At 37.2% G+C, this 72,089-nt stretch overlaps 3 protein-coding genes across 4 annotated transcripts; 2 read left to right on the plus strand and 1 right to left on the minus strand.

Annotated features, from left to right (window-relative positions):
* The first annotated feature begins 25,030 nt into the window (after nucleotides 1-25,030).
* LOC136234238 (uncharacterized) lies at nucleotides 25,031-37,686 on the plus strand. Of its 2 annotated transcripts, XM_066024036.1 has the most exons (7): nucleotides 25,037-25,146; nucleotides 26,409-26,533; nucleotides 27,596-36,631; nucleotides 36,728-36,841; nucleotides 36,962-37,081; nucleotides 37,181-37,264; nucleotides 37,365-37,686. In XM_066024036.1, the coding sequence occupies exons 3-7, from the start codon at nucleotides 36,574-36,576 to the stop codon at nucleotides 37,652-37,654; spliced, it is 666 nt and encodes a 221-aa protein (XP_065880108.1). In that variant the 5' UTR covers nucleotides 25,037-25,146; nucleotides 26,409-26,533; nucleotides 27,596-36,573; the 3' UTR covers nucleotides 37,655-37,686. The 2 variants fall into 2 exon arrangements, with proteins under 2 accessions (XP_065880109.1, XP_065880108.1); XM_066024037.1 differs by having other exon boundaries at nucleotides 25,031-26,533; nucleotides 27,596-35,470.
* A 7,235-nt stretch (nucleotides 37,687-44,921) lies between these two features.
* Nucleotides 44,922-45,917, plus strand: LOC136232829 (chlorophyll a-b binding protein of LHCII type 1-like). Its single transcript, XM_066022262.1, has one exon. The coding sequence runs from the start codon at nucleotides 44,998-45,000 to the stop codon at nucleotides 45,799-45,801; it is 804 nt and encodes a 267-aa protein (XP_065878334.1). The 5' UTR covers nucleotides 44,922-44,997; the 3' UTR covers nucleotides 45,802-45,917.
* Nucleotides 45,918-48,634: 2,717 nt separating this feature from the next.
* Nucleotides 48,635-49,620, minus strand: LOC136232828 (chlorophyll a-b binding protein of LHCII type 1-like). Its single transcript, XM_066022261.1, has one exon. It carries the CDS (start codon nucleotides 49,543-49,545, stop codon nucleotides 48,742-48,744), a length of 804 nt encoding a protein of 267 aa, XP_065878333.1. The 5' UTR covers nucleotides 49,546-49,620; the 3' UTR covers nucleotides 48,635-48,741.
* Nucleotides 49,621-72,089: the final 22,469 nt, after the last annotated feature.

The following is a 72,089-nucleotide window of genomic DNA, read 5'->3' on the forward strand; positions in this document are numbered from 1 at the left end:
GGAAAATGCTGGACTAACTCACCTCAGTAGAGTCCCGTGTCAAACATGTAGGCACGGAAATGGTTTATGTGATCAATGGGGTCCTCATCTCCCTTATACTTAGACATGGCTGTTACTGCCTCAGGTGTCTCCTCTTCGGGTAACGCAGGCATTTCCTCTGGACATTCCCATGCGGCGTATTTCTTGATGAATTTCTTAGTCATTTTTGCCCAATCTGCTTTAACGTGCATTGGAAGAGACATGTACCACACCAGTGACTCTCCCGCCAATGAGTTGCAAAACAAGCTCGTAATCTCCTCCTCTTTGAAACCTAGAGGACCCATAGCCGACAGATAAAAATGCAGGTGCTCCATGGGGTCCTTCCCTTTATTATACTTACTGACAGTCGGAAACGGACATTTGATAGGCCCAATTTGCATCGCGCTATGTTCCCCTGCCTGTGTTTTATCTCTTCGATACTTCATCAAAAACAAGCTTGACATCAGTGACCAATCATGCTTAGTCGAGTCAGGTAGCGATTGAAACCACTTCAAAGGTTCGCCCACCAGCGAAAGATAGAACCATGGAGCGACTTCTTCTACTTTGTATGGCTCCCCAAACATAGCACACACGTATTCATACAAATGAGCTTCGGGGTCTTCTACCCCCTTGAACAATTTCAACACAGGCATGACCTTCCGAGATGATACTTCCTCGGTTTCCTCCATTTTAGTTCTATCGTCCATCACTTCTTCCGTTGGCTCCTCTTCCAAAGCAGACACGTACAAACCATTTCCCACATTACTCTTCTCATCGGAGTCTAACAACTCCTCTTCATTTTCCCCGAAGGATTCCATGACTAAACTTGCTCCGAGCCCAGACCCGATCATGCTCACCCTATGGTTAGGCAATGGATTATGCCTAGTGGAAGGGTTCACTGACGAAGGATCAGCTATCTTCTTTTCCTCAATCAAATCCTGAATCTCGTGCTTCAACCTCTCACAGTTCTCAATAGTGTGCCCATAATTACTGTGGAACTCGTAGTATCCCCTAGCTTGTATCTGCGGAGCAGGCGGTGTGCCTTGTTATAATGAGTGAGGGCTTTCAACAACCCATTTTTCTACAACCGTTCGAAAACTTTTGCGTAGGTCTGCTCGAACTTGGCAAACTGCCTCTTCTCTATAGCATTAAGATCAAACACTTTCACTGCGGCAGATTCTGCACTCGCACTTGGCCCTCCGACACTATATCCAGACTTCGTCCACTTGGTATAAGTTTTTTTCGGCTCTCCGTCCCCCTCAACTGTCAAGGCGCAGCTATACATCTGATTGAAATCGGTAAAAGGCATATACCGCAGCTCATTCTTAATATATGGTAATGTGTTGCTAATTACCATTCGGATCTGATCCTGCTCAAGCGGCTTCTGTTTCATAACTGCGGCCTTAGCCCTCCATCTCCTCACAAAATCAGAAAAAGATTCCCCAGTCTGTTGCTTAGTGCTCTCTAGCTCCTTCAGAGTAACCTCAAGCATGGTGTTGAAGCTATACTGAGCGATGAATGACTTCGCTAACTCCTTCCAATCTCTCTTTGTCACCATCGGCAACGCATGAAACCATACGAGGGCAGCTCCCTCCAGATAGGTATTAAACAGTCCCAGGACTTGATCCTCAGTCAGGATCGTGTGCTTCATTACTGTAACATACTGATTCATATGAGCCGTGGGATCCCCAGTTCCATCGAACTTCTTCATGTCAGGGAGCCGAAACTTCAAAGGCAAAGCAGTTGCCGACAAACAATTCTTCAAATTATAAAAGTCCTGACTTCCGGAGCTTCCCCCACGCAGATCCTACACCTCCTGAGTGATGTGCTGCTTCCACTCCTCTTCCTTAGCCTTCTCTTTCTCAAGCTGTTTCTGGATATAATCCTGATAGTCATCCTCGTTCCCGAAGTGGGGACCAGTGTTCACCTCATTCTCAGCACGCTTACTACCACTCTTGTTATCCTTTAATGCCAGCTCAGTTAGCTGGGCCAAAATTGCGGCCAACTGATCATTAATGTTGTTCACAGAGTTTTCTAATTCGGCCACTTTTTCGTCGGTCGCAGACATACTGGCAGAAGACTGAGTATACTCGGACGAAGACGATTCAGAAGCCACAACTGCCGATTCGGAACTGTCAATCTGTAGCTGATCAAACTATCTGACTAGCCGGTTACTCTCGCGAAACCACAACCACTTAATGATGAAGTCTGCGAACGGTATCCATTAGTATGTATGCATGATTTTATATGCATGATTCATGGTGTGTGCGTTTATTTATTTAGGGATATATAAGATAAGAAGAACAAACGTCAGTCTAATTACACGTATCACAGCATCTCTCTTCCACCCTTATTCCTCCACACACTCGATGGTCCAAGTCTCTTTCTTAGGATTTTGGTTTGGGGCTCACATTGCGGTCCAGGGGACACGTGATGTCAACGATTATTGCGGAAAAATAAATCATTCATCAGACAATACAGTTCGTTTTAACGTATCAGCGTTCAGTGACTAAGATATCGACCAAATGGATTGTCCTTTTGAATAACTCGTCTCTTGTTATTTCATGAGACGCATTAGTTCGGGTTTTGACTCCCTTTCAAGCGTATCTCGGGTTTAGACGCGGTACGAGTTATTCTTTCGGGCTCAATCGTCCGTTATCGACAATGATTCGTTCCCTTTCATTCGCGTGGGTTCGTGTCTCGATTTTTGGATTACGACGGGATCTTTTGGATCTATCGAGAGATGTAACCACGTGTTTATTTAGTGATGAAATCACTTTTGGATTTTTATTTTAGGGAACGGACTCATCGCGTAACGTGTTTGTTTTTAGCGTCAAGAATCCGTTTGCTCGGTTTTGGCTACTTGAAAAGACGGCGAGTCTTATTCGAGCGCACGATAATCCTTCGGCTATTAATAACTCTTTATTTCTTCCAATTTACGGGATATATCATCCTAGCGTGGTTATAGAAAATCAACATTTCGTTTAATCGCATGCTTATTCGAAGCAGGGATATTACCGTTCTTTTTCATTTAGGCACGAATTGAGCCAACACGCAAATCGGGCCATATTTCTTGTGGTCTTGGTAACGGTCGAAATGATCGAGCCATTAGTCAAACCCACAGTCTCGTCCATATGGTGCGATAATGCGGTTTTTTAGCTTAATTCGGCTTCATGATTTTAAACGGCGTATATACCAATTTGAGGCACGTATTTAACGACATTGGTTTATTTTCTTTAACTATACTCTCAGGATTGATATACGTCGTAGATACGGAATGATTTTGGTCGTTTGTTTATTTTTGCTTTTATTTTCTTAGTCACCTTCGCGGATACACCCATTTCTCTTAAGAACAACACAAGGCGTAACGTAAGATTTTATTTTTCATTCAGAAGGGATGGGCCACGTTTATGAAACTCTTTACGTTACAACGGGGTCATTCGAAACAGAAATGTTCTTTGTTTTCGTTTTGTCATAATTTCGTTTTATCCAAACGTATCTAAAGAATGTGAATAACGACTATCGTTAGTATAGTCTTTTGAATCGAGTATAACTGTCTGTAATACCAAAACCAATTCGTATTAATACGTGCTTACGTCATAACGCATTTCCTGAACATGTGCCTTCTTCGGGACACGGAAAGGGACCAGGCAGGTCGCACAAGTTCATTCATACGAGATGACTAAGTCGTCTTTAGTTCGAATCGTTTCGATGTTTTGGAGTAGTTTGTATATCGGTTTAAGAATATATATTAACGTATCGTTTCATTTTCTTTACGTATTTTAGGATTAGACACGTATCATGGCAATTTTGAAAACACGAACTGATTCATTTATCACATCAAAAATAGTAACGGGTAATCCTATGGCAACTTCTAAGGCTACTATATGCTGACACGGCTGATCGCGGGACCTCACAGGACCGCACAAATTTGCCCCTAACGAATGGATGGTGTTGGGGTTTTGTGTCCTATAGACAATTGTTCTAGGATACAAACTTAATGTAAATGAATTGTTCTTTATATCATTTGTTTTAATGAGATATATGTTTTATAACTATATAAAGGCAATCCCTTTTAAGCACTAAATAAAGTCTAATAAAAGGAAATCCGTAAGTTTGTTTAAAGTGATTATAAAGTGTTCATGCAAGCATGAAGTGAGACAAAACTTTATAATAAACTAATAAACTTAAAGCCACCCCAAGTCAAGTGATATGTTTAGGATTGATATATCACTGTTGAGACTTGTATGTAACAATGTCTTCTGTCCGACAGAAAGCGGATCTCACAAGCTTCATATATACAGATATCTGGACAGTTACATGGATCCGATGAAACGTTGTTCATTAGGATTGGGGATCCGATTTGAGATAACAGGATGGGTAGATTCATCCTTGTCACCTGTTCATCTCATTGGTATTAATAGGTATAACTAATCCTCAGACTCAAAGGAATGTTAATTGGTCATCCTGAATTAATGAATGTGAGACTTTGATCCTGCTGTCCCACGATCCTTAACAGAGATGACTCTGGGGTGTGAACGACAAAGGTTGGGTGTCACAGGAGGTAATTCCAGGGTAGTTATACATTGGATTGAGCATTTATCACTCCCGATTAATGGGAGATACATCCAAGGATCGCTTGTGGAGGACTCGACTCTAAGCCCTTGCAAGGTGATAACTTAAGAGTAAGAAATACAGATTTCACTTAACCTATCTATTTGAGTTGACTCGGCCTATACAAGTAAAACGAACGTCTCGCTATATGTGACTTGACATCACCCATAGTCATAAGATTCAGTTCAAGGATGTAGTTGATAAAGGATCGAATTATACTGTAACTAATACGGAAAGGTTAACGACAGAATCAACCTGTCTTCTTAACGGACTCTGGGGGAATGATTACAGACTTGCCAATAACATACTCAGTACATCATTCAAAGATTGAATATAATTCTTAAAAAAATTAATTTAATAGTTGCATACGGCCAGAAGTAGTAAGAACCTAATGGATCACACATAAGACTTGGAACCAAAAGAGAGATGGATGTTATTAATTGATGGAAGCCCAATTGAGCCCAGTAAGGCCCATTTAAATAGAGGGGGCCGAAATTTATATATAATAAATAAGGAATTATTTTAATTCCATTAATCCTAATTTGATTAGGTTTGTGAATTAAATTAATTAAGAGATAATTAAGTTAGGAGTTTTAATTAGATTAATATACTCCTATTATTATCCAATTAGGTTATTTATTATTATCCTAGATATATTAGATATATAATGAGATAATAATTAGGAATCCTATTCCGAATTGAATTCCTATTAAGTAACCTATTCCTATCTAACTAGGGTTTAGATACAAGTGATTATATATACCCCCCTACTACATGAATTTCGACTAAGCCAATACAACTCCCCTTTGTGATTTTCGAAATTTACAAGTTAGAGAGAGAAAGAGAATTCGACTCCCCTAGTTCGTGGACAAGAATTCATACGGCTTCCATCGATCGATTAATTTCATCTATCTCCTTTTTCTTTGATCTTGTGTTGGTTAATTAGAGGCAATCTATTTTGGTTGCATCTCATACGGTTGATTCTAACTTAACCTCACCGTGTTTTACTTCGTGCTTGGGAACTCGGAGAAGAGTTGTGGGCGCTTCATTAACAACGGTAGATTGTTCTTCAAAAGGTTTTTCTTCTTATCCCTCTTTATATGAAATAACGATTAACGGATCCTATGGTTAAAAGGAAGTAGGCTAAATTTTTTTATATTTCTGCTGCTATACCTTAGCCTAATTTCCTTCAGTGGTATCAGAGCCATCGTTAAATCCGTTATTTCATATATGAAAATTTAGAAGTTTTTCAATAGGATTGAATAAATATTTATAGTTAGGATTAATTAACAAATTGTTTGATTAATTAATTCTAAAGATAAATAAATTTTATTTAATTGTTAATTAAAATAGATTATGCGTATGTTCCTAATTATTTCGGTTGATAATCATTATAACAAAATCTATTAGTTTTATAGTTAGGTTAATAAAATTAGTTTTATTAATTCTAAAAGATAAAACGGAAATCTATTGTAGTTTTTCCTATTTCTGAAAATCGTTTTTAAAACCGTTTTAAAATCTTATATATATATATATATATATATATATGTTTTATATTAAAAAATATATATATAAATACGACAGCGGCTCGGGTCGTGCCTCACGGTGCAACCAGCCGCCGTCGCGCGGCTGTTGCCTCGCGGCAGCAGCCGCGTGCGCAGCCGCGGGGCTGCTGCCAAACGGCAGCAGCCCGGCTTCGGGCCCCCGGCTCGAATCCCACTTGATTTTAATCGTTAAAATCGGCTTGAATATAATTTGTATATATAAATATATGTTTCGGAAATTAATAGTTTTCTGTTTTGATTATCGAATGAAAATTCGTTTAAAAGTTTGTTTTTACCAAGTTGTAAATCAAAGTGTTAAATGAATTGAAATCAAAATAATTGGGACATGCATAATCGACATTTTATATGGTTATATTAATCTAAGAATTAATATAAAGATACAAAACGATTAGAAGTAAAATTGGATGAAAGTTAATTTGACGAGTTAATGTGATTAACCTAAATATTACATAAGACGGTTATGTAATCAACCAATTAAATTTATTTAATTGAGTCTATGCATGTTTGGAGTTATGGACATATTTGGACCCTCTTTTAGTCTTTTGGTATTTTTTAAATAGGGCCTGCGCGTCCTGCCTTTTTACTATCTATTGTAATTTCTCCTCTCATCTGATACCCTTCAATTCAATTGAAGTTTTCTTATAGTAGTATAAAAATTAATATGTAATTTCAAGGCGACATGGAGAAGACGGAGGACCTAAAGAGAAATATGTGATAGTTAGTATTTCCTTAGGTTTGCCCTTTTATTCCGTCTCTGGCTCGACGGAATAATTTAGATGATATGTCCATAACACCAATGTATGTGAATGTATGTGTCTGATGTATGCTAAAGCAAATCAAGACTAAGTTAGATTATGAGACTTAAATAAAATCCCTCGTTAAAAAGTTAAGTAAATAAGCAAGTTATTAAACTCGGTTGCCCCTCCCTAATATTATAATTCAGCCGGCAGTACTGGGGGCCTTTGGGTTGTTGAGCAAACTCAAGCTCGGGGTCTTATGGTAACACCTGAATTATCGAAAAATCATTCTTTCATGAATATGGGGTAATACTTAAATTAGATTATGATAATTGGATGAGCAAACTCATGTTGTCATAAACTAATGGGCAATATGGTTGGGATTAATGTGAATAGCATATTAGTTACTAATGTGGTTAGTAACCCAATAACCTAGGAGTCACATTCGAGATGTGATTGATTACATGAATCTACCTAACAAATGAGACTAGCTTGTTGAGCAAACTCAAGGCGAAATCTCAGGAGTTAGGATCCTAGCTCACTAAAGGATTTGTGAAATTCTTCGAATTAATATGGAGGGCTATTAATTTGGCAAAATAGTGGGAGCAATCTGAAATAAATTAAAAGGCCTATAATTTTAGATTGTTATACTTTAAAGCAAATGAATGACATACGTTTACTCTTTCTCACTCTCAGGTTTTATTTAAACACACTCTTAAAATCATGACTAACACCGATCTGCGTTACATCCTTACCGATAACAAATGGAATGGTTTAAACTTCACCGACTGGTTTCGTAACCTCAAAATTGTTTTGAAGTTCGAGAGGAAATGGTATGTACTTGATACACCGATACCCCCTTACCCAACTGATGATGCTCCCTACCAAGAATTTTATGCTTACTTGAAGCATAAATCTGATGATGATCAAACGGGGGACATCATACTTGCATCTCTGACACCGGAAGTTAAAAGGCAACTACATTCAGATATGGATGCCTATTCCATGGTCAAGCACCTCAAAGAGTTATTTGTGAATGAAACTCGGTGCGAAGGCTTCGAAATAACCAATGAGTTATATAAAAGCAAGATGCAGGTGGGCACATCTGTAATGGCACATTGTGCAAAGATGATCAGCCTTATCACCAAGTTTTCTAGTATTGGAGATGCGATGGACCATGAACTAAGTGAAAACTTACTTCTTCAGTCCCTCCCCGAGAGTTACTCACAGTTCATAATGAACTACCAAATGAGTGGCTTGCAAACCTCTCTTGTAGAGCTTGCACATATGCTCGAGTCAGTCGAGCCCATTATAAAAGAAAACGAGGAGATACTGGCCCTTGCTATTGAAGGATCGAGAAAAAGGAAAGGGGTCTCTCCCAATCCAAACCATCTTGATAAAAGCAAGGGGGTTGTGCTCACCGAAACGAAGGGAAAGGAACCAAAGAAGCCCAAAGGAAAGTGCCACTATTGTGGTGACTTGGGGCATTGGAAGAGGAACTGCATGGAGTACCTAACCTTCCACAAGAAGGAAAATAACGGTGCTTCAGCATCTGGTATGTTTTATATTGAAATAAATACAGTTTCACTGTCTGAATCTTGGGTACTTGATACCGGATGTGGATCTCATATTTGTATGAATATGCAGGAGCTAAATCAGACTAAGGAACTAAAGAAAGGAAGCATAAACTTGCGAGTGGGAAATGGAGCAAGAGTTTCCGCCCTCGCAATTGGAGATTATGTTTTACCTTTGCCCTCTGGGCTTGTAATAGAATTAAGGAATTGTTTATACGTTCCTGAGATGTCTCGTAACATTATTTCTATTAGCCGTCTTGTTGACGACGGTTTTCATATTTCAATAAAAGACAAGCGTTGCAATTTTTATAAAGATTCGATCTTTTATTTTTCAGGAATTTCACAAAATGGGATTTATGTGTTAGATAACAAAATTCCTGCTTTTGCAATTGATACCAAAAGACATAAGCTAGATAATTCAACTTACTTGTGGCATTGTCGTTTAGGCCATATAAACAAGAGACGCATGCTAAAGCTACATTCAGATGGGCTTATAGATCCAATCGATTCCGAATCATTGGAAACGTGCGAATCATGTTTAAAAGGTAAAACGACAAAGACACCCTTTAGCAATAAAGGTGAGCGTGTATCAGACACTCTAGGACTCATTCATTCAGATGTATGGGGTCCTATGTCGGTCCAAGCAAGAGGAGGATTCAGATACTTCATAAGCTTCATAGATGACCATACTCGATATGGTTACATCTACTTGATGAGGCACAAATCAGAAGCTTTTGACAAGTTCAAATGCTTCAAGAATGAAGTGGAAAATCAATTAGGAAAGAAAATAAAGACGCTTCGATCCGATCGAGGTGGCGAATATCTTTCAGATGATTTTCTGAATTATCTAACTGAATGTGGGATATGCTCACAATGGACACCTCCCTATACACCACAACACAATGGTGTATCCGAGAGGAGGAACCGTACCCTATTGGATATGGTACGATCCATGATGAGCATGGCCTTACTTCCAAAGACGTTCTGGGGCTATGCCTTAGAAACTGCCCTCTTCACCCTAAACCGAGTACCAACTAAATCCGCTAGTTCCACACCATATGAATTGTTCGTTGGTAGGAAACCCGTGTTCTCGTTTATGAGAGTATGGGGTTGTTTAGCGTATGTCAAACGCATTGCGTCCGACAAACTAGATTCTAAATCTGATAAATGTTTCTTCATTGGATATCCCAGGGAAACCGTAGGGTATTACTTCTATCATCCAGATGATCAGAAAGTAATAGAATCCAAGCACGCAACCTTCTTAGAGAAAGAGTTTCTCGAAGAAACACAAAAGGGAAGCGTGATTAAACTCGACGAAGTTCAAGAAGAAGAAACACCGACTGAAACAACAAAAGCGGTTGAGGTACCCGAAGTAGTCCCATTAGATGAGACTCCAGTGGCACTTATTCGTAGATCACGAAGAGTTCGTGAACTCCCAGTTAGATATGGTTTTCTAGTGGGAGATGATAATGAGGTTCCTATGTTAGACGATGAACCCGAAAACTATGAAGAGGCTCTTACTAGTCCAGATTCTAAAGCATGGCTTGAGGCCATGGATTCTGAAATGGATTCCATGTATACTAACCAAGTGTGGACTTTGGTTGATCCACCCGAAGGGATAATTCCCATTGGGTGCAGGTGGATCTTCAAAAAGAAGACAGACATGGATGGAAAGGTTAGCACCTATAAAGCTAGGTTAGTAGCGAAAGGATATCGTCAGAAGCAAAGAATTGATTATAACGAAACTTTCTCTCCTGTGGCTATGTCCAAATCAATCAGAATCATGCTTGCAATTGCCGCTCATTTTGATTATGAGATTTGGCAAATGGATGTGAAAACAGCTTTCCTGAACGGAAACCTGCTTGAGGATGTATATATGATGCAGCCTGAAGGTTTCATATCGAAGGATGCAAATAAAGTTTGCAAACTTCAGAGATCCATTTATGGACTCAAGCAAGCATCTAGAAGCTGGTATAAGCGTTTTGATGAAACCATAAAACAATTTGGTTTCGAACAAAATTGCGAAGAAGCTTGCATTTATAAGAAAGCAAGTGGGAGCTCTATAGCATTTCTTATACTATATGTGGACGATATACTGTTAATGGGAAATGACATTGCTCTATTACAGTCGGTAAAAGTATGGTTATCCGGTAACTTCTCAATGAAAGACCTTGGTGAAGCAGCTTGTATACTTGGTATAAAGATCTATAGAGATAGATCGAGAAGACTGCTTGGTCTTTCACAGGCTACATACATTGAAAAGGTGCTAAATCGGTTTAGCATGCTTGAATCGAAACGAGGTAACTTACCCATGCTATATGGAGTAAAATTAAACAATCATCAATGTCCTAAAACTGATGATGACAAACGACGCATGGCTGTAGTCCCGTACGCCAACGCGATCGGTTCGATTATGTATGTTATGCTATGCACTAGACCTGACGTAGCGTTCGCGTTATCTGTAACGAGTCGTTACCAAGGGAATCCGGGAGACGAGCATTGGATTACTGTCAAGAACATTCTTAAGTACTTGAGAAGGACTAAAGATATGTTCCTAGTGTACGGAGAAGGAGATCTGAAAATTGAAGGATTTTTAGACACTAGTCATCTCACAGATGAGAATGATTTTAAATCCCAATCAGGATACCTGTTTATCTTGAATGGGGGCGCGGTCAGTTGGAAAAGTTCCAAGCAGGGAAGCGTAGCTTTCTCTACGACCGAGTCAGAGTATATCGCCGCTGCAGAAGCAGCAAAGGAAGCGGTTTGGATTAGAAAGTTCATTACAGAACTAGGTGTGGTGCCTGACATTGTCAATCCCATTACTCTGTACTGTGATAACAATGGAGCCATTGTGCAAGCAAAGGAACCACGGTCTCATAATGCATCCAAGCACTACCTAAAGCGATACCACATCATAAGAGAGATTGTGGCTAGAGGAGATGTGAGAATAGAAAGAGTACCTACCGAGGACAACGTTGCAGATCCGTTGACAAAGCCATTAACCCAGAAAGTGCATGATCGTCATCTAACTTCTACTGGGATAAGTTTTAGAAACAATTGACTTTAGTCCAAGTGGGAGTATGTTGGGGTTTTGTGTCCTATAGACAATTGTTCTAGGATACAAACTTAATGTAAATGAATTGTTCTTTATATCATTTGTTTTAATGAGATATATGTTTTATAACTATATAAAGGCAATCCCTTTTAAGCACTAAATAAAGTCTAATAAAAGGAAATCCGTAAGTTTGTTTAAAGTGATTATAAAGTGTTCATACAAGCATGAAGTGAGACAAAACTTTATAATAAACTAATAAACTTAAAACCACCCCAAGTCAAGTGATATGTTTAGGATTGATATATCACTATTGAGACTTGTATGTAACAATGTCTTCTGTCCGACAGAAAGCTGATCTCACAAGCTTCATATATACAGATATCTGGACAGTTACATAGATCCGATGAAACGTTGTTCATTAGGATTGGGGATCCGATTTGAGATAACAGGATGGGTAGATTCATCCTTGTCACCTGTTCATCTCATTGGTATTAATAAGTATAACTAATCCTCGGACTCAAAGGAATGTTAATTGGTCATCCTGAATTACTTAATGTGAGACTTTGATCCTGCTGTCCCACGATCCTTAACAGAGATGACTCTGGGGTGTGAACGGCAAAGGTTGGGTGTCATAGGAGGTAATGTCAGGGTAGTTATACATTGGATTGAGCATTTATCACTCCCGATTAATGGGAGATACATCCAAGGATCGCTTGTGGAAGACTCGACTCTAAACCCTTGCAAGGTGATAGCTTAAGAGTAAGAAATACAGATTTCACTTAACCTATCTATTTGAGTTGACTCGGCCTATACAAGTAAAACGAACGTCTCGCTATATGTGACTTGACATCACCCATAGTCATAAGATTCAGTTCAAGGATGTAGTTGATAAAGGATCGAATTATACTGTAACTAATACGGAAAGGTTAACGACAGAATCAACCTGTCTTCTTAACGGACTCTGGGGGAATGATTACAGACTTGCCAATAACATACTCAGTACATCATTCAAAGATTGAATATAATTCTTAAAAAAATTAATTTAATAGTTGCATACGGCCAGAAGTAGTAAGAACCTAATGGATCACACATAAGACTTGGAACCAAAAGAGAGATGGATGTTATTAATTGATGGAAGCCCAATTGAGCCCAGTAAGGCCCATTTAAATAGAGGGGGCCGAAATTTATATATAATAAATAAGGAATTATTTTAATTCCATTAATCCTAATTTGATTAGGTTTGTGAATTAAATTAATTAAGAGATAATTAAGTTAGGAGTTTTAATTAGATTAATATACTCCTATTATTATCCAATTAGGTTATTTATTATTATCCTAGATATATTAGATATATAATGAGATAATAATTAGGAATCCTATTCCGAATTGAATTCCTATTAAGTAACCTATTCCTATCTAACTAGGGTTTAGATACAAGTGATTATATATACCCCCCTACTACATGAATTTCGACTAAGCCAATACAACTCCCCTTTGTGATTTTCGAAATTTACAAGTTAGAGAGAGAAAGAGAATTCAACTCCCCTAGTTCGTGGATAAGAATTCATACGGCTTCCATCGATCGATTAATTTCATCTATCTCCTTTTTCTTTGATCTTGTGTTGGTTAATTAGAGGCAATCTATTTTGGTTGCATCTCATACGGTTGATTCTAACTTAACCTCACCGTGTTTTACTTCGTGCTTGGGAACTCGGAGAAGAGTTGTGGGCGCTTCATTAACAACGGTAGATTGTTCTTCAAAAGGTTTTTCTTCTTATCCCTCTTTATATGAAATAACGATTAACGGATCCTATGGTTAAAAGGAAGTAGGCTAAAATTTTTATATTTCCGCTGCTATACCTTAGCCTAATTTCCTTCAGATGGGGACCCTTTGGCGCCTTACTGTAAGGGGGAACTTACACTAGCCTCTTTCGAGCGACGAATGGACTCTCGCTAGAGGTTTCGCGGAAATTACCCAAAAGGTTTAAAATAATGCTTATGAATGCATACGAAAAGAAATAATACGATCCGTCCCCGTTAAGGGCTTAATACACGCCTTCCGGAATTAAATTTCTCGCTTCCCCAGCAGAGTCGCCACTTGTTAGATAAGGTGCCGAATGGCCTCGCCCGGGCGGACCGGGGGGTGGACACCTCATGGCGATGTAAGCGGTGATTGGCGCCGAAAGCAACCAATCGTGGAATCAAGTTGCTCGACAGGACCGGAGCCTGGAGTATGGAAGAGTCACCACCCACGAATGGGAAAATGAACACCGATCCCTTGCGGGAGACCGGTGAGGGTTCGGGAAACTTAGGTACGAGCCGAGAAGGCTAGCTCCTTTCCAGAGAAAGACTACTAGGCACCCCGACATCGTCCGGTTATGAACCACCGGCCTCCTACTCAGCGTGTTAGGCGATAACGGACTAATCGCATATTTCTTTAAGTTTAAAATTCATTTGAAACCTTTTCTTTCTCGTTTTGAAAAACCTTTTTGAGCATGTTATTGAAAGCCATTTTAGTAAAGAATCACCCATTTTGCATAAATTTAAAATACATAGGAGAGAGAGAGGGGGAGAAGAAAGAATTGATTTATTCATAGTGTGATTTATGCTTCAAACTATACGCTAACTCTAAGCTAATCTCATTCCCCAAAAACGAGTTTATTTACATGATTCGTGCTTTAATCACCGTTGGAACGATTTAGGCATGTTTCAAAACCCCGTTAATTTATATGACATCGACTCGAATCGCCGTTGGAACGACTCGAGTGTTTTAAAGCGTGAGATAAGAAGTTTTAACAAAAATGTGGTTAAGCATACAAGTCCATTTATTTTTGTACAAATCCATTTGAATAGGAAGACGATTCAAAGCTCTATTATTTACAACAAAACGATTTTAATTACAAGGTTCGCTTAATCCGTCGTTGGAACAAATTAAGGTTTCAACACGTGATATTTTGGAAACGGTTTAAAAAGGACAAGAAAACGTTATTTACACTTTAGGAATATCTAGAAAAGCTTTAATTTAAACAAACAAATTAAACTCTCTTTTTGTGGTTTATTTTCCCCTTCTTCCACTCAATTATCCTTTATGTGAATAAAATGACAAGAAGTAAGGAATTAAATCCAAATTCACCCAACCAAAACACTTTTCAAATCATATATATACATATAGGAAATTTAAAAGGAGAAGAAGAAAAATATACATATATATTTTGATAGAAATGATAACTATACATATATATATTTAAAAGGTAAACAATAAAGACTTTGATTAATAGATAAAAATGATAATAATATTCACAAATAATAGGAAATTAATTTTTAACCCCAAAACTATTATCATAAGTGTATATAGGAAATAACCCCCAATAACCCCAAAATGTCAACCATGTCTAGTTTAAATGAATTTAAGGAGAAAATCTATATATATACATATAATTTTATTAAATCAAATTAATGAAAAATAATATCCAAACACATTAAATAAATATATACAAAATATTTAAAAATAGCTTGAATGCATATATTACATAATTATACATATGTATATAAAGGACCAAAAGTCTAAAAGTTGAGAAAGAGGGACCAAAACAACATTTTTTACATTTCAGCAGCTTTACCGACGGAAAATCCGTGTAAACAGCATTTAGTGACAGAAAATGGAAAATTACAGAATTAGTCCAACAGTTTTCAGATTTATTCAAAAGCTTTATATTAGATCTATTCTATCGTTTTGGGTCCCCGAACTACCAAAATTGGATCATAGTCTATAACGGAGATTCCTAAAACGATGTTTTATTTCAAAACGTTATTTAGAAATATTTTCAAAAACTTATAATTACAACGTTTTTTAATCCCGAACTACCTTTGAATCGGATCACGGTTCGTATTGGGATATTAAAACGAGGTTTTTATTTCAAAACAAAACCAAACGTTTATTTCATACGAGACAAAAATTAAATAAATACGGAAGATTAAATAAAACGTGATAAATAAATAACTAACTAAGTAAATAAAATTGTAACTTAAAAACAAATAAATAAAGAAAATAAAACGAGTCTAGTCCTCGGATAATACCTCAAGTTCGGTATTGACAGTTGAAGTCAGTTGATTCCACGAATCGTGATTTTCCGGTGTTTTTTGTGTTTTCGGTAAAATTTTAACTTTTAGGAAATTCGGAATTTTTAGAAAAAAAAATGTTTTTTCCCAAAAAATAACTTTCTCTCTCTAAAAAATGTTTTAGAGTGAGAAGCTCTCCCAAAAATCCCTCCTCAATGCATGGGGATCCGTGCCTTTTATAGGCACGGATCCCAAAAAAATTTGGGCGTAGCCCGACGGGCTACGCCCAAAATGTTGGGCGAACGCCCTTTTGTTGGGCGTACGCCCAACTTCTGTTGGGCGCGTGCCCAACAGGCGTTGGGCACTCGCCCAACACAGGTTGGGCGTTCACCCAACGGATGTTGGGCGAGCGCCCAACGGACGTTGGGCGCTCGCCCAACGGACGTTGGGCGCTCGCCCAACGGCTGTCGGGCGCGCGCGCCCAGCGGCCGTCAGGCGTGCGCCCCGCGCTGTCGGGCGCGCGTCCAACTCTCATCGAGCGCGCGCCGACTGCCGCTAGGCGCTCGCACCACGTCGCTGAGCACTCGCGAGCCGTCCACTCGACGACCGCAACTCCTACTGACCTCTCGTTTTTTTTATTATATATTTTTTTGCTTTAAAACTCTCGGAACCAACCGCTTCAACCGTCTTGTTACAGGTTTTCGTCACAGGTCCTCCGACTCGGTGTCTACAACTATCAATATGCTTCACTGTGCGTTAGATGCTGCAGAGTACAACAAAATTTCAGGTTGTAAGTCAGCACAGGAAATCTGGAAGAAGCTGGAGGTGACCTATGAAGGCACAAGCAAGGTCAAAGAGTCCAAGGTGAACCAACACATGAGACTATACGAGCTGTTTGAGATGAATGAAAATGAAGACATCTCTGAGATGAACTCAAGGTTCACCAACATCATCAATGAGCTTAAGAGACTCGGCAAGAACTTCACAGAAGAAGAACATGTGAAGAAAATCTTGAGAAGTCTCCCCAAGAGCTGGCAAGCTAAGAAGACAGCTGTGGAAGAAGCTCAGCACCTGACCACATACAAATATGATGAGCTCATTGGATCTCTGCTGACCCACGAGATCTCTATGAAGAATTTTGAAGCTAAAGAAAAGTCAGAGGACAAGAAGCAAAAATCTCTTGTCAACAGAAGCTGACTCATCAGATGATGAGGAGATGGCCATGTTCACCAGAAAGATGAAGAAGCTGTTCAGAAAGAATGAAAAGAACAGCAAAAGGCCATTCAGAAGAAGCAATAAATACAAAGCTGAGTCCAGCGACAACAGATACAAGAAGGACAGCTCAAAGCCTGTCACTTGCTTTGAATGCCATCAAACTGGGCATATTAAATCAAGTTGTACCACTCTAAAGAAAGAAAAGAAAGGTAGCAAAAAAGAAATGGTGGCAACATGGAGCGATAGTGATGAGTCAACCTCATCAGAAGCTGATGCCCCTGAGTCAGCAAACATATGTTTCATGGCTGACGAATCTACTGACCACTGCCGATCTGAGCAAGCTGACCTCTCAGATGGATCTGACCAAGAGGAACACTCCAATGAGGTAACATCTCTTCTGTTGCTCAGAAATGAAATGGTTAATGCCCTGAGTGATCTCTATACACTGACCAAAAAGTGTAATAAGAAAATAAGAGCACTCAGCAGGCGATGTGATGAGATTCAAGAGATCAAACTGAGTGACCTCCGACATCTGCTTTAAGACAACACCAGGCAAGATGAAAATCTAAAAATCATGCATCGGTTTGTCTCGGAAGTCCAATTAGACTCTAAGAAGCTGAGAAAGGACATCATATCTATACAGAACCAGCTGAGTACATCGGCTAAAAAAAGGTTCTATCCAAATGCTGAGTATCAAGGTACTAGTCAGCATAGATGGTGCACTCAGCAGAACAGTCAGTGTGACTATTGTGGAAAGAGAGGATACACCATAAATGTGTGTTGGTATGCTCAGCACCATCGTGCTGACCAAAAGAGGAAATACCCTCAAAGGGTAATTTTTTTGTGACTGCTGTGGTAAAGATGGCAACACCATAAATGTATGTCGTCACAAAATAAAATATGATGCTTCACCTGTTCATGCTAACCAACGAGGACCCAAAAAGAATTGGGTACCTAAAGATGAATAGTTTAAATTGCAGGTGAGCCTGAGGTGCACGGAGAAGTCAAAGCTATGGTACATTGACAGCGCATGCTCGAGGCATATGCCAGGTGATGCAACTCAGTTCATCACACTTGTGCATAAACAAGGTGGAAATGTAAGTTTTGGAGACAATAAAAAGGGTAAGATAGTAGGATCAGGTACTATCGGAGGAAATCCTACTATTGAGTCAGTCTCCCTTGTCAGGGGTCTCAAATATAACCTATTGAGCGTGGCTCAGCTGTGTGACAGCGGTAGAAAGGTTGTATTTGATGCCACTGAGTGTCGGATACTCGAGGGAAAAACAAATTATTTGATTTTAACTGCCCCTCGTGTTGACAATGTCTTCATGCTGAGTTTAGAAAAGAAGTTTTCGAAAAATATATGCTTAGTGTCAAAGGAAGATAATTCCTGGCTATAGCATAGGAGACTTGGTCATGTAAGCATGGATCTCCTTGCCAAATTAGCAAGAAAGCAATTAGTTGAGGGCTTGCCCAAACTTAGATTTGAGAAAGATCAATTATGCAATGCTTGTCAGCAAGGTAAACAAACCAAAATGTCTTTTCAAAGTAAAAATATTATCTCAACCAAGCGTCCATTGGAATTACTACACTTGGATCTTTTCGGACCAGTCCAGCCACTCAGCTTGGGTGGTAAGAGATTTTCCTTGGTCGTTGTAGATGATTTCTCTCGGTATACTTAGGTCATCTTGCTGAGTAGCAAGGATGAAGCCTTTGAGATGTTTTCAACACTGATTAGAAAACTTGAAAATGACAAAGACTTAAAATTAGCTCACATCCGAAGTGATAATGGCGGAGAATTAAAAAACCAACAGTTTGATGAATTCTGTGAAGTCAGCGGCATTGACCACAATTTTTCTGCTCCTAGAACCCCTCAACAAAATGGGGTAGTTGAGAGGAAGAACAGAACCTTAGTCGAAATAGCTAGGACAATGCTGAGTGAGAATAGGCTTCCAAAGTATTTCTGGGATGAAGTTGTCAACACAGCGTGCTATATACTCAATAGGGCTTTAGTTAGACCTATACTTAAGGAAAACCCCTATGAACTTTGGAAAGGATGAAAACCCAACATTGGATATTTTCGTGCCTTTGGTTGTAAATGTTTTATACTCAATATGAAAGACAATCTTGCCAAGTTTGACTCTAAAGCTGACGAAGCGATCTTTCTAGGGTACTCAACTAACAGTAAAGCATATAGGGTGTTCAATAAACGAACTCAGGTCGTAGAAGAGTCTGTTCATATTGAGTTCGATGAAACTGACCCTGTAGGGAAGATAAGTCAGCCTACCGAAGATGACCCATGCTCAGCTTTCGCTGACCAAAATGGAGCCGCTGAGTCATTACCACACGGGCTAACCAAAGGTAAAAACGAACCTGAAATTACCTTTGCTGACCAATCTAAAACTGCAGAGATTGTTGAAACACCTGCTCCTGAAAACTCAACACTGCCCAAAGAGATCAAAATTCCAAGAGGACATTCAGAAAAGTCCATTCTTGATGCTGCTGAGAACACCCTGATGACCAGAAATCAACTCAGGAGATATCTCAGTAATGTTGCGTTCGTCTCAGTCCATGAACCAAAGAACTTCACCGAAGCTAAGCACGACGAATTCTAGATCAATGCGATGCAAGAAGAGCTTGATCAATTCAAGAGAAATGAGGTATGTGATTTAGTGCCAAAACCTAGGAATCAAAAGACCATAGGAACTAAATGGGTCTTTCGAAATAAGCTGGATGAACAAGGTAATGTAGTCAGGAACAAAGCCAGACTCGTAGCTCAGGGCTACAGTCAGCAAGAAGGCATTGACTATGGTGAGACCTTTGCACCCGTAGCTAGGTTAGAGGCTATAAGAATATTGTGTGCATATGCTAGCTTCATGAACTTTAAACTATTCCAAATGGATGTCAAGATTTCATTTCTTAATGGAGTTATAAACGAAGAGGTATATGTTAGTCAGCCTCCAGGGTTTGAAGATCCAAAATTTCCAAACCACGTTTATAAACTCAAAAAGGCCCTGTACGGCCTGAAACAAGCACCACGTGCTTGGTACGAAAGGTTGACCAGTTTCCTGCTGACCAGGAACTATGTCAGAGGTAAAGCTGACATAACCTTATTCATTAAGAAAAAGGGTAAAGATACCCTGCTGGCACAAATATACGTAGATGATATAATCTTTGGTGCTACTAATGAATCTATATGCGAGGAATTTAGTAAACAGATGCAAACTGAGTTCGAGATGTCAATGATGGGCGAACTCAACTTCTTCCTTGGACTTCAAATTAAGCAATGGAAGAATGGCATCTTCATTAGTCAGTCTAAGTACGCCAAAGAAATATTGAAGAAATTCGATATGGAAGAATGTAAGCCCATATCTACCCCAATGGGTACTGACACTGTGCTTTGTGCTGATGAGAAAGGTAAGTCAGTAGACAACAAGTTATATCGAGGTATGATTGGTTCTCTACTTTATCTAACTGCTAGTAGGCCAGACATTCAGTACTCAGTATGTTACTGTGCAAGATATCAAGCTGACCCCAGGGAATCTCACTATATAGATGTGAAGAGAATTTTTAGATATTTGCAGAGCTTAGTTAATGCAGGTCTATGGTATCCAAACACAAATGACTTCACACTCATTGGATACACTGACGCTGACTATGGAGGAGACAAGCTGGAGCGTAAAAGCACCTCAAGAGGATGTCACTTCCTTGTGAGCTGTCTAGTGTCTTGGTTCAGTAAGAAGCAATCATTAGTGGCCCTGTCAACAACTGAAGCTGAGTACATTGCTGCTGGAAGCTGTGTGGCATAAGTTCGATGGATTAAGCAACAACTGGAGGATTATGGAGTACAAACAAAAACAATCGAAGTCAAATGCGACAACAAGAGTGCCATTGACTTGTCCAAAAATCCAATCCAACACAGCAGGATGAAGCATGTCAGCATTAGGCATCACTTCATCAGAGACCATGTACTCAAGGGTGAGATCAAGCTGACCTATGTTCCAATAGATGAACAGCTTGCGGATATCTTCACGATGCCCCTAGCTCGTGAGCAATTTAACATATTAAGGGAAGCTATCGGTATGTCTAATCCTCTTCAATAAATTTTCTGCGCTAAATGAATGTTGAGTGATTACAATATGCCGAGTGATTATTGCTTAGTGAGTAACTATTGTATGTCGAGCTAGTATGAATGACATAAAATCACCCTATGCTGAGTAGACATATATATTGAGTGATTACTATGTGCTGAGTTACTAAGCATGCTAAAATCCCTTCTACATAAAACTGAGCACTCAGAACTTCAAACGTTTAACATTCCAGATACTGAGTGAATCCACTTGCACAATTAATGCTAGCACGCGCATTTAAATATTCACCTAGGGTGACGTAAGCGCAATAATTAGAAAACCATGCGCCGAATGTGTCATAAATGCCAGAGATAGCGGTCGATTGATCAACTCGAGGTGAAACCGTTATTCCGACCTATCAGATCAACTCAAAAACGACTATAAATAGTGGACGACTTCCCACTAATTTCTCTTTACACTTGAAATCTTTGGCATTCGATTTCTCTCTCTCAAATCCCAAATCCTCCAAACTCTCTCTAAAAATCCCAAAACTTCTGCACTTATCTAATTCTCAAGAAAATCATGTCTAGCGATTCCCAGAACCATTCCGGCCAAGAATACGACGACAATCGCTCCGATCTGAACCCTCCGTCTCCTGCTGAGCAGGACTATGAAGAGACTTCCACTGAGTCTCAAGCACAAGGTCAGCATGACCAATCTATTCCTAAGGCCAACATGGCTCATAAAAACCCTCAAGTTGACCAAGCAACTCCGTCAAGAAAGAAGAAGGAGAAAAAGAACAAGCAACCTAAGAAAAAGGTTTTCCTCCCTATTTACAAAAACGTCAAAAATCTCAAAATCTTCTGATCCCGTTGGTTCTCCAAAGGATTCGTAGAAGCTGAGAAACCTTTTTGCGAATGGATCTCCAAAAATGGCTGGACCGAACTCTTCTCTCTCCCTGGAACCACTTATCCACAATTAGTGAGGGAATTCTACATGAACCTCAGAGTTGCCGAAGATGATGTTGACCACTTAGTCACCAAGGTCAAAAACAAGGACATCACCATCACTCCATCCTATCTCGCTAAACTGTTAAAGCTGACGGTAAAAGGATCAGAACCCAGGTGCACGAATGACTACACGCGCATTGATTACCCTGTTGAGTTCTATAAACCAAAGAACCATAAAGGCAAAATCGCCAGCACCTGCATGGGTCAGCCTCAGAAAATGGCTCACTATATCCTGACCAACTTCCTGTTCCCCAAGATCAACGCGTCCTCCTCGGCTTCAAATTTCGAGCAGTGTTTTATCTGGCACATACTGAACTACAAGCCGCTCAACATGCCCGTCTTTCTCATCGGTGCTTTCCAACGTAGTACCGGGACCCTCAGGATGGGTTCTCTCATCACAAAGATACTCCAGGATCACAAGGTTAGTATAGTTGAGGAGATTGAGATTTCAGGTACGGAAATCACTGCCGCAGTGTTGTTCGGCTTAGCCTACAACCAACCGATAAAACCCAAGAAAGGAAAGGGGACTATGGTTGAAGAAGAAGTTTTTGAGGAAGATATGGAAGGGGATAATATGGTTGAAGGGGATAATATGGTTAAAGCAGCACAGGATGTGCTGACCAAGAAAGGGAAGAAAGCTGGGGTTGAAAAGGAACCTGCTGAGCGCACTAGGCAGGATAAAAAGAGGAAAGATGACCAGTCCTCAACTAAAGACATTAACTCAGCTCCTAAGAAGCTTAGGATAATATCGAGTGCGAAGAAAGCTGCTCTTGTTGAGCAAGCTCAAGGAGAACCTAAGTCAGCTGAGAAACACAAAAGGCAAGATGAGCCTGAGGAAGAAAGTGAGGAAACCCTTGATCAGCCGCTGAAGAGGAAGAAAACCTCGAGGTTGAAGCCGATTGAAACTGACCCACTTGACTTCGTGATTACAAAGGAATCACACTTCATGCGGAGTCAAGAAATTGATCTGGAAAAGACTCCTTCTGGTCAGGAGGAAGAACAAGGGTACACTGAGGGTCAACCTCAAGCTGACGTAATAGGTCATGCTGAGCAAAGTAAACCAGTTGATGCTGAGCAAGCTGAAAATCCTGCTGAGTCACCAGTGAAGGACAAGTTTGTGGAAGGCCTTGATGCTGACCTTGGACTCAATTCTTCTTCTGATTCCCTTGACTCTATTGCTGCCGATCCCTCACCTCAAACCAATAAGGTTAGTACGGACAAGCGTTTCAAACGCAAAGCCCAAAAACCCAACATCATCGATTTGTTGAATGACTCCCCGCTCAGAGATCCAATCACAGACTTGACCGGGCTTCAGTTCCAGTTCTTCACCAACGTCACTGAGCCAACTCCGGACCAAATCAAGGAAAAACAAGCCCCTGTTTCTCGAGCTGAGGAACAAGCCAACCCAACAGTCTCTAAAGGTCCAATTTCTGCCGACACTTCTGCTCAACCTTCCACTGAGCAAGTGCTCGAAGTCCATGCTGCTCAACCCAACGAGTTAGCAAAGGAAACTCCTGCTCAAGCCAGTTCTGAGTTGCCTTAACCTCCAACTTCTACTCAGCCTCAGACTGACACTGAGCAGGTTAATATTTCTGCTGATCAACACTTCTGCTCAACCTGAATAAAAGTGCAGCTGCTGACCAAGCTGGCACCTCCATTTCTGGACAGCACCAATCACCTCTGTCATCCGGTGCTAACAAGACTCCGGCCCCTGAGCATAACATTGATGATTCCTATGCTTATCTGAATGCTTCTGAGTCTGGAAGGAAAATCATTGACTCAGCTCAAGCTCTACTTCAGGATATTCATCAAACTCACGTCGATGCTGCTGGGTCTATTCCTGCTGAGCCAACCCAAATATCCTCTTTCACTCAGCTTCTGACCGAACTTAAGGGTCTCAAAGAACTTATGAGTGTCATGACATCTTTCGTCTCTCAATAGCCCAAGCAAGAGTCCATAGTGAAGCTGGCTGAACTCCAGCTGATGATGGTAAATCATATGAACTCCATCCAAGGTCAACTCAATGCCTTATCAGCTGTGAACTCAACATATGCAACCTCTGCTGAGGTCAATCAACACTTCTCCCAGCTGACCTCTGAGCTGACTGGAGCTCGTGACCTTATCTCCTCCTCCTCTCAGTGCTCCATTGAACAGATTGGTGACGCCATTCGCCTACTCAACTTGAGCAAAGAGGAAATAGACACTGACCAGGTCAAGACTAATGAGATTTTGCAATGCACGTAATCCACACTTGCGCAAGTCCGGCACACAAATGCTCAGCGTCAGACATACGATACTGCACTGCTCAGGATGTATCATCAATCCTATGCCCGGATGATAGAATTGATTACTTGGATCGGGAAATCTCAAGAGTATTTACTTAGTATGCTCAGTGCCAACATTAAAATCCCCGCTTCAAGTATGGCTGATGACATGCAAGTCTTCTGTTATCGTCGTAATTTAGAGCATTTTTAGTATTTAATTACTAGCTATTTTGTACCATTTTAATAAATTTTAACAATGGTTTTTGTATATTTTCTTCATTTTATGTATCTAAGCCACTTTGTGTGTTTTTAGGCACTTTCGCAAGGTTTTCGGCACAAATAACCAAGTCGGGGCTTAAGGCGACAACTCGGGAGTAAAAGGGACCAGAAACAAGGAGTTTTAGTGACAGCAGCATACACTTCGTCGTGGATGTGTGTTGTAAGATAAAAGTCTAATTGTTCACACTAGGACAGATTTGACACATTTTCGTATTTTTAACGTATCTCCCTCATACAGACTCGGATTGAGGCGATTCAAAATGCGTTGGAAAGCTAAGAGAAAGATGAACAAGTGACTAATAATAGTTTCTCCAAATTCGAAGTGTATCAATCCCAGAAAATTATCCAAGTTGATGAACATGTTGAAGCCTATGATTCCTTTCCCACCTTTACACATTTCAACTCCTAAATTGTCAAAGTCTTCCACCATCATCTCTTAAATGCAAAATCCAGAAGATTAGGGAATGGGAGGCCATAAGGAGACTTGGTCTTTGGAATTTTATATGCCATTTTACTATAAAAGGAGACATTGGGTGCCATTTGAAGACACACCAAGCTTAGGCTTAACTTCTCCCTCTATAATGTTACTTTGCTGATTTTTCTCTTCAAAAATCAGTTGTTTGTGTTATTATAATTGTTGTTATTGTGCTCAAGTTGTTGTTTGTGCAAGAGTTCATTCAATAAAAGTAAGTTATAAGTTATCGAAAAAGTGCATTCGACAATCGTCATTACGGTTTCTTCTAAACTTTAATCTCTTTTATTACTATGAACTCCATTATCTATCTTACTAAGGTGTGTTTTAATCTAATCATGGGCTAAAACCCCCTTAACTAAGGCTAAAAGCGGATCTTAACCTTAATTATGTGGTAATTACGTTTAACCTATTTAAGTTATCTTTATCCTTTTTAAGAACTAACTTATGATTCTTAATGCTTGTAGGAGATGGGCCAACTCTCTACTTGGGTATAATTAATCGTTTATATTGATCGTGATTAAATTGATTAATCGAAATTCATAAGTTGGACCTAAAGACCATTTAGTGTGGCTTATTGGTTTTCCAAGGTTTTTCATGAATCTTATTACAAATCTTAGATTTATTACTTGAGCCGGACCAATGGAAAGTAATAAATCGAAGGTTTGGAAATAAGAAAACTTAATGCTTCTTTGGATTAATTACTTGAGCCGGACCAAGGAAAAGTAATTAATCGAAAGTTTAGAACTAATTACTTGAGCGGTTTCTCTTGAATCTTAAGTAATCACTTTAGCCGGACCAAGGTAAAGTAGGTTAAAAAGGTTTAGATTAAATCTTATTACAAATCTTAGATTTATTACTTGAGTCGGACCAAGGGAAAGTAATAAATCGAAGGTTTGGAACTAATAAAACTTAATGCTTCTCTAGATTAATTACTTGAGCCGGACCAAGGGAAAGTAATTAATCGAAAGTTTAGAGCCAATCTCGAGAATCTATTAGTTAATAAGAAAAATCGCCATCTTAAAAAGGATAAAACATCTTAAAAGGGGTTAAGTGTTATTACCAAGTAAAGAGGTTAAGTGAAGTTAGAAGCCTTAGTTTCTTTAATATAAGTAATCTCTCATCTAATTTTGTACAATTTTCATCTCACTTCTTGCTTAAGTCTTAGCTTGGTTGTCCATCAAAACTCTACATTTCGGTTGTTTAAATAATAGATAGTAAGCAAAAAGATTAATACTTATAATCACCATCCTCGTGGGAACGATACTCTACTTCTACTTTATTACTTGATACACGATTAAGGTACACTTGCCTTCACATACACATATACGTAAAACGCGCATCAAGTTTTTGGCGCCGTTGCCGGGGATGGTAGAATTGTAATATTAATCTTGTCGAACTTCTATTAATTTAAACGTTTTTTTTGTAAATATTTTGATATTTTTCTTCACCTTTTTTTTAATGATTCTTTTGTAGGGAGATGGCGATGAATTATTTTTCATGGAAAATACATTCGTCGACAGAAAAAGTTTTCAGCTCATTTTACTCAAATTGGGAGGACAAATATCAATATGATGGTCCAAATTCACCACAACATATAGGTGATGAAGAGAAGACTATTGAAGAACTAATGATTGATTTTATTTCTTCAAAAGAAAATCAATACGATAGTTCCTATACTTTAATAAGAGATGTTTGCATTAAACACAGTCTACTAATTGATTTAACTGCAGATATGTCAATTAGAGAGTTTGATTCAGATGACCGGATTGAAGTATTTATTCCAAATGAGCCTCATCACGATAATTTTCTCGATAGTTCTTTAGAGCCAATATTAACGGAGAATAATGACCGTCCAACCAAAAGAGAAGAGTTGAAAATTTTAAAATCTATGATAGAGGAGTTCGAGATAATCCCGACTCAAACATTTTATGCGTTATATGACTTGCCACAGGAGTCAAAAAGGGAGAAATCGAAACTCGTACATAATTTTTTTAAATTTATGTCGTGGATTTTATTAAGTTATCTCCAATATGATAATCCAATATGCATTTACTGGATTTTTATCAAAGAATTTGGATTCCTCATACGACTCCATACGTTCACATAAAAAGAGAAGTATAAGTCGAGCTATACGACTTTAAATTTAGCGCTTGTCGGGAGGCAACCCGATATTTCTAACTTTTCGTTTATTTTTTTTAGCTTTATATATTTATGAAATAAAAAAAACAAAAAAAATTAAATACAAAAAGATAAATAAGATAACAAAATAAAAAAAACAAAAAATAATAAAAAAGAAAAGATTTATTGTTTAATAAAATAAATAAAAATAAAAATAAAAATCAAAACCCACTTTTTTTTTTGATGAAAAAATCAAAACCAACTTTGAACATATGGGAATATATACCATTTTTTTTTTCGGTACAGGTGCATCTCGTCGAATTCCCATCACTTCGACGAGGTGCACAAGTTCCAGGAGGTTTCTAAACCTCCTGGAACTCCTCACTCCCACCCCCCACTTGCCTTTTTCTTTTTCTTTTTTATTATTTCTTTTTTTTTTCTTTTTCTTCCCTTCTTTTTTGTTTTTTATTTTTTTTTCTTTTTCTATCCCTATGTTTTTTTATTATTATTTATCATTCTAATCTTCTCTCTTCTATTTGCAGCTCTCTATTTTTGCCCCTCTCCATCTCTGGCTACTTTTCCGGCGAACACCTCCATTAAAACACCTAATTTCTACCTCAAATCAATCCTGAACACTCTAATCCTCACAGTTGCCTTAGACAGGGAGTCCTTCTATCCTTTACTTTCTACTTTAGTGTTAGTTTTTATTTCGCATTTCGGGACTAAATGCTACACTAATGGGGGATGAAAGTAAAGGATAGAACGTTATCTTTATTTTCAGTAATTGTTATTTCGTACGTTTAATTTTAATTTTATGGTATTTTGCACTTTATTTTTACTTTTGTGTTATTTTGCACCTTATGTGTACTACTTTTATTTTTTTCTTTATTTTTACTATCTTTATTTAGCTTTTAAATAAATGTTTTTGTCAAATAATTTTGAATAAAAACCCCACTCTAAAGTTTTGCTTTAATCGAACAAGAAAATCAAACAAAATTTTGTCTAGAATAAATGTTAAATTTTGATAGGATGAAATTTTATTTGAAAATCTTAAATTTTGTGAACGAATTTTGGACTATTTTGAATACGTAATTTTTTTTTTATTACACTCAGTATTTAACAAATCGACATTTACATTTTGAGGAATAAAATTGAGTTGATTGGCACACATTACCATTCCAAAGTGAGTTTTTGAGCCTAATTTAAAAAGCATTCACTAATGCTTCATTTTTTTTCTCACGAGTGTTCCATAATTACACGAAACTTGAGAATTTTCATCAAATACCGGTCAAAACCTCACGCGTCTAGCTCAAAACACGACATGATTAAGGCCTTCCTTGTTTTACCCCCACATTTCAAACTCAAAATGATAGCCCACCTTAAATACATTCTTCGTCGTTCACCCCTTCGAGCCTAGACATTCCATTCATTTCACCACGTTACAAGCCGCATTCCTTTCATAAATACCATTTTCCCCCCCTAAATTTACGGGTAATTAGTAACCAATATGCTTGAGATGATGATTCACAATAAATACGAAATTCAGACAAACACTTCTACCGATATATAACGGTTATATCTCTCTATTTTCGTAAATTTCATATTTTCTCTCTCTATATATATATATATATATATATAAAGTCAAAAAAAATTATATATATAAACAAATAAAAATATATAGTATCATATATATATATAAATAAAAATAAAAGAGAGATCTCCGTTACAAAAATTCTGAATTTCCGAAAGACAAAATCTCTTTTGTGAATCTATCAAATAATTACCCGTGAATCTATCAGTAGGATTGAGTAGACGAATAGAGGACGGTACTCTTGCATACTCAATTTCTTTGTAAACGGTTTGTGCTCTACCTTTAAAGAGCTCAGTAGTGGATTGACAAAGCCCGGAAGGATTCTAGGGACTGGACGTAGGCGGTGAGGCCGAACCAGGATAAGACTGCTGAGTAATCTCTAACCCTTCTCTTGATATATATATATATGTATGTATGTGTTGCTTGCTTAAATTACTCAGTATATAATTTGTATAAGCCGACGCTGAGTAATCAGAGTGCTGAGTTGGAAGCTGACCTTAAGCGTTATTTCCCAACTCATAAGTGAAACAGTTCTAGTCAGCCTCTGACTAAAGTTGTCTTACATCACGCTCAACCTTGCTGACCAAAACTGAGTGAAGTTATTTAAACATTTAATTAAGTCAGCATAATTAAGCGAAAAAGTTATATTAGTTCCTAACCCCCCCCCCCCCCTTGGAACTAATCCTATTACATTACACATGACCAACACCCATCTCCTCCGAGGCAACATTCCAGGGCCGGTAGTCCATCCATTAGGCGGCCAGATAATGTTGTGCGCCATGAGCCATCGTTTAGATATGAAGGGAACCACTACAAATATCTGACGCTAGAAATTCCCAGAAGGCGAGCAAAGCCGGAACGATGACGAATAGAGGAACCTAAATATTGCTCTAGAGATAGAGATGTTTGGGAAAGAAATGACCTATAAAAGCATGGTCCGATGCGAGATAGGCTAAGAGAGAGGAAGAAGCCAGTAGAGGAAAAGGATGACAAGCCCATTAGCAAGCGTGAAATGTATGAGATCATCCGAAAAGAGTTGTAGAATGCCAGGACTAAGACCTGAGTTCAGATAGGACCTCCAGAGATAATTGACACATGCACTCCATTGTCTATGAAAATCAGGCATTAATCGATGCCCAGAGGGTTTATGTACCATTACCTTCAACGAGAAGAGGGGTAAAGGATCTAACAACCCACGTCAAAAACTTCAAAAGAACAATGAAAGTTGCGACAACAACTAATGATGTCCTCTTTTGTCTTTCCCAACAACCCTAAAAGATTCGGTAACTTACTAGTATGACTAACTCCTACTGCATTCCATTTGAAACTTTAACCAAATGGCTTCGTCTTTTGCTGAGCACTACATAACTACCATCCTAGAAGGGAAAATAATGCAAAACTTGAATAGGGTGGTCCAAATCGAGGGAGAAACTCTGGCTCAATTTATTGAGCATTTCCAGGCCATGGGCATTTGGATAAAATAATTCAATATAGGAGGAGCCTAGACTATTATATGGTAAGAAACTGCCAAAGCCGAGCTTTATAGCAAAGCATCATCACGTTCAGGCCCATAGACTTCCAAGACCTGGTGAAAAGGGCGAGAAGTTAGACCCATTGCGATGAGCATTAACCAAACCCTTTACTGAAGTATCATCTCGTTCCAACTAATGACAAGAAATCCTCGAAGGGAGAAAAGGACAGAGATCATAAAGACATGAACCAGCAAAAGCAACGAGAGCAAATATGCAAGACTTCGGTCCGCTTTAATGCTTCTAGAAAGGAGGTTGTATTTTGGATAGAAATCAATAAGTTGCTTATCCAATTCCCAAACAAGCTGAAAAAACCATTGGGGCATAGCAATTGCACCTACTGTGATTTTAATAAGAGTTAGGGCTATGATATAGAGAACGGTAGGCAACTGATTGTCGAGCTTGAAAATATGGCCAAAAGTGATAGGTTGGACAATTTCCTTAAGGAATATGGAGAAGTCTCTTGAAGGGAGAAGAATGCGAATGAGAGAATGCCGAAGGACGTCATCAATATGATCAGTCTGGAGAAGGTACACGAAAAAGCTATGTGCGATGTTGTAGACATGGATGCTTGTCACTTGCTCCTAGGAAGGCCATGTCAATTTGATTGTGATGCCTCACACACGGGAAGGATAAATACATACACTATCTTCAAAGACGGTATCAAATACATCCTTACAACCTTGAAGAATTCCTCTACTGAGAAAAGGAGGGCTGCCTTGATTACTTGTCCAACTCAGGAAACGATTTTAAATGAATGCAAGGTAAGCCGTGGGAAATTAATCCAATTGAAGTTGAACCAATGTCTGAGTATGTCAAGGATACTACCTTAGGAGAGAAACTTCAAGAACTTCCACCTTGGAGAAATATACCGCATCACATTGACTTGGATCTCAAGGATATCGCATCACCTGGGTAACGACAGAAATGAAATTTCATCTCTGAAAAATGAAACTATAACAACTATTGTTTAATATAAATAAAACAACAACATAATTCAGAATAAAGATAACTACAACATATGAAAAAAATCGAATAATTACCTTGAGAAACGTAAGAATTCATTATAATTTTTGACACTTTTGTGTTTCTCGATTTTAGTTGTTCATGCATCTTCTATTTCTATCGGATTTCTTGAATTGGAGATATTAGTTTGAAAAAAAAAACAAATAAAAAAGAAAACATAGATAAGATAACGAGAGGTATAGAATCTGTGTAACAACAGAAATGAATCTGAAAGATGAAACTATAACAACTATTGTTTAATAAAAATAAAACAATAACATAATTGAGAACAAATAATTACAACATATGAAAAAAATCAAATAATTACCTTCAGAAATATAATATTATCTATCATGACCAATGAATATAATGGTGGAATAATATCTATCATGCTTTATATAGAAGTTTATTTGTGACTTTTGAATTTCCTTTGCTTTGTGTTTTTTCATCTTTGCGTAACTCTTCCTTTCTTTTATTATTTTAATTAATATGCTAGTAATTGTTTAATATATTATAAATATAAATCTATTATTTTTAATTAATTAAATCTTTTTAATCTGATTTTTTACTACGTTGACAACTCATCAAAAGGCCTCTAAAACACTTCTCCTCATTTCTCTCTGCTTCCGCTATTATATATAGTATAGATAATATCTTTTTGCTTTTTACATTTTTTTATCTCTCCTAGTCAAAATACTCTTATTTGTCCATGTGAAGAAACCGAATCACCCTAGCGATGTATGCAGCACAAACTTGATGGAAAAGTTAAATAAGGGTCCGATCCATAACAGAATCAATAAAATAATTCTGGCTCAATTTATTGAGCATTTCCAGGCCATGGGCATTTGGATAAAATAATTCAATATAGGAGGAGCCTAGACTATTATATGGTAAGAAACTGCCAAAGCCGAGCTTTATAGCAAAGCATCATCACGTTCAGGCCCATAGACTTCCAAGACCTGGTGAAAAGGGCGAGAAGTTAGACCCATTGCGATGAGCATTAACCAAACCCTTTACTGAAGTATCATCTCGTTCCAACTAATGACAAGAAATCCTCGAAGGGAGAAAAGGACAGAGATCATAAAGACATGAACCAGCAAAAGCAACGAGAGCAAATATGCAAGACTTCGGTCCGCTTTAATGCTTCTAGAAAGGAGGTTGTATTTTGGATAGAAATCAATAAGTTGCTTATCCAATTCCCAAACAAGCTGAAAAAACCATTGGGGCATAGCAATTGCACCTACTGTGATTTTAATAAGAGTTAGGGCTATGATATAGAGAACGGTAGGCAACTGATTGTCGAGCTTGAAAATATGGCCAAAAGTGATAGGTTGGACAATTTCCTTAAGGAATATGGAGAAGTCTCTTGAAGGGAGAAGAATGCGAATGAGAGAATGCCGAAGGACGTCATCAATATGATCAGTCTGGAGAAGGTACACGAAAAAGCTATGTGCGATGTTGTAGACATGGATGCTTGTCACTTGCTCCTAGGAAGGCCATGTCAATTTGATTGTGATGCCTCACACACGGGAAGGATAAATACATACACTATCTTCAAAGACGGTATCAAATACATCCTTACAACCTTGAAGAATTCCTCTACTGAGAAAAGGAGGGCTGCCTTGATTACTTGTCCAACTCAGGAAACGATTTTAAATGAATGCAAGGTAAGCCGTGGGAAATTAATCCAATTGAAGTTGAACCAATGTCTGAGTATGTCAAGGATACTACCTTAGGAGAGAAACTTCAAGAACTTCCACCTTGGAGAAATATACCGCATCACATTGACTTGGATCTCAAGGATATCGCATCACCTGGGTAACGACAGAAATGAAATTTCATCTCTGAAAAATGAAACTATAACAACTATTGTTTAATATAAATAAAACAACAACATAATTCAGAATAAAGATAACTACAACATATGAAAAAAATCGAATAATTACCTTGAGAAACGTAAGAATTCATTATAATTTTTGACACTTTTGTGTTTCTCGATTTTAGTTGTTCATGCATCTTCTATTTCTATCGGATTTCTTGAATTGGAGATATTAGTTTGAAAAAAAAAACAAATAAAAAAGAAAACATAGATAAGATAACGAGAGGTATAGAATCTGTGTAACAACAGAAATGAATCTGAAAGATGAAACTATAACAACTATTGTTTAATAAAAATAAAACAATAACATAATTGAGAACAAATAATTACAACATATGAAAAAAATCAAATAATTACCTTCAGAAATATAATATTATCTATCATGACCAATGAATATAATGGTGGAATAATATCTATCATGCTTTATATAGAAGTTTATTTGTGACTTTTGAATTTCCTTTGCTTTGTGTTTTTTCATCTTTGCGTAACTCTTCCTTTCTTTTATTATTTTAATTAATATGCTAGTAATTGTTTAATATATTATAAATATAAATCTATTATTTTTAATTAATTAAATCTTTTTAATCTGATTTTTTACTACGTTGACAACTCATCAAAAGGCCTCTAAAACACTTCTCCTCATTTCTCTCTGCTTCCGCTATTATATATAGTATAGATAATATCTTTTTGCTTTTTACATTTTTTTATCTCTCCTAGTCAAAATACTCTTATTTGTCCATGTGAAGAAACCGAATCACCCTAGCGATGTATGCAGCACAAACTTGATGGAAAAGTTAAATAAGGGTCCGATCCATAACAGAATCAATAATCAAGTGTTCAATTTAGAAAAATAATTGATCAGATGCTTGATTCTTAAAACAAGTAAAGTTCAGAGGTTTAATTGTGATTTTTGCCTAGAAAAATAGCTATCAAGTTATGTCCATTTGATTCTGATTTTCCAACTTACTTTTTTGTCTTTTAGTTCCAAACAAGCGATAAAAAGTGTTTGGTAAAATTTAAAACAATTGCTTTTAGCAGAAGCCAATATCTACTGCCTATCAGCAAATAAGTGAACCAAACAGACTCTTAATGTCCGTTTGGTTCCAGTTTTCAAAAATGTTTTTTGCTTTTTAATTAAAAGCAAGTAACAAAATATGTTTGGTAAAATTTTGAAAAAGCCACTTTATTTGTTTGGTAAAATGTTTGGTAAAATTTCGAATCAACTAATATTTACTATCTATTATCAAACAGTAAACAACTAACAACAACGAGTAAACCAGAACAAGTGAACCAAACAGGTTAATGAAATGAAAAAAGAGGCTTAATACATCTTTAGCCGCCTTTATTTGTCCAAAAAGGTCGATTGCCCCAATATACTTTTAAAATGTATTGTTTACCTCCTAAACTTATTTAAATCGACCTACTAACTCCTAGAATGGGCTTAAACCCCTATTTGACACTCGATCTATCTACAGTTATGTTATTTGATCCATGACCTATTATTTGGTCATATTTGGCCATTGACCTATCCCAATCGATGAAATTTCACCCAATTTGAATAGGGACTTAACAAAATTCTTATCCTATTAACACGTGTTGCTCTTTGCTGCCAACGTTACGGGTAAAATTGCATCATTTTAGACGTTAAGGGTAAAATTGCTCATAGCTTTAAATGTTAAGAGTATTTTTGCACCTTATCCCATTTTTAAATAAGAAAAACTATGTGACAAATAAACTTTAACACGTGCCACATGTTAAGTTTAGGTGTCAAAATATCACAACATATTAGAGGATAATATTTTTGTGAAGTCTACTTTCAAATTTAATGAAATTTCACCAATTAAAATAGTTTGGAAACTAAATGTGACTAAATAATAGGTCATGAGCCGGTTGTCAAAAAAAAAAAATAGGTCATGAGCCAAATAATAAAATTTTGGATGACTTTAACTCTCTAAAATACATGCACTCGAGTAAGAAGTGATTTTAGAAAAATTAAAATATCATGAAATCGCGTGCTTAGTCAATACTTTAATTTCACGAAACCAATAGCTTAAAAAAATCAATTAATTATAGAGGGTTAATATTTTATTTTCTAATGTTTAATAGTGTGAATTTTTTATTTACTTTTATAGTATGAAATTAATTTTTTATAGTATGAAATTAATTTATTGAGTTGATACATACTGTCTAATTTTAAATTATTTTATACCTCTGATCCTTTATTTTGACTCAAATTTCTACGTTTAATTGAGGGGTAAAATTGATTCAAATTAATTATGGAGATGCATTAATTGAAAAGATGAAATCTTGAGGGCATGTTGTAATTTTAGGAGGCAACAAAGAAAAGAATTGAATTCGTTGACCAAATATTCAATGGTGGAGTTAGGGATGACAACGAGTAGGGTACTCGCAGGTAATATCATTCCCAAACCCTTACCTTTTTATTTTTTAATTACTCATATCCGTCTCATTATCCTAACGGGTATACTTTTTGCATCCCATACCCTTCCCATTTAATTCGCGGGTACCCTTACCCGTTAAGAATCAATAAATAAAAAAATATTACAAATTTAACAAACTATAAATTTAATCAATCATCAATCTAAAAATTGAATAAATTGAACCTTAATTAAAAAGAATAAAGTAGGTTAGTGCTATCACTCAATTGTTCAAAAATAAATGGTTGGGGTTTAAATTTCACGTCTTACATCTAAAAAACAATGATATTTATTAATATAAATTTTTTTTATGACGGGTAACGGGTACCGGGTACCCTAGGGGGTATTCCCATACCCGTCCCATTACCCTAACGAGTCATGGTTTTGATCCCATACCCATCCCATACCCTTTTATACAGGGTACATGTAGTTCCATTAGGATCGGATAGTACCGGATACCCACGGGTACACTACACGTTGCCATCCCTAGGTGGAGTCAATAAAAAGATGAAGAAATAGGAATCCATTGAAGAAAGTCAAAAGTGAGAAATTAAGAAAGTAAAGTCAATCTATTCTCTTCTGATCTTACCAAATTCTAAGCAATTAATCAATCAATTCCCACTTTTTAATTTTGCCTAAATTACTCTTTTACAAAGAGTATATATTTATTTCAGATTAAAAAGCTTCATTCTTTTCTCATCCTACCTTCAATCAATCAATATTCTCCACTTTTCATTCGTGTTTCTTATGTTGAATCAATAATTTAATTTACCTAACCGTTAACTTGACATATTCAAAATAATAAGGAAATAATCAGAACATTAATATTTTATTGACTAATTTGAAATCAAAACGTAAGAAATGAAGAAATGTGGTTACTCTATTCTCCCCATATATGGCAATCAAGCAATCAATCAATCCCCACTTTTCATTCATTTTTATTGCCTAATCACTCTTTGTGGAACCAATATATATATTTATTTCAGATTAGAGAAAACTTCATTTTTCTCATTCATTCAGATTCTGAACCTTTCATTTTTTTAATTCTATTCATCTCTCAGACTCTCATCAAAACATCATGTTTGAAGGTTTAGCTTCTTCTTTCTTCCTCATCCCCTCCAAACTCCAACAAAAAGGTGACCTTTTGATATATGGTTTTTTGTTTTGCTTTAGTTTTCTTAATTTTTAGATTTTCTTTCTTGTTCTGATATTAATTTCTATTTCCTTTTCAGTGTATCCAAAGGTTAAGGTTGGAACTGAAGGTGAATGGCATAAATATAATTGCACTTCTTTGCTCTCTTTGAAGGATGTTCCGTTTCTCGTACTACAAGATTCTTGTTTTCCAGGTACCTTTTTAATTATTGCACAATAAAACTTTTATGTTACTATGAAGTTCACATTGTGCTTGACACAATAATGGAGTACCTTTTGGTCATACCTTCCTAACTGACATTTATCATATACAGTGAAGGTGTATCGTGATATGTCTCCTCCTCCTCCTCTGATTGCAAGAGTTCCAAAGTCTTATGTGTCTAACATTATCCTTCCAACCAACATTGATTTGCCTCCAGAATCTGCTTCTGAAGGTTAACTTTTAATCTTCTAACATGCTCTCTTATTTTTCTAGAGTCTTTATCATATCAGTTCCTGAGAAATCTTATTTTCTGTTTTTTTTTTCTTTACAGGATCTGACAAGAAAAGCAATTCTGATAGACCGAATATTGAAGCCAATTCAGTCCCACGGCCTCGGGCTGTGTTATCTAGTCCTGGTAGGTACTTTCCATCTTTTGATTAGTTATCCAGTGAATGAATACCCATGCTTCTTTTTACTTCCTGAGTACTTATTCTTGACTTTTTGTTTGTGCTTAGACAAAAATGCTGGAAACAGAACCAAGAACAGAGTTAAGGCTTTGCAGCCCTCAGCTTCAAAGAATCATAATGTGCCTCAAAGTAGACAGACACGTTGTAAGACTGTTGGTGATCAAAATTCACTGAATTTAAGGAAGCTGAACAACACTACTGATACTAAGATTGATCTCAAAGTAAAGAAAGGATCAGCTAGTACGACACCACGAAGAAGTGTTATGGCTAGTAAGCCAAGTTCTGTTAGATTTAGGGTGTATGACAATCCCATGTACTTTTGTACAAAAGGTGAATAAGAAGATGTATAACAGAAATTTGAAACAAAATCCCAATCATGTATCATTTGTTGCTTTCAAAATGCATCCAAGTTTCTCAAGCAATCCATGAGCTGCTTTAACATTTCCTATTGAATTCCATGTAACAACATCTCGAAACGACATCCCATCAAAAACCGCCAGAGCACTATTTATATCACCACACTTGATCAACCCCGAAATCAGTATATTATATGTATAAAGATCAGGCTCAGGCATTAAACTAAACAAACTAAGCGCTTCTTGAGATTGTTCATTCTGAAAATAACCACGGATCATGGCATTCCAGGTGACTGTATTTTTCTGAGGCATTTCGTCGAACAGGTTCTATGCTTTCTCGACTTGGCCATTTCTCATGTAGTAAGTAATTTTGGAATTGAGAGGCTTTAGGTAAGGCATGTACTGAGAAATGGGGCTGCATATTCCAGGAGCCACAACAAAATTAAAGGATGATTCCGCATCCACAGCAAAAGCTTCATCTCAACTGTTTTCTGTATTAAAAAGCTTTGATAATACCAAATAATATATAGCTAATATTTATTATTTAAAGCTGCATATAAAGACATTTGATAAACGTATCTGGTGCAAGCACATCAAAACATAAAAACTTGAGGAGATTTTTCTAACAGAATAGTAGTAGAAAATTCTACAACTTGTTCAGCTTAAAAGCAACTCCGACAATTGATATGTGTTCACTTTACTACTTACTCTATACACTACTATTCTTCCTATTTTTACTCTGTCATTGCTGTCACACCCGACTCAAAACGACATCGGGCATGAAAAGAAAATAGGATAACAAACACCTAACAGCCTGAAAGTCCAACCGATTTTCTATTAGATAAAAATTTATTTGGACTACCTAAAATTTTATTAATTATTTGGCTTGGACTCGATAATTCTATCAAGCTTCCTACGTATCCCGAACGTCTTTTGATCTTTAAATCGGGAATCAAAGCCACGTAGTTCTACCTATTTTAGGTAGTTCTGACACGTTGATGAAATTAATAGACTTCACTTTATTGCTATATAGTTTCGTTTTATCGCTACTACTATTCACAATATATTTAGTATCTCGATCTACGATTTCGACTCGTCAATTTTTAATCCATTAAGAACTTAATTTAATTTCCTAACTTAACTTAATTTCGAAATAGACCAAAAACGCTTATTCAGGCCGTCTAAAATTTATTTATTATTTATTTAATATACGCGAATACTTTATCGATTCGATAATATAAAACTTAAACTTAAAAACCTTAAAATCACGTTATCAAATCAAATTGAATCACAAATAAATATCGATATCGTTATATCGACATTTTATCAAACCAATTCGTAATCAATCAAAAGTTTTATCAAACCAAATCCATAATCAAATAAACGCTTTATCAAACCAAATTCGTAATCAATCAAACTCGTAATCAATCAAATGTAAAACCTCATATCATAATCAATTCATAACCGAAAACATAAAACCTTATATGCATTCTAGAGTTTCTCCCCTATGTATCAATCCACAACCACATATATCACATAATCGAGACGTCTCTTTAACCTTGCCTAATCCCATATTGGTCTTACCCCACACTTCGCTGCTAATACCCGACTGGGTCTTTACACTGTGAAGACAGGCCATGTCCCTCACTGAACATGGTCTTCAACTACCAAAACCACCGGTCCGGATTACTCTAGATGGATATAAAAATTCAGAAAATCATATCGTGCTCAAATTTTCTTTCACAATCAAACTTCCAATTCATTCAATAACCACAAAATCATCTGACCTCAATTAACTATTTTCGCAAAAATAATAACAATATTTAAAATCAAATAATCATTTAATAATATAACTAAAATAGTTAAAATATCGTATAAAATCATCGATTCATAATTTAATCGAATTCCAAGAATTTAATAGCTCAAAATATTATATCGATAAAATTTAATATCGTTAAAAGTAAATATCCTTATCAGACTATTTTCGATCACCGAAACAAAAATTCTAAACCGAATTACTATTGGACTCGTTAAACCACATTCAACTATTAAGAATATATTCGTCCTAACTTTATATTCAAATTATTCTACTATTTTATATTCAAATTATTGAACCAACTTTTATCATTAAATTTATATAAACTCTATTTAACAAATATCGGTATTAGTCCTTCTAATTTGTAACTTATTTTAACTCGACTATTTAAAGTCGCTTAAAAGTTAATCAAATAATCTTAAAACTAAATTTTACACTAAACACTTTTATCGAACTATTCTCGTTTGTCAACGAAATTATAACGTGTAAACTAAACTGATACCGTTGATTCCGACCGAAAGTTCAGTTAGACTCGTGACAGTACTACGAGTCTATCCTACAAATTTTTCTTTTCAGTGTCTTTATATTATCATTAGTTTTCCATATATAAAAATTCAGACCGACAATTTTATAGTTAACTAGCGTTAATTCGTTTCGTAATCGAAACCTCTAATTGATCGTCTATGTAGCTGTTTAACTAAAAACTTATTAAAGAAAATAATATTAATATTACCTCTTGTAAACTACTTGTAGAGTATAGACATAGTGCAAACGAACGGTGTACTAATAGTCCATCCACACGAAATCTTTTGATCTAACTCAAGATCGTTGATGTGTTTTTGTACTCGAAGTCAAAAGAATACCAAAAAGATGAAGGCATCTATTGCCATATTATTTTTCAAGAAATCAAACTCCTTTGTTTTTCTTCCTCAATTCGCATCCCTCTTCTCTCTTTCTTTTTCATCCATTTTTCCTTAATCTCCTCCATATTTTATGATATATATATATATATGAGGGACATGCACATTCTTTTAATTTTTAAAGATTGACATGTGGATTTAAAATTATTAAAAGGTAGACATGTGGCTTTTATTTACTTTAAATTATGACACATATTTTAAACTATCACATACCACTTTCTGGTGTCTTCTATGATTATTTTGTTTTTGACAAAGTATCGTTACTTGATGTGTTTTCACCATTGGATGATGGAGTATAAAATTAATCCAATGGTGAAAACACACAAAGTGAGACTTACTTTGTAAAAAACAAAGTAAGCATAGCCTTTACCCCACTTTCTCTTTCTTATTATTAGTATTATTATGATTCAAGTAAAATCAAATCAAATTGGTAATATATATATATATATAGTTAGTTAAAAAATATTAGTTTTAGTCCTCTTTATTTTTAAGATTTCATAAAACTTACTCAAATATTTTAATTTATACTTAAAAACATTAAATTAAACACAATTATGACATAATCTAATTTTAAATACTTTAAATTTTTGGACACGGACGTGACAACTGCGGTATTTACAACCAACATTAGCAAAACTTTCCTTTAGGAAGTTTCTACATGTTGTAGCAAGGAACGCAAATGAGAGAATCGATTACTGACATAAGCCATGATATACCAATCACATCAGTAGCATCCTAAATTAACACATGTTGCCATACTTAATTAACATGGACTTACCAAAGAGTATCAGATAAATGTTGTTCAACAACATTGAATGCAAGAAGTACTGGAAGCTTGAGCTAAATCAAAACCCCAAAAGCCATTTTCCTTCTTCCATTAACAATTACTATATCCTAATCTCTACACATTAACACTGTTAAAGCTTGAGCTAAATTCATATTCTTCCAAGAGGCATAACTGGATCATCTGGGCTCGTGGCTGCTACTGGAAGGACTCCCTTTGCAATATCATAGTGCCAATAAAGCACACACGGCAAAATATGCTTCAATCGCCAAAAAGAAGCATAACTTTATTAGTATAATCAACATTCAAAAAAAGTTACTGCAGAGTATAATCAGAAAGCATCCCTAAAACAAAACCACAATTAGAAATCAGAGCTTTGGTCCTCTGAAAATTATATACTACTAACTAATCAATCAAACAAACAAAATATATCTTTTCTCAGTTTCTCATCATTGCATTATCAATTTTACTCGGAATATTTGGTCATTCTTCTCAAAATAATCAATAGTTAGCTTAATTTTTTTTTTTATTAGAGCAATATCTGAGAAGTAGAAAAAGTTTATATAAAACCAAATTAGTCATCAATAAATTTTCAAAGAGCTAGAATCCTTAACCTTAGCCACTAATTTAAACCCTTTAGATTGTTAAATCAAAAATGAAATTTAAATTCATTCTGTTTAACCTAATTTAAACCAGAATTGAAATTGAAATTTTCGTTATCTTCTAAAAGAAATATCAATAAAAGAAAATGGAGAATACTGAACAGGCACATTAATCTAATGAGTTTAAGCTAAGCAAATGAAACACAAAAATGATAGGGATGCTCTAGAGTTTACATGCTGAAAGAGAACAGAATCAACAACCCAAAACAACACTCTCACATTTTAAACCCATTCAAGTCTTCCAAAAACCTTAAGGTGTTTTTAGTTGACATATAAATTCCTGAACACCATTATCGACTATCTCTTTGTATTTGTTTGAAAGTGAGTCACATTGACATGTATGAGCACCATTCATACTTGTGGCAGATAGTTTTATTGAATTAAGATAAACTGTATAGTTTATGAGAGAGAGGCTGAGAGAAAACCTAGATTTTACCCGAAAGAGATGGTGAGCCACACAGACTTCCAATAGTTTTGTGAAATTTATAAAAGGAACGAATTAAAATAGGAGGAGTGAGAGTTCCAATTGGAGAAATAGAAAGAGAGATTGAAAGAAATCTATCACCAACAGGAACGTATTTGATAATGGAGGATGCAATTCAGCTGGCATGCTTATCCAATAAAAATCAAATATTAACACGATTCTGCTCCTGAATCTTTCTGCTTTAATTGTTGCTAGATATTAGCAAAGTGAAATATATTTATTTATTTATTTTATTATCAATTTTAACGTGGATCCAATTTTTTGATTTAATATGATTTAATGGGTTTATGGATTTTTTTTATTTAATATGATTTAATGGGTCTATGATAATCAGCACTATAAATTCACATTAAAATTGGATTGGATTTTCATATTTTATGGATTTATGGATAATTACCATTATAGATTCATGTTAAAATTGGATTGGATATTTTTATCGCATTAAATCAAAAATTTAAAGAAAAAATAATTAATCGATATTATTTTTAATCAACAAAAATTAAGAAGTTGACACATCAGCTTCATCGTTACTGTTTTATATTATATATAGATGTAGATGAGATTTATTATAATTAAGTTTAAACGAGGTATTAATTTCTTTTTACACTTGTCCTATGTTGAATGGCTAGGCGTACTACATCACTGGTATGCCTGGCGCACAGTAAATTTTCTCGGCCACATGTACCTTTTTTTGATATAGCTACCACATATTTTGATAGGAAATTACATGATGAAATTGAAAAGAATGAAAGTAACTGCTGACGGGAACCACATTTATATGTTTAGGCAAAGGTATAACTATATATTCTCAAAACTAGACAAACTCTGTAAGGGTTACACTGGTAAGGTTAGGACTGTAGATAAAGAACAATAGAATTATTTTATGGATGGAAGTAATGATAAATAAACTACTAGTCTATATATTGATTTATATGGTTAATTATTGAATTGCGAGAATCTCACTCATATAAATTTGTTGACAAAGGGATTTTTTTTTCTCATTGCCCAAAACTTCAACCAAACTACCTAACAAGTAAGAGGCGATGATGCTTTTATAAGAATTGTGGAAGGCATGAGATCGAAAAAGTTTGGTCAAACCCATACTGTTAATGTTATCCTTATTTACTTCATTTTTGTTACAGCTGGTATCTGTAATTCCTCAAAGGAAAAATTATAAAATTGGGTCAAATGGGGGATTTATTTACATTTTTAACCCACTTAATCAATACACTACATATCTAGACTATGTTTGTATGATTTTCCCAAAATACCCTCACCCTTTCATCTTCCCCTTTCCCCCTTCTCTCCCACTGATTGTACATGTTATCTTATAATGCATGTGCTTTGATAGTTCCATCGACGAAAGAAAACTTATTCTTCAACATGAAAGTCACATTGACGGAACATGACCATTGATGATAATTAGGTCCAGTGAGGACCTGTGAAAGTAAGGCTAAATTCGGGGTCTCATTTTGTGGAAGATGATAGGGACTGCTGGAGCTGATCATAGGAGCAGCCATTTTGCAATATTTGAGCAGAAAATCAAAGATTGTTATGATACCATAAGAAGATTGAATGAGGTAAAGCTCAAGCCTTTAAATTTCTCGCTAAACTTTATGAAATACTATTTACTTATTTATGTTATTGCTAGGTTTGCTCAACAATTAAAAGGACTGAATTAAGGAAACAAGGACGGGAATAAGTGGCTTAATCATGGCCTTTGATCAAGATAATTTGTGATGGATAGCTGAGATGGGCTTGGGTTTTGCTAGCATGTGTTGTGGTACATCATATCATGATGGGCTGCTTCTGGAATTATCCATTGATGGAAAATGTTTGAAATACTTCGTTAAAAGGTCTTGCGTGAAAGGTCTTGCGTGAAAGACTTAAAGTCTTTAATTGATTGCCTTTACTTCGTTAAACCCAAAGAACTTATTATCGCTTTCTTTCTTCTTCATCTCCAAACTGTTCATTTTCTTTTTCGTGTTTATGCGCTTCTCTTTTCTTCTTCATTTGTTCTTCGTTTTTCTTCGGTATTATACCAGGAGCAAGACTCTTCTGGCTTTGCTCTGTATTATTATATATTATCTTTTAGTATCCTAAATTTATGTTTAGACCTATAAAACTTAAAATTTTCAATTTTAGACATTTAACATGCGTTATTTGGTGATATGAGATATGATATATTTAGGTTAAAGTTTGTTTGAGATGTTAAATGAGTTTTGAAATTTATGAAATAAGTAAATAAGAGTATTGAAGTTCAAAAATTCACAGAAGTACTGAAGTTTAATTCCCCACCTCAATACCTCAAAAAAAAAAAAAAAAAAAAAAAAACCCCACCTCAATATACACGTGGCGAGTATTTGTTGGAGAACTAAACTTAATAACGAATGGCTTAGATATTTACCCCACAGAGGATACAGACAAAAAAAAAATAATAGAGTGATAAGCTTCTGGTTTAGAAATTTCCATGTCTACATAGAATCATACTTCAAAATGCACACAACCAATGACAATTCATTTATGGATATTCATAGATAAGAGGGCCCTCTTCTCTAACTCATATTAATACTACTTCCTTCACTCTGCTAATTCACAACCACAACTCTCTCTCTATTCACTTAAATTGCCGAACAGATACAATTCAATTCAGTTAACAATGGCTGCTTCCTCCTCAATGGCCCTCTCTTCCCCATCTTTCGCCGGACAGGCTGTCAAGCTCAGCCCTTCCTCCTCTGATCTTATGGGCAATGGCCGTGTCTCCATGAGGAAATCAGCCACCAAGAAGGTTGCTCCCTCCGGTAGCCCATGGTACGGTCCTGACCGTGTTAAATACTTGGGTCCATTCTCCGGTGAGCCCCCTAGCTACTTGACCGGTGAATTCCCCGGTGACTACGGCTGGGACACTGCTGGTCTCTCTGCTGATCCAGAGACCTTTGCTAAGAACCGTGAGCTCGAAGTGATCCACTCGAGATGGGCTATGCTTGGGGCCCTTGGATGCGTTTTCCCAGAGCTCTTGGCACGGAACGGAGTGAAATTCGGAGAGGCAGTGTGGTTCAAGGCAGGATCACAGATATTCAGCGAGGGTGGTCTAGACTACTTGGGCAACCCAAGCTTAGTCCACGCACAGAGCATATTGGCTATCTGGGCTTGTCAAGTTGTGTTGATGGGTGCTGTTGAGGGTTACAGAATTGCAGGTGGACCACTCGGAGAGATAACAGACCCAATCTACCCAGGAGGAAGCTTTGATCCATTGGGATTAGCAGATGATCCAGAGGCATTTGCTGAGTTGAAGGTGAAGGAACTCAAAAATGGAAGATTAGCAATGTTCTCAATGTTTGGATTCTTCGTCCAAGCAATAGTAACAGGAAAGGGACCATTGGAAAACTTGGCTGACCACCTCTCTGACCCAGTTAACAACAATGCCTGGGCTTTTGCCACCAACTTCGTCCCCGGAAAGTGAGCTTCATAACAGAGGGCTTCTTCTTTTTTCCTGTATTTCTTTTCTTTCTGTTTAGCGTGTGATGTAAATTTGTTGTGAGCTAATGGAAAGAATTATGTGAATTTTGTTTGCTTAAATTAATACCATCTTTATTTATAGTTAATTACGGTACAGTATCAGAATTCTTCTGCATCTAATTGACTTCCACAAGTAAAGAAACAAAACATTTAGCATAAATTCTTCTACTGTTCCATCTTCTCAATGTGCCTACATCAATAATAAACACACAAACACAGCAGTTTAGCAGGACTGAGGGCATCGCAGCAAATGAGGCCTGGTAGGTTTTGAGAGCAATTTCTTTTCGCCATTTTCGCCCAAATTTCGAATCCCTAACCCTTTTGCGGACACCGCCCCAAAATCAGATGCATAATTGATTAATTCCTGGTTTTGCTTTGTCTTCTTCCCCAAAATCAAACGCAATAACTGATTCCTAGGTATGAAAAATTCTATCCATTTCCCTACGTTTCTACTTTTCAATTGCTATGCATTTCTGCTTTGCTATGTTCAGATTAATTTGGTTTTACTAGTGAATTTGAAGTTTCTTAGAACTAATTTAGAATTCTTCACTGCTTAATTTAGAATTCCAAATTTGGTTTGGTTTGGCATATTCTTTCATTTGTTTGATAATCCCTTGAATGGATGAGGGAGGCTTTTTTACATGTAATATTTTAGTAAAAACTGCAATTGCACTATGCAAAAGTCATTTACTTACAGTATTTTGCTGATCTCCATGTGTAGACCTTCAAACCACGAACTCCTGTTTCCATGTTAAAACCATTTTGCCATTTTTTATGGCTAATAGTTGATTTTTGATTCTGGAGCTGGGATTGAAAACGATGGATTGAAGTCGAATTTTATTCTTCCGGTTGTATATCCTTCAAATAGGGTTGATTTTTGAATCTGATTTGATTATGGTGTGACTCTGCTTTGTTATTTTTGGTTTCGGTTATCTGAAAATTGAACATACGTTTAGGCACTACATATCGTAATGTAATTTGTCCTACCAGTGAGCTCGACCTGCTACTTTTCTCTTCGTAATTTGGCTCTGTTAATGTCTTGATTGATCATTCTATATCGCTGATTGCATCAATTTATGAAAATTTACCCTTGCTTGTAGTTAAGTGGAAAAAATACCAGTTTATGGTATTTGGATGAACTATTACATAACCAGGGTATTTACGAAACATTTTACAATTTTAGTGTAATTATAGGTATCTTCTGCTAGTAAAAGTGGTAAATTGACGGAGAGAATATGAAATAAACCTTTCCGCTACTTCTAGTAGCAGAAATGTCCCTGACATTCAGGGGTTGATTTAGGAAGGTTTGGAGGGGGTTTGAGCAACACCGGTCACCAGAAAACTTAATTGAACCGGTGTATGGAGCTTTAATTTTTTTTAGGGGAAGCCACTTAAAAAATTTCAATTATACATCCATATCCATAGGTATTGGAGCACTCCTATTCATGAATCCTAAATCAGTCACTGATTACATCAACCAACCTTTTTACTTGTTTTTCAATCCATTACAAATGACTCATCCACTTCATAAGTCACAATCCTTAGCTAGATCTTTAGGTGTGAAGATATTCATCAAATTTCTCTAGCCACTAGCTCCATTGCATGATCACTTCTTCAATTTCAGCTTTTTTTTTTACTTTTCTTGGACCTAGATGAAGTTAGAATTTTAGATTATTTTTGTTTTCTACGGGTTCGAGTCTTAGGAGCGGCCTCTTACCAAAAATTGGCATGGAAAGGCTCGCCCCCAGTACACCCTTGTGATGGGACCCCTCCCCGGATCCTCGCTTAGCGGGAACACATAGTGCACCAGGCTGCCCTTTTTATACTCATAGGAGATATGAGTTCTTCAATCACATTTTTGCTATCACCCATATTATCCATAGTATTATCTAATAATATGGGAAACGAAGTAGTCAATCCAATTAATTGTGGTTGTTGAATTTGCATGAGACCTATTTTCTTCATGTCTCACTCTCTTTGGCTTCACTGTCTTGTCCATAAAGGCTAATCAACTTCGTATAATTTCTATGCAGCTAGCCATTGACAGTGCAGATTGATGTTAAAACTACAGTCAAGATATTAATACTTAGTGCAGGCACAAGTGCTGGTATTTTCAACGTCCAATCCAATTAGAAAAGTTAAATCTTTTTGTTAGAAAACTATATATATATTACTGGGATTTCTCTGGTTGAAATTGGACTAAAGATTGCAGTTTCCTTTAGAAATTGTTGGTTCTCTGCCATTTCTGCCTTATTTATGTGCATAGAGAGGAATCTGTGTGATAATATACATAATAACAATGACTGTCATATTGAGTAATGATTGAGTTCATCTCATTAGGTGTCATATGATTTCTTTCTTATAAATATGTTGTGATGTATACAAGACTGAGTTCATCTCATTAGTTGTCAAAGAGAAACCCTCGTTTTTCAAGCTCACTTGTCGGGGACGAACCAGGCATTATTGTTGAGAACATAGTTAAGCTTCACATTGAGGGGAGTTAGAACATAGCTATTGTATTGTCCATACAAGAATCTGACTTGATACTAATTAAAGGAAAATTCTGACGGATAGGTATAGGCTGAAATGTATGGAAGCAACATCAAAATAATCTTTGGTGATTATAAGTTAATTTTATGGAAGCAACCTCAAAATGTCTAATGTTTTGGGATAGGTATAGGCTGCATAACAATTAAACATTGCCCTCAGTTGATAGGGGACTGATTCTCCTTAACCAAAACACTTCCCCAGTTTTCTTGTTTGGGGTGTAACAACAATTATAGTTCACAATATTCAAATTTTTATTAGCTCGCAACAAATTTACAACACACACTAAACAGAAAGAAAACAAATACAGAAAAAGGAGCCCTCTGTTATGAAGGTTTCACTTTCCGGGGACGAAGTTGGTGGCGAAAGCCCAGGCATTGTTGTTAACTGGGTCAGAGAGGTGGTCTGCCAAGTTTTCTAATGGACCCTTGCCTGTTACTATTGCTTGTACGAAGAATCCAAACATTGAGAACATTGCTAATCTTCCATTTTTGAGTTCCTTAACCTTCAACTCAGCAAATGCCTCTGGATCATCTGCCAATCCCAATGGATCAAAGCTTCCACCTGGGTAGATTGGGTCTGTTATCTCTCCGAGTGGTCCACCTGCAATTCTGTAACCCTCAACAGCACCCATCAACACAACCTGACAAGCCCAGATAGCCAATATGCTCTGTGCGTGGACTAAGCTTGGGTTGCCCAAGTAGTCAAGACCACCCTCGCTGAATATCTGTGATCCTGCCTTGAACCACACTGCCTCTCCAAATTTCACTCCGTTCCGTGCCAAGAGCTCCGGGAATACACATCCAAGGGCTCCAAGCATAGCCCATCTCGAGTGGATCACTTCCAGCTCACGGTTCTTAGCAAAGGTCTCTGGATCAGCAGAGAGTCCAGCAGTGTCCCAGCCGTAGTCACCGGGGAACTCACCAGTCAAGTAGCTTGGGGGTTCACCGGAGAATGGACCCAAGTATTTAACACGGTCAGGACCGTACCATGGGCTACCGGAAGGAGCAACCTTCTTGGTGGCTGCTTTCCTCATGGAGACACGACCATTGCCCATAAGATCAGAGGAGGAAGGGCTGAGCTTGACAGCCTGTCCAGCAAATGAAGGGGAAGAGAGGGCCATTGAGGAGGAAGCAGCCATTGTTAACTGAAAGGAATTGTATCTGTTCGGCAATTTAAGTGAATAGAGAGATAGTTGTGGTTGTGAATTAGCAGAGTGAAGGGGGTAGTATTAATACGGGTCAGAGAAGAGGGTCATGTTTATCTATGAATATCCACAAGTGAATTCTGGTTGGTGAGTTACATTTTGAAGTCCAGATGGCAACCTCTAAACCAGAAACTTATCACCTTCAATTATTTGTTTGTCTGCAGAAAGTATCCAAGTTATTGGTATCCAATAGAATTGCCACATATACATGCCTTCCGATATCTCCATGGGAAAAAAATGGTAAAACTTATCTGCCAGCTACATCTTTCTTTGCCAGGAATTTATTGGAATAATATAGTGAAATGAGTAATTCCCGAATAACTATATGTTAATCGGTTTCCATACCTGCTTTAAAAATTAAACAGTAACAAATATTTGAATAATGTGCATTCGAGACAAAAGGCATTTTCTAATTTCCGTCAATTAGTTTGATGAATATAATCAAAGCTTTTTGGATTTTATCTCTTTCCATTTTATTTTATTTTTGTAAAAATGATGTAAAATACAATATTCTTTTGTTCAAGCACCTTTCTTCTTTTCTTTTACTTTTTTTTTTTATTGTTTGCATTTTTTTTATTTCATTATTAGGTGCTTTTCTCTTTGCATTCCAACGAGCTTATATTATAATTCAGAAAGTTCGATATTTAAAATTATCCATCTAATTTGAGGTTAATATTATTTCACATAATATTATCTAAGATACTTCCTTTTGTTCCTTGAAAGATGACATGAGTTTTATTTTATTTTTTCCACAAATTAATTAATAACCTTTGTCTTTACAGTTTGAGAATGCAATTATGCAAACATACAATTTTATGGAAACATTGATAGAAAACCGCATGTAAATAATTAATTCGGTTTAGATAGTAATTTTGTTTTCATTTCTTTAAGTAAAAGTGGGTAACAGGGTGAAGGCACCAGATGGACATCCTGGCATCCTGAAACAACAACCCAATCTTTGGACCAGTATTATTAAAACGATAAAAAAAATGAATACAGACAGTAAAATTGAAAAGATCTATACAAGAATTGTATCCCATCACTCTAAATCAGTTGTTGTTCTACCATAATTTGCTTGGGCATCCTCCATTTGGTTCCCTTCCCAACAGATGTGTGATAATAATAATAAAAAAAAAAAAAAAAAAAAAAAAAAACCATGTATCGCAAGAACTGTAATCAATCCTTCCTTAATATCCATAGAACAATTTTAGAATGGTTCCTGATGAGTTGTACTCCATCACTTTGTGAAAGCCATTTGTATTGCAAAGATTACAGTGTGTAACTCTGCCAGAAATGAATAAAATGATGGAATACGACATGCAAAAGCGCCCAGTAATGAACCATCCACCGCACGAAAAATGTCTCCACATCCTACCAGCCTCGGGCATCCCATGACTGACGTGTCGGTGTTAACCTTCATCCAACCAAGGGGAGGTGGCTGCCACCAAATCAAAAGAATGCAAGGAGATCGATGGGGGCGTCTAGCGATACCAAGCTCCCGCAAAATCTGAGACTCGACCGTTGAATTCCACATGCTTCCAATTCCAAATGTTGAAGCGTCTTTGAGAGATCGCCAAAGACGATGGAGAGTAAGAAGTATGCATGGTTCCTCTTCATCAAAGATCTTCATGTTCCGTGCAAGCCAAATGACCAAGCGGTGTTTATGAAGCATTGAATTGCAAATTCAATCATTATAACTAGAGTAAGGATCAAGAGCAATAAAAAAATCAAAATCAAAAGGAACAAAAGAGTAAAAAGAAGCAGTAGTAATAAAATCATATATTTAAAAACTTGAAAACCTCAATTCCTTTTTTTCATAAAGTCTCAACTCAATTTCACTTTTGAAAATCACAACATGCTCTTCCTACATAACGAATACCTCTATTTTTCTCATTGTCATAAACAGGTAATTACACATCATATTCAAGAAATTTCAGTATACATTTTTAACTTGTTTAAGAGAAGTTCTCGGTAATGAAAAAGGTAATGGTAAAGCTAAATTTCAAACCATCTATTATAAGGAAAAACCATGCACAAATCTTTGAAGATTTTATACTCAATCCTTTGTTTTAACAAAGGAGAAGAAGATAAAGAGAATTTACATACCCATTAGTTTCTAGTGTAGGGATGGTAACGGGTACCCGACCCTAACGAGACTACTCATATCCTGTATAAAAAGGTATGTGACGGGTATGTGATCAAAATCATTACCTGTTAGGGTAATGGGACGGATATGAGAATATCCCCTAGGGTACCTGGTACCCGTTACCGGTCAAAACTCTTTTATATATTAAAAAATATTATTGTTTTTTAGAATGTGAGATTTGAACCCCGACATTTTGTTCTTTAACCAAAAAGTGATACTACTAAGCTACTTTACTCTTATTGATTAAGGTTCAATTTTTAGATAAATGATTTATTAAATTTACACTTTGTTAAATTTGTAATATTTTTTGTTTTATTTATTGCTCTTAACGGGTAAGGTACCCGCGAATTAAATGGGACGGGTATGAGATGCAATAAGTATACATGTTAGGATAATGGGACGGACACGGATAATTAAAAAATAAACGGATAAGGGTTTGGGATTGACACTACCCGCGTGTACCCTACCCGTTGCCATCTCTATTCTAGTGCTTAGAAGCTTTTTTAATATTTTTGCTTTTCTTCTTAATTATTTTGGAAGAATGATAAAATTGGAAGAAATATGGAGGAAATAGAAAAAGAAAACGTGATACGAGAAAGAAGGAGAGTTGAAAGTTTTATATTTTTTGAACTTTAGAAATTTTGGGTGATAGGATGCAGGAAGTCAAGAAGTTAGTCTCTTTTAGCAGTACATTTCTAACTTAAATTTGAAATTCTTAAAAGAAAAAAATTCTTTGCCCATAAAAGAGGGGGTAATTGTCAAGGGTGAATTTAAAAAATCATTCTATTCCATCGAAAAAATGAAAAAAAAATTTGGTCTCCATGAGACGGGTCCCTATCTTGTCAAAACATAAAATTTCTTCCCGTCTCGGCGAGACGGGTCATGGTCTCGAGAGATGGGCTCCTGATTTTTATTTTTGTGGCACCCCGTTATGCATCCACTATCCATATTTTTTGGATCCATCTTTGCAAAATCAATTAATGGAGATAGTAAGAGTAAATGTAGGAAGTTATTAGACACGAAGGTTGAAGATTTTAACTATAAATAGAATTCCAAATCACCGTTTAAAAGCCAACCAAAAATCTAATCAACTCATGCATCAAAAACTCAACTTTTTCTCTCAGATTTTCAAGGTTCTTTTTTTCCCAATCAATCAAGCTTCATTTTAAAGCTTTAATCTTCGTTTCCCCCAGCCTTCAATTTGTTTGAAACCAAGCTTCCATCAATCCACCATTATCATCTTCTTCAAAACTCACAAGCTTCTTTTAACATAAATTCTAGCCTTCTGTCTACATTCATTTAAGTCCTTGTTTGATTAATCACAGCAGTTGCCGTCCATAAATATGAGATTAACTTTAGCTCTAGACACCAACGGATCATCAATTCATTTCCAATTTCAAATTTGTTGTTTCAATTTTAGCTTTGTCAATAATTTCATTATTGTTCAATTAAATTACGACTAATTGCTTTTGTTAAACATAATTGCTCACTAAATTAACGTAGTCTTTTCAATTTAATTATCGTTTTCTTTTCCAATTTCATCATTTGTAATCAAAACAATATTTACAGAATCAGTAAAAATAAAAATAAAAATCCTTGTGCTGATTTTGGCTTTTCCATAGTGTCATTAGTAAAGCTTTTTTTTATAGTGGAATTAGGAATCCAATAAGGTTTTTATTTTTTAATCCTTGAATCTTTCGTCCAGTCGGATATGATTTTAGTCCATCAAATTTACATCCACAACAAATTTTCAATATTAAATCAAATACATATTTTTTATTGAATTTATATAACAATTTTTTTATTCATAAATAAAAAAATATAAATTCAATTAACTCCTGATTAGTTCCCGACTAATCTCTGATTAATAATCGAGGACCTTGTTTGTCCGACCAACGCCTAGCATTTCTTACAATCTTGGAAATAACCATACAAACATTCTATTAAATTGTTAAATAGGAATCAACTTTTGTTAAAGGTCTTCAATGCATTTTTTAAAAAAATTTATGTACAATGCGCTTATATTACAGAAGAAGAAAAAAAATCCTCACCCTACCCCACCCTGATGTGATTTGAACCTATGACCTCTCTAATAAAAAAATTAAATCAGTCATCATTCAATATTCATGTCATATGAACAACACATCAACAATGTAAGACCAACTTAATAGACTTCATTCCATCTCCAATCCTTAAACTGTAACCACTCAATCATATAAAACTCACTAATTAATTTAAAAATATACAATATTGCCTTTTTAATAAAAAAATTAATAAAAGACTGTCGAGGCAGGTTGTCTTTGGCAGCCTTTATACCCATTAACCCGCTTGGTGGTATTAAATCATTTGAGAACAATGAGCTTTTTCATTAGAGCATCTATAGTGGAGGTTGTTACCTCACTTGCCAAATATACAAAAATAACCCATACAAATAACATACCACTATACTATTCTCTTACTTTCAATTTTTGTGGGACCCATTTATCATAAAACACTATACATTTACTTAATTAATATATAATTAATAATATTTACTCAACACAATAATTTTTACCCAACACAATATTTATCCAACAAAATAATTACCTCAATACTAAATATATTATAAAAATCATAAAACAACTTAATTTAAATACATAACATTACATAAAACATAATTAATGACATTACAAATCAAATAAAAGAAACAATAACATAATTAAAGAAAATCATACTTCGACTCGATGTGTGCGCAATTTTTTTTTATGTCGTAACAGTTGCTCTGCACCCATTCCCGAAGTATCTTTATCTAGAATTTCGAAATCTTTTTGTTTCATTTGTTGTTCCAGAATCCGAAGAAAATTAATCCCTTATTGCACTAAATCTTGGTTTGTTTTAACTTTTTGCAATTGTATTTCTTTATAGAATTCCTCATCTATATTTTGAGAAGATTCACTCGCTTTTTTTTCCTTTTGACGCTCTCTTAGCCGCTTTTTGACCTATTGGACGTTGAGGAAACGATTGTACATCATTGTCACTTTCACTTGCCGAACTGTATTGTCCTGATGCAGAAAGTTTTGTTCTCTTCGAGGAATCGCCATCATATTGTTTTTCTTTAAAAGCGAGTCATTTATGTTCGTTTTTCATTATTTCCCAACAATGAACAAATGAAAATTTGGAGCCATACCTTTGAAGGTAGAGTAATTCGGCCTTCTCAATAATTTGTGCATCGGAATGGCCGTTTGGTTTCAAATGAACAATCTCGGCGTAACACCCAACAAAATCAGAGATTGTTTTACTAATTTTGTAAAATTTAACAGAAGCCGTATTTTCTTTTGGTAAAGAAGGACTTGCCCGCTTGTACATGTTGAATTGATTGGTGATTCGCTTCCAAAAATCACCGAGCCGTTGATCCGTACCAACAACTTCTGTTGGTCCCTTGTAAGGTTGCAAGTATAGTTCCAAGGGGGGGTTAGGAACTATTTAAACTTTTTCGCAATTAGGGCAGACTTCTTTTTCTAAGGAAAAAGGTTTTAACAGCGATGCTGAGTAAACAGCAAGATACTAGCTTAGTCAACTGGTGACTAGGTCAGTTTCTTAGCTTGAGTCAGGAGATAGCACTTAGAGTCTATTCTTGAGCTCAGACGTTTAACGCGCACAACTCAACTTGACCTCTTTACTTGGTCAGTTTTTGGTTATTTTATTCAAGCAATATAAATAAGGAGTTAAAGGTAAGAAATACTTTACTCAGCAGATTTATCCAGGTTCGGCTTCTTCTAAGCCTACGTCCTGTCCCCGGAACACGTTCCGAGATTTCGAATCCTCTACTGAGCTCTTTAAAGGTAGAGCCTCAAACCTTTTACAATCTTAGCAACTGAGTATAACAAGAGTACCTTCCTCTATACCTTTACTCAGTCCTAATCTCTCGCTGAGTACTATAACCGAGTACTCAGCCTCTCCTTTCTAATCTCTAGAAATGATAAGTGTTTTGTCCTATACAAAGATTTGCTAAGACACTTTAGACGATTGAAATAATCACTCTAGACTTTTACACAAATGTATGAATTGTAGTGTAAGATTTGCTTTGCTTCTTTGCTTGCAGAACTTGTGTAGAAATTTGGTCAGCGTAATGGCTTGATCAAGTTCTGTGTTGAATGAAGCTTCTGATGGCACTATTTATAGAGACGTCTGGGCATCGGTCATTTCGAATTTTGAAATAATCGTTGGAGGGAAACGGCTACCTGTCATTATCATCCTGACTTGCTCAGAGCTCTCGGCCAATCAGAATTGTGTATCTTCTGTCCTCGGTCAGCTCAGCAGACTGTCTCTCCTTTTATGGTAAAGTCAACTGGACAGCATACTATGTCGTCTGAACTTTACCCAAAGTAGAAATACTTTGTCTGGAAGTTTTCATTTGCCAGCTGCTGTCTTGTACGCTTTGTCGAGACTACTCAGCAGCTTCATCTTGAAGTTGTTCCCGAAGGTCTTCTAGATCCTTCTCTTGCTGAGTTGCGTTTTGTCCAAAGCGACATCGTTTTAACAAACGCGGGCCGAGTTGTACTGAGTTGTTTGACTTGGGCTTTAACACTTGTATTGGGCTTGGGCCTTTTAATTCTTGTGTCTTATAAACAATTTAACTCAACATTGAACAAACACATTAGTATAATAAATCAAAGCATTTAAACTTAGTGTGTTTAGAATATGTATTTCAATTATACTTAAACAATTTTGTCAAATCAAAATTATGTGGAAAGGTGTTTCAACAAACTCCCCCATTTTGATGTTGGCAAAACTATTCAGCGAAGAACTCAGTATTGAGCTCCCCCATGATAGTTGACCTATTTCAACTTTAGCAAACTCCCCCGTAAGGGTTGAGCTACTGACTTAGTTTTACTCTAAACATTTAAAGGTTTAATTCGAGTAAGTCTAAGGTCAGTTTTACTAATATAAGTCAGCTTATTAAACATATTCTATTTACTCTGTATTAAGCGGAAGGTTTAATTATATAGAGTGCGCTGAGTAATTGTTGTTCAATGAGTTCTTAACAGACAATGTTTTATAAGCACATAAGTCAATGTCAAACATGTTATCAGCATTTGATTCAGTCAATAAGATTTATAAATATAAAACATAGCTGATTTAATTTAAGATACGTAATGACTCAGTACACAGTAACATATATTAACATATATCATAACTTAGGAATAGGAATAAAAGATGCAGATATGATATATTTATAGTAGTCAGTGGTTACACAACAAAACTTATAGATAAGGCATACAGATTACATTTGACTTAGTCTATACTGAGCGAGCCTATCTATTTCTTTTTCTTGTGCTGAGACTGACTTCGCTCATGCTGAGCTCTAGCTGCTTTATCTTTCTCCCCCGTTTTGTCAGCATCAGGAGGAGGAAGTTTGAAAGCATCAGTTAAGACAGCTCGAGTCAGTTCTTTAGACAGCTCCTTAAGTTTGTCAGCGCTTTCATTGACGTCGTCAAAGATTGCAACTCCATCAGTTGATACCTCTGCGAGTATGTTGAGGTCAGCAGCACTGAGCATATTGACGCTAAACGCTTGAGGTTTGCCTTGCCAGATGAGAGCTTCAGTAAGACCAGCAAAGATTTGGTCAAAGGTCTTTAAAAGAGCTGTGTCGTAATACTGACGTTGAATATTGTTATGACGAATGTGGTTGAAAGTTTGTTGTATGATAGACTGAATCTCATTCTGTTTCATTGCGTCAGTATCCATCTCTTGCTTATTCAGATTAAGCAAGTGAATAGCCTCACCTATTTGCTCTATTGAGCACTGATTGTAAGAGACCATTTGCTCATTTGTCTTAAGTTGCTCGGTGTGGAGCTGAGCAAAAAGCATCTTTACTTCAGATGAAGTGGCATAGTCGGTGTTCACAGCTGACAAGTTCTGGATTTGTTGTTGTAAGGAGGTCAAGTATTGCACGATTGTCAGCTGAATCTCAGCCAGCTTGGCTATTGAATCCTGCTTAGCTTGCTGTGCTTGAAAAGATATGATGACGTTCAGCAAGTCCTTGAGTCCCTTAACTTCGTTGAGAAGCTGAGTGACCTGGGAGAGTTGAGTAGTCTCAATAGATGAAAACCCTGCAGCAGGAGGAGTGGAATGTTGAAGGTCTCTGATCAACACTTGAACTGAGTCAATGAGCTTTTTGCCGGACTCAGTGGCATTCACATAGCTTTGAGAGCCTTCAGGGACATCAGTGTGACCGGAATGAAGAGGAGTGAAAGGAGTTACCTGGTCAGTGACTGGAATAGCATTCTCAATCTGCACTTGAGTTTTAGGTATAGTTGATTGATCGGCAGAGAGTGGAGTTGGAGAAGTGGTAATCCGAATACTGTCTGTGCTGACGGCAGAAGTGTGTGGAGTCAGCACCATGCTTGAAGAAATGGCATGAACAGTAATCGGCTCAACCTAACTGGTTGATGTGGCGGAAGCATTTTGGTCGGTATGTTCCTGTTGAGAAGAAACAGAGGCTTGCTTTTCTAATGGCGCCGATGTAGTGGAAGTTGGTTGGCGTTTGAAGAATTTTAGCTTTACTGAGGATGGGTCCTTGGTTGTCTTAGAAATGACAAAGTTAGGAAGAGTTGGTAGGGGCACAAAATCTTCACTGACAGGCTTCTCACTAGCCTTAACCAACTTTCTTCTTCTACGAGGTGGAGTGACAGTTTGAGTAGGATCTCCTGAGTGAGAAGGAGAAGAGTCGTATTGCTCATCATGAGGCTGGTCAGCTTGTTCTTGGACTGGATCAACATTGTGTTGATCAAGTACTTGCTCATCTCCAGCAGCAAACCCAGCATTGGCCTGCTCAGTCTCATGTTCACTTGCTGTCTCCTCAGAGTCCTCAGCGTCATCCTGACCGCTGGCCTCTTCTTCTTCTTCTTCTGTACTGTCACCATCAAGTTCTTCCTCAACTTGTGAGATGAAATGATCATCCAGTTGTACCTCGTGTTCTTCGGACTCAGCTACACTGCCTTGACATTGGGTGAAGTGAGAGTCACCCGGTACTACAAAGTCAGTAGGTATGGCGTTAAGGGGAGTCAGTGTAGAAGGTTTCTGCTTCTTCTGAGGATGCTCAGCAGTTTCCTCAGTTCCAGGCTCACCTTGCCTGCTTCGTTTCTCAGCTGACTTACCAACTGACTTCTGCCTTTTTGCTGGAGACTCAACATTTTTGGACGGAGTCTCAGCAGTTTTCCTTTTGCGGGAAGCTGGGGCCTTAGTCCTTCGCCCTTTCTTTGGCTCAGCAGTTCCCTCAGCTTGTCCAACAACAGCAGCAGCTTTACCTTTCTTCAAAGGTTGTCCAAACTTTAGTGCTCTCAGCGAGGCCGCTGTGATCTCAGTTCCTCGAGTCTTGTCCTCACCTTCGAGGTCAACTTTATGGTCGATGAGGATTCTTGTGATGATTGATCCTAGCCTCAGCGTACCAGTGCTGCGTAGGAAGCCAGCGACGAGAAAAACTGGCATGTTGATTGGAGTGTACGTCAGCATATGCCATATAAAGCATTGCTCGAAATTTGTTGCTGATGTGGTGCAGTTGATCTTTGGGTAGATGAAGTAGGTCAGCAAGTAATGAGCCATCTTCTGGTGCTGACCCATAGATGAAGCTGAGACTTCTCTTGAGTGGCCCTCAGGTTTGCAGAAGTTTTGTTCATACCCAGTGCCATCCTGATCTCCCGATCTTCTCAGCCTTGCTCCCTCAGTTTTTAATTTGAGAAGATTTCCTAAGTAGAGAGGGTTGATGAAGATGGTTTTCTCTTTCACCACAGTGCACAGGTAGTCAGTGTTGTCATTTGCAACTTTGAGGTTGTGGTAAAACTCCCTTACCAGGTCAGGATAGGTTTCATCCCTAACCGAAAACAGCTCCGTCCAGCCATTTTTTGAAATCCACTCGCAGAAAGGTTGTTCGTTTTGTACGAAGTTTTCTGATACCCATCTCGAGGGTTCAACTTTCCATTCGCGGACGTTCTCGAAGACCTTGGAGTAGGTCCTGAATTTTACAGGTTTTCCCTGACCAGAGGTTTGGCCAGCTTTTCCTTTGCTCGGCGAGGTTACCTTGGTAGGTTCCGGCACAGAGGTTTGCCTGGAAGTGTCATCGGAGCTGGGTTTAGAGTGGCCAGCACCGGAGATATTGTAGGAAACCTTAGTCATTGTTGAGGATGGGAAAGCTTAGAGGGATTTTGAGAGAGAAGGAATTTCTTAGCCAGAGTATTCGATAAGCGTAAAGAATAAAAAATGGGGAATTTCCCATTATTTATAGAGGTAAGGTGTGGTGTGGATCTTAATCGAATCCATGTGTCAGTTTTGCCTTGGGATTGTGAACCGACAAAGATCCTGGCATTTATGACACATACGGCGTATACGTCATCCTAGGGCTATACGCGTGCTATTGCATTTATTCTAACGGATCTAACACTCAGCGTTTAGAATACTAATCGTTTGAATATCTGAGTGGTCAGTATTGCATAAAGGGATGATTTCTAAGTTTAAGTTTAAACTAATTTACTCAGTGTGCAAGTTTACTCAGTATTTGATGTTCAATCAATTTCTATGAGTTACTCAGCAAAACCAATCATTCAGCATAATAATTCACTCAGCATGCATATTCATTTAGTACAGGAATTTATTGAAGAGGATTAAACATACCAATTGCTTCTCTCAGTATGCTGAACTGCTCACGGGCCAGTGGCTTCGTGAAGATATCCGCAAGCTGTTCGTCCGTTGGGACAAAGGTCAGCTTGATCTCACCTTTGAGTACATGGTCTCTAATGAAGTGATGTCTGATGCTGACATGCTTCATTCTGCTGTGTTGAATTGGGTTCTTTGAAAGATCAATTGCACTTTTGTTGTCACATTTGACTTCAATTGTCTTCGTTTGAACACCATAGTCTTCAAGCTGTTGCTTAATCCATAGGACTTGAGCAACACAATTACCAGCAGTAATGTACTCAGCTTCAGTGGTAGACAAGGCTACTGACGCCTGCTTTTTGCTGAACCAGGATACAAGACAGCTTCCTAAGAAATGACATCCTCCAGAGGTGCTTTTTCATTCCAACTTATCCCGTCCATAGTCAGCGTCAGTGTATCCGATGAGTGTAAAATCATGAGTATTTGGATACCATAAACCTGCGTTCACTGAGCTTTGCAAATATCTAAGGATTCTTTTTACAGCAATGTAATGAGATTCCTTAGGGTTAGATTGATATCTAGCACAGTAGCATACTGATGCGGATTCCGCGAAGACTCCGATCTGAGGGATAAGTGTACCCCGTCGTTATCAAGTAATAAATTTCTGGTTTAAGTCCAGGTTATCGTCCACAGGATTTATTTCTGCAAGTACCGAGCTACTCGATCTCGGATGTTATCTAGGCTTAGGGGGTTTTGAGTTGGTTTGTTTTAATTAATCTACTCCTAGGTTGATTTGTACTAATCCTAGCTAAGTTATCAAATTCTAACTAAGTTATCTAATTCTAACTAAGTTATTCTACGCCTAACTAAGTTACTCTACCCCTAATTGATCTTTCATTAATGAAATTATCCGAAGGAACATGGTATGAACGATAATAATGAAGATAGATTATCAAGTCTATTGAATAAAAACCTAATCTGAGTCACTTGTATTCAAGGCGATTAACCCTACTTACCCTCCTGAGGTTCCTAGCGCGTGATTCCCTATGGCCGAAACTAGGTCTAAGGCTCAGTAAATTGGCGCTTAATCAACTAAGAGGTCGTCAATCTCCTAGGCTCTGACTAGGTCAGATTCAGCTCGCAATATGTGCCTACTAGATTTTGGGGCTTTTGAATGAGTTAAACCAATTGAATAAAGCGTAAGACAAAGATTAAACAAATAATCACAGAACAAAACAAGAGCTAAATTATTATTAAAGGCGAAGATAATTGTCACAAGATACAATAAGTCAAGTTCGGCAACTGTATCAAAGAGTACAAACAAGGAAAGATAAAAGGAGATACAAAAATCCCTTTCAGGGAACATGTTTACTCTGCAGCCGGCGACTTAATCTTAAGGACGAACCTTGATAATTCCTCGAGGAAAAGCTTTGAAGGAGCTTCAATGGAGGTTGAAGAAGATATGGAGAAGATGGAGAGGAATTACATTTGGAAAGCTAAAATAATTTACAAAAACGAAAGATATCTAATTTACATTGGAAAAACTCTATTTATAGACGCGGTTCGGGCCCTTTTCTTGACCTAATTCGTGTCCTTATTGATGTAGGAAGTTGTGGGGTCCATCGTGGCTTCGTGGGGACGGAATTGGTCTTTTTGACCAATTCCCGCAGGTCTGCTCGCCGGGCAGGGCGAGCTGCTCGGCGAGCAGGGCTACTCGCGACGAGCAGCGCCCTGCTCGGCGAGCAGGCGCCTGGCGGCCTGCTCGGCGAGCAGGCACAGTGCCTGGGTGGTGCCTGGGCAGTGCCTGGGCTGCTCGCCGAGCAGCGCCCGGGCTGCGCGCCGATGCTCAATTCGTCGAGCGACTGCCAGGGGTCCCCGAGACTCGATTTTTGCCTGAAATTTGATCATGTTTTAACCTGCACACGCACATAAACTCCAAACAACATTAGTCTAAGGGCTAAATTGACCCGTCAATCGCTTATTTGAGCAAACGCTTCGTTTGGTGCGACTTTTGACGGATCAATTAGCTTCAAAAGATAACGGAATTATAATATGCATGCCATTTTGGCCGTATTTGCCTAAATTGATCATAAAACAAGCCTAAACAACGAAAAGTATATAAAACGTTTCCAATTTCTAACTAACTCACACAAAAGCATTTAAATGCGAGAATTGCTCGCTTATTAACTAAATAACGCTAAAACCCGTCCTAAAACCGTACCCAAAGATAGGGGTTTTTGACCCCTATCAAACCTCCTCGCACTTAAAACTTTACTTGTCCCCAAGTAAACTAAAAAAACTAAACCCGTAATCACAAGCAAGCTAGAAAACCTCCCGGTTTGACTAGGTGCTTGACACAATTTCGAGCATCTGTAATTACATGCATTCGGAAATACAAAGTAGAGACACGATATCCAAAAGCCGCATTTCAATTATCATAGGTCATATGTTTTAAGAAAAAGGACACATGTTCAATTAAACGAGCTTGAGGGGATCGCTAAGTAAAACACCTCACCATAGGTAGTTCACTCATTTCACACAATTTTCGGTGGCTAAAGTGTTTACTCTCGGCTTATGTTCTTGCTTAGGATTACGTTGATTTTGCACGTTCATCCGAGTTCCTCTACTATGCTATATGACTCCGATGATATCAAAAACAGCATCGAATTGGGGTTGTAATGTGGTTAGAGGGTTAAAGGTACAACAAGGGTTAATAGTTCTAGCGCTGGAAAAACAAAGTTCAAATGGCTTTAGCAAATATGAAGTGACTGAGCTTTTTATTCATTATTTCTTTCTTTTTTTTTCTTGAGACATTTTGATTTTAAGAACTGAGGAATGAAGTTCTCCTTTTTGTTCGTCTCTTTTCTTTTCTTTTCTTTTTTTTTTTTGTTTTTCTCTTTTTTTTTCTTTTTTTCTTTTTGGATAGTGATGCTCAATCACTTCTTAGCCTTTTGGCTTGCTACTATGATGCCATAAACAAAGACAAAGCGCTAGAGGAAAACAAAGGCTCGATGTGAGCTTTGCAAAAACTTAGGGTTAAGTAACAAACCAAGTGATGGCTTGCAAAAATTGGGTTAGAACGAAAGAAAAATCTATAAACTACAAAAATACAGGCTCAAAGGGGCTTCCTAGAGTGGATGAAAAAGAGAAAATAAGGTAAAGAAAAGGGTTAATTCTAGTGAGGCTGATTCATCGTTTATCATCTCAAATCATTGCATGTAGGTTCAACACAGTATTAGGTGCAAAATCTGTAATCTTTCCACAAGTCAAAGCATTCACACAAAAATGTCAAGAAAAAGAGCTTTTTGATGTTCGGTCTTAGGCTCAAATTCAACTCACAATTCTTTGGGTTTCAATTTTGTGTTTACTAGTTTTCCCCAAACTCAAGTTCAACATCACATGCCTTCAATTCTTAAGTTATCTACCTAAGTAATGATTTTAGCATTTCTTCAAAAGTAGGGTCTAAATGCAAACTTTAGCTCATGCTTTTATAGATACAAGGATTGTGTCCTACACCTAAACTAGTTGTCATGCAATCTTAGATTCGGTTCTCAGCCCTCAAGGACAAATAACGAAGTTTAGATTCGAAGGAGGTTCACGGTTTTAGGTCCTAAACATGCAAAACCTAAATAAAACCCGAAAAACGCAAAAACTAAACTAGACACGACGCAATAAAAATTTAAAAATTATACAATTTTTGTAAGTTTGTCTACCCCTCCTCCTCACACTAAAAATATGCAATAAGTTCCAACATTGCATCACAAACCATAAAGTACAAGTGCAAAAAGTTAGGGTGGAGAAGAAAACTTACGGATTTTATCGCAATCGCTAAAAATTTGATGATTTGCGGTGCCAATTTTTTTTTATTATTTTTTTTATTATTATTATTATTATTTTTCAGCTCCGTTCGGGATTTTAAAAAAAATCCCGAACAGTTTGCTTATCGCGGCCGAGCAGCAGGCTGGGCGGCAGTGCCCAGCGGCGGGCTGCGCGCCAGCGCCCAGCTCACGGCGAGCTGGGCCTCCTGGGCCAAAAAAATATTTTTTTTTAAAAAATTTTATTTTAAACCTGAAAACTTAAAAATTAAAAAATAAATAAAAATAAAATAAAAGAAAAGAAAACTAAACAACTAAAAAAATATTTATTTATATTTTTTTCTTTATTTTATTTATTTTTTATTTTTTTATTTTTATTTTTTTAAAACGAACACTTTAAAAAAAACGTAAAAGAAAACTAAAAAGGCTAAACTAAAAGATCAATGTATAATCTAAATAAAATAAACCTGAAAAGTTTTATTAAAACTTGGGTTGCCTCCCAAGAAGCGCTACGTTATAGTCGGTGAGCTCGACATAGAATTTCCGCCTAGGTGTATGCTGACATTCGCGTTAGGAATTCAAATTCCTGAATAAATAATCCGTACCTGCAAAACAGATTATCAGTTTCAAGGAATTTTAATAAAAACAAATGATCAAATTTAAATAAATTATCAAAAAGTTTAGTTTGCTCCCTTTTTGATTCTCTAGGTAGATCGAAGAGAATGAAATCTTCTGGACATGGAGCAAAACCGAACTCTTCTATTTTTGGATTCTTCTCTAGAGGCTCAATTTCAACTGATTCCTCAATTAATATTGAAACTTTTGGTTTCTCATAATTAGGGATCAGTTCCTCATTGTTAATGGAAAAAGATATTACCTTATCAACCTGACCTACCAAATTGGGTTCTTTAATTGATTCGTCCGCGGTTGAATCAACTAGGATCCCTTTTTGTATGCATAAATTTTTAATTGAGGCATACAAATCGTCAGTTTGATCTTCGTGAGTAGATAGAAAGTTAAGCAAATGCGTAATAGACTCCTTATTTCCATTGTTTCTAGCCATTTTCTCAAAAAAGAAGAATCATTAGAAATAACAATAAAAATTAAAAACAAATATTCACAAAAAGAAAAGTATAAAGGATTATATATAAACAAGTATAAACGATTATAAACAAAGGATAATAACCAATGTTATCAGAACCGGACCGGATGGCTCGGATTGGTCGAACCGGATGACGTAATAAATAAATAAATAATATTTATATATATTAAATATATATAATCAATTTAAAATTATTTTTATAAATTATATATATCCAAAACAAATTATAAACAACTTTTGGTTTGTTATTTTTTGTCAACTTAAGACTTAAATACATAATGGATAAATAGAATTTAGAATAACTTGTAATATGTAAACGTATTCTATGACATGCGATCTTTTTAATGATATATTATAAACTCAAAACGGACAAGTGATGAATGAGAAATTGACGCTTAAAGTGAACCACTTGAAATGCTTTAGAAGAAGCTAAATATAAACTAAGCATTCTTATCCCACATAGGAAAGAAATGAGAATATTAACTAGTTTATAAGTAAATGGCATTCATAAGCCTTTAAGTAATTACTAGGGGAGAGGCTCTCTCACGCGCAGGGGGGTGTAGTCGATCCACCATCGGGTTAGGGGCGCACCCGCACGACGTAGGCGACGCGAATGCCACACCAAAATATGCTCTCTTATCCCGGCCTCATTTTGCTAAATTTATATTCTTAATTTTTTTTTCCTAAAATTATTTTGTATTAAAAAAAAATTCCTTAAATTTTTTTCTTAATTAGCAACTCGGTGTGAACCGGGTTGGCCGGTTCCCGGTTTAACCACCGGTCGAACCGATCCACAGCGGGTCACACCGATTCTTGGAGGGTCCATTAACCCAGTCCAACTCGGACCGGCCTACCTACCGGTTCCCGGTTGAACCGGTCCGACTGGCCGGGCCGGTCCGGGTTTGATAACATTGATAATAACAAGGAATGCCTAAACTAACAAATCGACCTTTGGTTCGATATTGCAGAAGAAATAAATCCCCGGCAACGGCGCCAAAAACTTGATGCGGATTCCGCGAAGACTCCGATCTGAGGGATAAGTGTACCCCGTCGTTATCAAGTAATACCTTTCTGGTTTAAGTCCAAGTTATCGTCCACAGGATTTATTTCTGCAAGTACCGAGCTACTCGATCTCGGATGTTATCTAGGCTTAGGGGGTTTTGAGTTGGTTTGTTTTAATTAATCTACTCCTAGGTTGATTTGTACTAATCCTAGCTAAGTTATCTAATTCTAACTAAGTTATCTAATTCTAACTAAGTTATTCTATGCCTAACTAAGTTACTCTACCCCTAATTGATCTTTCATTAATGAAATTATCCGAAGGAACATGGTATGAATGATAATAATGAAGATAGCTTATCAAGTCTATTGAATAAAAACCTAATCTGAGTCACTTGTATTCAAGGCGATTAACCCTACTTACCCTCCTGAGGTTCCTAGTGCGTGATTCCCTAAGGCCGAAACTAGGTCTAAGGCTCAGTAAATTGGCGCTTAATCAACTAAGAGGTCGCCAATCTCCTAGGCTCTGACTAGGTCAGATTCAGCTCGCAATATGTGCCTACTAGATTTTGGGGCTTTTGAATGAGTTAAACCAATTGAATAAAACGTAAGACAAAGATTAAACAAATAATCATAGAACAAAACAAGAGCTAAATTATTATTAAAGGCGAAGATAATTGTCACAAGATACAATAAGTCAAGTTCGGCAACTGTATCAAAGAGTACAAACAAGGAAATATAAAAGGAGATACAAAAAATCCCTTTCAGGGAACCTGTTTACTCTGCAGCCGGCGACTTAATCATAAGGACGGACCTTGATAATTCCTCGAGGAAAAGCTTTGAAGGAGCTTCAATGGAGGTTGAAGAAGATATGGAGAAGATGGAGAGGAATTACAAGGGGAAAGCTAAAATAATTTACAAAAACGAAAGATATCTAATTTACATTGGAAAAACTTTATTTATAGACGCGGTTCGGGCCCTTTTCTTGACCTAATTCGTGTCCTTATTGATGTAGGAAGTTATGGGGTCCATCGTGGCTTCGTGGGGACGGAATTGGTCTTTTTGACCAATTCCCGCAGGTCTGCTCGCCGAGCAGGGCGAGCTGCTCGGCGAGCCGGGCTACTCGCGACGAGCAGCGCCCTGCTCAGCGAGCAGGCACAGTGCCTGGGCAGTGCTTGGGCAGTGCCTGGGCTGCTCGCCGAGCAGCGCCCGGGCTGCGCGCCGATGCTCAATTCGCCGAGCGACTGCCGGGGGTCCCCGAGACTCGATTTTTGCCTGAAATTTGATCATGTTTTAACTTGCACACGCACATAAACTCCAAACAACATTAGTCCAAGGGCTAAATTGACCCGTCAATCGCTTATTTGAGCAAACGCTTCGTTTGGTGTGAATTTTGACGGATCAATTAGCTTCAAAAGATAACGGAATTATAATATGCATGCCATTTTGGCCGTATTTGCCTAAATTGATCATAAAACGAGCCTAAACAACGAAAAGTAAATAAAACGTTTCCAATTTCTAACTAACTCACACAAAAGCATTTAAATGCGAGAATTGCTCGCTTATTAACTAAATAACGCTAAAACCTGTCCTAAAACTGTACCCAAAGATAGGGGTTTTTGACCCCTATCACATACTGAAAACTGAATGTCCGGTCTACTGGCTGTTAAGTAAAGTAGAGAGCCTATCATACCTCGATATAATTTGCTATCTACTGACTTACCATTCTCGTCAGCGCAGAGGACAGTGTCAGTGCCCATAGGAGTGGATATTGGCTTGCAATTTTCCAAGTCATATTTCTTTAATATCTCCTTGGCATATTTGGCTTGACTGATGAAGATGCCATTCTTTCCTTGTTTAATTTGAAGACCGAGGAAGAAATTGAGTTCTCCCATCATGGACATTTCAAACTCAGTCTGCATTTGTTTGCTAAACTCCTTGCACATTGATTCGTTAGTTGCACCAAATATTATATCATCAACATAAATTTGGGCCAGCAGGGTATCTTTACCCTTTTTCTTAATAAATAAGGTTGTATCAGCTTTGCCCCTAACGTAATTTCTAGTCAGTAGGAAACTGGTCAGCCTCTCATACCAAGCACGTGGTGCTTGTTTAAGGCCGTACAGAGCCTTTTTGAGTTTATAAACATGGTTTGGGAACTTAGGGTCCTCAAAACCTCGAGGTTGATCAACATAAACCTCCTCGTTTATAACTCCATTAAGAAATGCACTTTTGACATCCATTTCAAATAATTTAAAGTTCATGTAAGATGCATATGCACATAGAATTCTAATTGCCTCTAGCCTTGCCACTGGGGCGAAGGTCTCACCGTAGTCTATACCTTCTTGCTGACTGTAGCCCTGAGCTATAAGCCTTGCTTTGTTTCTGACTACATTTCCTTGTTCATCCATCTTGTTCCTGAAGACCCATCTTGTTCCAATGGTCTTTTGACTCTTTGGATGAGGCACTATCTCCCATACATCATTTCTTCTGAATTGATCGAGCTCCTCTTGCATTGCGTTCATCTAGAATTCATCGTACTCAGCTTCAGCGAAATTCTTCGGTTCTTGAACTGATACGAAGGCAACATTGCTGAGGTACTTCCTGAGTTGATTCCTCGTCATCAGGGTATTCTCAGCAGAATCAAGGATCGCACTCTCTGAGTGCCCTCTTGGGATCCTTATCTCTTTAGGTAGATTCATGTCTTGTGCTGTCTGTGTTTCAACAATCTCTGCAGAAGTAGATGGGTCAGTAAAAGTAATCTTAGGTTCACTCTTACTCTTGGTCAACCTTTTCGTGAATGACTCAGTAGCTGGTTCTTGGTCAGCAGTGGTTACTGAGTGTGGATCATCTTCGGTCAGCGGCTGGCATCTACCTGCAGGGTTAGTTTCGTCGAACTCTACATGTACTGACTCTTCTAAAACTTGAGTTCGCTTATTAAAAACTCTGTATGCTTTGATGTTTGTTGAGTAGCCCAAAAAGATAGCCTCATCAGCTTTTGAATCAAACTTTTCTAAGCTATCTTTGGTATTTAAAATAAAACATCTACAGCCAAAGGCACGAAAGTATCCAATATTGGGCTTTCGTCCTTTCCAAAGTTCATAGGGGGTTTTCTTGAGTATAGGTCTAACTAGAGCCCTATTAAGAATATAGCACGCTGTGTTAACAGCCTCTCCCCAAAAATACTTTGGAAGCCTATGCTCATCCAGCATTGTCCTGGCTATTTCAACCAAAGTTCTGTTCTTCCTTTCTACAACCCCATTTTGCTGAGGTGTTCTAGGAGCAGAAAAATTGTGGTCAATGCCGCTGGCTTCACAGAATTCAACAAACTTTTGGTTTTTGAATTCTCCACCATTATCACTACGGATGTGAGCTAATTTTAGGTCTTTTTCATTTTCAATTTTTCTAACCAAATTTGAAAATGTTTCAAAGGTCTCATCCTTGCTGGTCAGCAAGATAACCCACGTATACCGAGAGAAGTCATCTACAATGACCAAGGAAAATCTTCTTCCACCCAGACTCAGCGGCTGGACTGGACCAAAGAGATCCAAGTGTAGCAACTCTAACGGACGTTTAGTTGAGACAATATTTTTGCTATGAAAAGATTGTTTGGTTTGTTTTCCAGCTTGGCAAGCGTGGCATAATTGATCTTTTTCAAATTTAAGTTCAGGCAGTCCCTCAACCAATTGCTTTCTTGCTAGTTTGGCCAGGAGGTCCATGCTTACATGACCAAGTCTCATGTGCCATAGCCAGGAATTTTCTTCCTTTGATACTAAGCACACAGTTTTTGAAAACTTTTTCTCTAAGTCTAGCATAAAGACATTATCTATGCGAGGGGCAGTTAAAATTAACTCATTTGTATTACCCTCGTATATTTTACATCCAGTAGCATCAAATATAACTTTGCTCCCATTGTCACATAGCTAAGCTACGCTGAGTAAGTTATATTTGAGTCCGCTGACTAGGGAGACAGATTCAATAGTAGGATTACCTCCAATGGTTCCTGACCCTACTATCTTACCCTTCTTGTTGTCTCCAAAACTTACGCTCCCTCCTCGTTTACGCTCAAACGTGATGAACTGAGTTTCATCACCCATCATATGCCTTGAGCATGCTGTTGAAACACCTTTCCATATAATTTTGATTTGACAAAATTGTTTAAGTATAATCCAAAATACATATTCTAAACACACTAAGTTTAAATGCTTTGTTTTATTCTACTAATGTGTTTGTTCAATGTTGAGTTATAAATGTTATAAGTCATAAGGATTGGAAGGCCCAAGCCCAATACGGAAGCCAAGGCCCAAGTCAAACAACTCAGTACATTCGGCCCGCGTATGTCAAGACGTTGCCGTTTTGAACAAAACGCAACTCAGTAAACGGAAGGATCTAGAAGACCTTCGGGAACAACTTCAAGATGAAGCTGCTGAGTAGTCTCGACAAACGTACAAGACAACAGCTGGCAAAGGAAAACTTCCCGACAAAGTGTTTCCTCTTTTGGCAAAGTTCAGATGACACAGTATGCTGTCCAGTTGACCTTACCATAAAAGGAGAGACCATCTGCTGAGCTGACCGAGGACAGAAGATACACGATTGTGATTGGCTGAGAGCTCTGAGCAAGTAAGGATGATAGCGACATATAGTCGTTTCCCTCCAACGGTTATTTCGAAATTCGAAATGATCGATGCCCAGACGTCTCTATAAATAGTGCCATCACAAGCTTCATTCTACATAGAACTTGATCAAGCAGTTACGCTGACCAAATTTCTACAAGTTCTGCAAGCAAAGAAGCAAAGAAAATTCTTACACTACATTTGTTATATCTGTGTAAAAGTCTAGAGTGATTGTCAAATCGTCTAAAGTTTCTTAGCACATTTTTGTATTAGGACAAAACACTTATCATTTCTAGAGATAGAAAGGAGAGGCTGAGTACTCGGTTTTAAGTACTCAGCGAGAGATTAGGATTGAGTAGAAGTATAGAGGAAGGTACTCTTGTCATACTCAATTGCTGATATTGTAAAAGGTTTGAGGCTCTACCTTTAAAGAGCTCAGTAGAGGATTTGAAATCTCGGAACGTGTTCCGGGGACAGGACGTAGGCTTAGAAGAAGCCGAACCTGGATAAATCTGCTGAGTGAAGTATTTCTAAACCTTTAACTCCTTATTTATATTGCTTGCTTAAATAATCAAAAACTGACCAAGTAAAGAGGTCAAGTTGAGTTGTGCGCATTAAACGTAAGAGCTCAGGAATAGACTCTAAGTGATATCTCCTGACTCAAGCTAAGAAACTGACCTAGTCACCAGTTGACTAAGCCAGTATCTTGTTGTTTACTCAGCGCCGCTGTTAAAACCTTTTTCCTCAGAAAAAGAAGTCTGCCCTAAGATTTAAAAAAGTTTAAATAGTTCCTAACCCCCCCCCCCCCCTTGGAACTATACTTGCAACAATACAAGGGACCAACAAGTGGTATCAGAGCTTAAAAGCTCACTCTAAAAGGTCTAACAACCTTGAGCGGATCCCTACCATGGGCAAAAACAGCATTCGGTTTCTCCCTAGAAACCAAACAACTCAAATACTGCCTGAGGGGCTGTCCATTACTAGGCCTCCCCTATTCTTCGGGTCAAACTATACCTTTTGGAAGAATAGGATGAAGAACTTCATTCAGGCTACAAACATGAGTGCCTGGCTATCTATAGTCCAAGGCCCATTTGTACCTGTCGAGGTTGTGGCTGGCCAAACAGTTGTAAAAGCCGAGGCCAAATGGACAGAGGATGATCTTAAGAAGCTCC

This window comes from Euphorbia lathyris, chromosome 6, assembly GCF_963576675.1.
Source record: "Euphorbia lathyris chromosome 6, ddEupLath1.1, whole genome shotgun sequence".
Classification (NCBI taxonomy): Eukaryota; Viridiplantae; Streptophyta; class Magnoliopsida; order Malpighiales; family Euphorbiaceae; genus Euphorbia; species Euphorbia lathyris.

What these genes read in the sequence shown, in the direction of transcription:
- LOC136234238 (XM_066024036.1), top strand. Translation starts at nt 36,574, where the DNA reads ATGTTTGAAGGTTTAGCTTCTTCTTTCTTCCTCATCCCCTCCAAACTC. An exon ending in CTCCAAACTCCAACAAAAAG is followed by an intron (nt 36,632 to 36,727) that starts GTGACCTTTTGA and finishes TTTCCTTTTCAG; the next exon opens with TGTATCCAAAGGTTAAGGTT. An exon ending in ACAAGATTCTTGTTTTCCAG is followed by an intron (nt 36,842 to 36,961) that starts GTACCTTTTTAA and finishes TATCATATACAG; the next exon opens with TGAAGGTGTATCGTGATATG.
- LOC136232828 (XM_066022261.1), bottom strand. Translation starts at nt 49,545, where the DNA reads ATGGCTGCTTCCTCCTCAATGGCCCTCTCTTCCCCTTCATTTGCTGGA.
- LOC136232829 (XM_066022262.1), top strand. Translation starts at nt 44,998, where the DNA reads ATGGCTGCTTCCTCCTCAATGGCCCTCTCTTCCCCATCTTTCGCCGGA.